This window comes from Chenopodium quinoa, unplaced genomic scaffold (genome assembly GCF_001683475.1).
Source record: "Chenopodium quinoa cultivar QQ74 unplaced genomic scaffold, ASM168347v1, whole genome shotgun sequence".
NCBI classification, from domain to species: Eukaryota; Viridiplantae; Streptophyta; class Magnoliopsida; order Caryophyllales; family Amaranthaceae; genus Chenopodium; species Chenopodium quinoa.
Window position 1 is genome coordinate 582,077 of NW_018742951.1, and position 71,909 is coordinate 653,985.

General features: G+C 39.6%; 5 protein-coding genes and 1 long non-coding RNA gene across 7 annotated transcripts; 2 read left to right on the forward strand and 4 right to left on the reverse strand.

Moving 5' to 3' along the window:
* Positions 1 to 3,180: 3,180 nt before the first annotated feature.
* Positions 3,181 to 11,748, reverse strand: LOC110728488 (protein kinase PINOID-like). The gene is made up of 2 exons (XM_021908127.1): positions 9,304 to 11,748; positions 3,181 to 4,449 (listed from the first exon to the last, which is right to left on the reverse strand). Exons 1-2 carry the CDS (start codon positions 9,828 to 9,830, stop codon positions 3,624 to 3,626), a joined length of 1,353 nt encoding a protein of 450 aa, XP_021763819.1. The 5' UTR covers positions 9,831 to 11,748; the 3' UTR covers positions 3,181 to 3,623.
* Positions 11,749 to 16,217: 4,469 nt separating this feature from the next.
* Positions 16,218 to 29,678, reverse strand: LOC110728489. 2 transcript variants are annotated; one of them, XM_021908129.1, is made up of 13 exons: positions 29,308 to 29,678; positions 29,133 to 29,209; positions 22,713 to 22,998; positions 22,410 to 22,613; positions 22,219 to 22,311; positions 21,987 to 22,124; positions 20,721 to 21,861; positions 20,302 to 20,559; positions 19,286 to 19,866; positions 18,277 to 18,387; positions 18,085 to 18,169; positions 17,873 to 17,971; positions 16,218 to 16,557 (listed from the first exon to the last, which is right to left on the reverse strand). In XM_021908129.1, the coding sequence occupies exons 8-13, from the start codon at positions 20,446 to 20,448 to the stop codon at positions 16,447 to 16,449; spliced, it is 1,134 nt and encodes a 377-aa protein (XP_021763821.1). In that variant the 5' UTR covers positions 20,449 to 20,559; positions 20,721 to 21,861; positions 21,987 to 22,124; positions 22,219 to 22,311; positions 22,410 to 22,613; positions 22,713 to 22,998; positions 29,133 to 29,209; positions 29,308 to 29,678; the 3' UTR covers positions 16,218 to 16,446. The 2 variants fall into 2 exon arrangements, with proteins under 2 accessions (XP_021763821.1, XP_021763820.1); XM_021908128.1 differs by having other exon boundaries at positions 22,410 to 22,616.
* On the reverse strand, positions 20,900 to 24,569 carry LOC110728453. The gene is made up of 5 exons (XM_021908097.1): positions 24,343 to 24,569; positions 22,713 to 22,998; positions 22,219 to 22,311; positions 21,987 to 22,124; positions 20,900 to 21,820 (listed from the first exon to the last, which is right to left on the reverse strand). The coding sequence occupies exons 1-5, from the start codon at positions 24,567 to 24,569 to the stop codon at positions 20,900 to 20,902; spliced, it is 1,665 nt and encodes a 554-aa protein (XP_021763789.1).
* On the reverse strand, positions 24,579 to 26,303 carry LOC110728454. The gene has a single exon (XM_021908098.1). The coding sequence runs from the start codon at positions 26,301 to 26,303 to the stop codon at positions 24,579 to 24,581; it is 1,725 nt and encodes a 574-aa protein (XP_021763790.1).
* A 27,982-nt stretch (positions 29,679 to 57,660) lies between the features above and the next one.
* On the forward strand, positions 57,661 to 59,221 carry LOC110728490. The gene is made up of 2 exons (XR_002512693.1): positions 57,661 to 58,103; positions 58,405 to 59,221. It is a non-coding gene; the product is annotated as an uncharacterized LOC110728490 (long non-coding RNA).
* A 3,354-nt stretch (positions 59,222 to 62,575) lies between these two features.
* Positions 62,576 to 66,437, forward strand: LOC110728456. Its single transcript, XM_021908099.1, has 6 exons — positions 62,576 to 62,629; positions 62,905 to 63,045; positions 64,695 to 65,715; positions 65,788 to 65,880; positions 66,045 to 66,138; positions 66,245 to 66,437. Exons 1-6 carry the CDS (start codon positions 62,576 to 62,578, stop codon positions 66,435 to 66,437), a joined length of 1,596 nt encoding a protein of 531 aa, XP_021763791.1.
* The last annotated feature ends 5,472 nt before the right edge of the window (positions 66,438 to 71,909 follow it).

Here is a 71,909-nt window from a genome sequence, read left to right on the forward strand (position 1 = left end):
AAATTCAGCCTTCGAACAACCTAGTTCCCTTCCTCATTAACACTGGCATACAACTCCACAAGACACCCGCACTTTTTAGTCTTCCGTTTCTGAATTGTCTCCTCACCTTGCAACAACCCTTCCTTAAGTGCATCCTATTTACACTTCCTTGAAGCGTAACCATAACAGTCACAAGTCCACTTTGCATTCCTTCTCTGCTTACAACACTTCCCCTTTTCCAATTCCTTCTTCACATCCACCCACCCAGAAGCAGCCCTCACTATACCAAAACCCTTTTGCCTAGCATAACTCCAGAAATAGGTATCCAACTCATCCCAACTCCCAAATACCCCATGCCCAAACTTGGGGGTGGTACTTCCTCTTCCACACCAAACACAGTGTGCACCATTATCGTGTTCTTCTTTGGGGTTATGAATGAGGAACCTTCTGCACCAGCCCCATCAAATTCCCCTTCAACACCAGGCTCAACTTCATCTTCCTTGTAATCTGCCCCCTTATCCTCAACCTCAAACCCTTCTCCCTCTTCATCCTCCTGCACCTCACCTTCTCTTAATCCATCATCACTCACTAATCCCACACTCTCTAATCCCTCCTCATAAACAGATACATCATCCTCCCCACCATCTTCATATCCATCAGCAACATCTACCTAATGCACATACACAACCATGACTCATTCAAAATACAACAATACAACAAACAGCCAATAACCAAACACATACACGACAACACCAAACCCAACAAACTACATGATCACATAATTCATAACAAAACTTTTTTTAACCTTCTTTAACAGCAACTGGTTCGATAAATAACAAGTTCAAAGCATTTTTTTTTGGTTTGTACAAATTTAAACACAAACAGGTTCGACAATAACTCATACAATTAGAAGCAACTCATCCTTCACTCCATTACCATTCTTAAACCAACACATTCCCAAACAATTATGATACATTAAACAAATTTCATCAACTCAACTACAACACCCATTTTATCAAATAAAAATGAACAATCTACTTTCATATCAAAGATTATGGCAATTTAACACTACCGATTAACCATTTACTTACTCAATTATGTGGATTGAAGTTCATATCAAATTTACAACAAAGGGTCCTAGCCATAACAAAGGTTCCTAAGCCTAACATCTTCCTCATCTAATTAAAACAATCTACATTTTATAATTACCCAATTCAAATACTCATTTATAACCCTCAATTTTCAACTCCTTTATCTTCAACTCCTTCCACCACTTCAACTTCCTCATAATCTAACCCCCTTTCCTCTCCATCATCTTCTGATCCCTGTTCATTCTCCTACTCATCTCCTTCTCCATACCCATGCTCACTCTCAAATCCCTCCTCATTACCACATACATCATCCTCACCACCATCACCCCCCTATAACAATGACACAGCCATAAACAATCACATACACAACACCACCACAAGTAACAAAGTACAATATCTACATTATACATAACATCATTTTCATGGCTACAGAAACCACCATACCAATGAACAACCATTTTCCATGTATCAATTTCAGAATGTAAAGACAACCCTCACTATTAATTTCAACCTACTCCAAAATCCAACAAACACAACACAGATTAACCACACTGACCAATTGATCAAGTTACAATCAACAATCTAACAATACCAACAACAATTGCTCAAAAAATGACTTACATTTAAACAATATGCCTACTTATTTAAGCACTAAGACAATCACTATCAACAACAACTATAAATTGGCAGGATACCAATAATTGAGAGACACCAAAAAAACCCTACCTTTTCGGCTAATTCAATTTTGTTTACTCCCTCAACTCATGTCTTACTAACTTTTAACTCAAACAAATACCTCATACACAACAGAATGACCTACATACGGGTTTCGAACACTTACATTCTCACTATCAAACCGCAACTCCCTTGCGCAACCATGGCCTTCTTCACCACCTTCAGGCAATGCTTCTGCTAAATCAACTCCCAATAAATCAGCAACTAACCGATTTCGCATTGTCAAAATGTAGTTCGGATTCACAAATTAATTGCTAACCATCTATGAATAACTACATCACACTTCCCCATTTCCAAAATTAATTACAAATCTACCTTCAAAATGAATAATTACAATAATGCATGTACGAAACTTACATTTTCACAATCAAATCGCAACTCCCGAGCGCACCCATGTCCGTCTTGTCCACCGTCACCAACTGCTTCAGTTATATCCACACCAAGAATGTCAGCTAACCTCGTTCTCATCCTCAATTTCCAATGTCAAATTTACACCTTTTCAGTGGTTTTAGTGCACCTGGGAGAGGATTTCAATGCCTTCAATTTCATTTCGCTCAATTCACCATTGAACAGTAAAACTATGTTTTGGGAAGAAAGAAGAATGAAGGAGCTTTGGGAAGAAGAGGAATGAAAGAGGAAAGTTGCTTTGTCAGACGTCATCTGGTTTCCCACTTACATTTTAGTTTCCCCGTTTTCAATTTCTTTGCCCCGTTATTTTTTCCTCCAGCTAGCACCTAGTCCCCACCCAACTTCAACATATTTACATAGATTGCCATCCTATTTGCTTCACTCATCAATAGCGCCCATGCGCTGATAGTTATTTAGAGAATATATTCATGAGAGATTTGTTAAGATTCATTCATTTGATATTTAATATTATTAAGTAATTTTATATATATATATATAGTTTTTACATACGTATCAATAAAGATATACTTATATTTTTCCAAAACACAATTTGAATACCATGAAAAAATTAAATGCATTAAAAAAAACAAATAAAAGGAGTGAATCTCAAAAAAAAAAAAAAAAAAAAGAAATTAGATTTAAAAAATAATAAAAGTAGCACCTTAATACATGCTCGGATGCAGCTACATTCTTTCCTCAACCTATCATACCACATTATGAGACCATCTCCAATAGTGAGACTTGAGGGAGTTTTTTTAGGAGAGACAAAGTATTTTTTGCAAAGGATACCAATAAGTTGGTATCTAAACTTAACAACTCCAAAAGATTGTTGCTAAGTTTAGATACTCAACTTTGAGTCTTATTTGACAAAAAGTGTCGTCCCCTTATTAATATTATAATATATTTTGTAATTTATTTAAATTTTATGTTATTTTATTTTTAAAAAAAAACTTACAATATGAATTTGGTGGGCCATAAATTAAAAGTGATATTAAGATACTTTAGAAAGTCTCACAAATTACACTTCACATGGATTGTTAAATTGAGAAGTGAATTGGGTATCATCATTAAAGGTAAAAAAACAACTTATTTTATATTTTAATATTCAAAATTGAGTCTTACAAATTAGATGATCTAATATTCTACTTAAATTTAATTTTACCCACGTTACGTGAGACGTGACGTATTTTTCTGAATCACTCCTACATAACCTGATAACCCCTACACCTAATTATTTAGTTCCCCGAAAATAAATAAAAAAATATTTATAAAAAAAATCTTTCTCTCTCTCCTCTATTAAATTAGACAGCTCGAATATACAACTGTCCCCACCACACTGTCACTGTCCCCACATATAACGGGACCGACAAGCCACGTGGAGTTAATCTCAACCATTTAAAAACCTTTCCATCAAAAATAATCAAACGCCGTTGATTCCTTTCTACCCTTAAACGACGTCGCACCTGACGGGCATTGTTGTCGGAATCCCGGGACTGCAGGCGGTGTCAACGACCTCACAAGCGCGAAATTCAATTCTTTGAAAAACGGGTGGGTCTTGACGTCAGCAGCTCCACGACTCGACCCGAGTCGACTCGTCGGCTCTTTTTTCAGCAACTCGGATATGAGGTCACGTGCGTGAGACTCTGCCGTGGAAGTAGGAGATTGTGTTGGAAATACCAAAGGCTTTTTCAGTATGTTACGCAGTGTAGCTGCGTTCGACGGTCCTGCAAACGGGGTCCGTCCATAAATCATCTCGTACAAAAATATCCCAAATGCCCACCAATCAACGGCGTTACCGTGAGAGTTACCGGAAGCGACTTCTGGAGCGATGTACTCGTGGGTCCCAACGAAGGAGCAAGACCTAGCGGTAACCGGCTCCGCTACGAAGAGCCGGTTACCGCTTAAGGTTTGGATTTTCTTTGACCGGAATAGCCGGTTGTAAGGGATGCATGAGAATAACGGAGTGTTAGTTGAATTTGAAGTACATGAGGTTTTTTTGTGGGAATTGTTGGGTGGAGAAGAGGAGGTGTTGTGAGCCGTTGGATGGTGTGTTGGGGATGAAAAATGAGGGGATTGGACGGCTGGGATGGAATCAGAGCATAAAGAGAGGTCGAAATCAGAGAGCATGATGTGACCGTCTGATCTCACTAAAACGTTCTCGGGTTTCAAGTCTCTGTAAATGATTCCAAGCATGTGGAGATATTCCAACGCTACCAATACTTCTGCTGCGTAAAACCTGAACCATACATGTAAAACACCAATTCAGTGAGCATGCACGAGTTAACATAGTAAACTACACAAAATTATAGTACGAGTAAATAAAACTTTGCAACAATGTAAACTTGCACAAGAAGGAACTTTTGTCTATAAAAAATTAAAATTTAAAATACTTACCAGTAATATAAAAATAAAAATAAAAAATACAAATAAAAAAAGGTAATTATAGAAAATAATACCACAAAAAAACACAAATTTTGATTATAACACCACAAAAAAAAACTCACAAATTTGATTTTACCACCACTTAACGGATTCTTGGATAGAATCTGTTAGTGGGGCCCATAATTTGACACGTGTCAATAGCTTATAGATTTAAAAAATTAAATTAATAAAAAGAAAAATAAATTAAAAAAAAAATAAAAAAATCCCTTAACCCAGCTAGCCCCACCACCGGCGCTACCTTGCCTCAGCCACCGACACCGTAACCCAGGCCGCCAGCACCCATCTCCCCCACCAAAACCAGCGAAACCACCCCACGTCGCCGAATTATGCCTTCCCCTTCCCCGAAAACCACCCATGTCGCCGAAATCCTCTCCCACACCAACCCAAAAACCGCCCACCGAAATCCTCTCCCACACCATCATCGTCGCCAAAATCCTCTCCCCTACCTAGAGTCGTCGTCGAAACCCCAATCCACACCAACCCAAAAACCGCCTCACCTGAACCCTAACTCGTTTCCAGAAACCGAATTAAATCGGGGCTAAGGCTGAGCTGGATACAACGTTTAAGGGTTAGGGTGGTGTGTCGTTCGGGTGGTCAGTCGAGGGTGGTGGGCTAGGGGAACCAGTACCGGCGATGGGCAGGGGAAACCGACGCCAGTGGTGAGTACAGTGGCTGGGTTAGGATTTTAAGGGTTTTATAATTTTTTTTTGTTTTTATTTTTTTAATCCAATATATAACTAACACGTATACTGTGTGGGGCCCACTAACAGTTCTTTGGATTGCGTTAGTAAGTGGTGGTGAAATTGAATTTTTAGGTTTTTTTTGTGATGTTATAATAAAAGTTTTAAATTTTATGGTGTTATAATCAAAATTTGTGTTTTTTTGTGGGTTATTTTCTAAAATTTCCTAAAAAAAATACAAAAAATGTACTAGCTTCGTTAAATATTAGTTGTATATAGAGTAGTACGTTATATTTTATTACTTTGTGGTGTTGGATTAAAGTTAATATCTCAATTTATACGGCATTATCATCGGACTATTGTATTATACATGCCGTTCTAATGAAAATCATTCATATTTTAGAATTTCAATAGAGCAAATGACAAGGACAGTATCACTACTACTACGTACTAAACCTTCGTATTTGTTTCAACAATTGAATTTGCATAAAGTTAAGTTTTAAGAAATTGATTGACTATTGTATTATACATATACATCATGCATAGCTGCATACAAATAATACATGCATAGATCAATTTATTTGGCATGTATATACTTTTCCATTGGGTTAGAATTTCTCATGGGTCAATTCAACCTATTAACATAATAGACCTTTGAGAAGGGAGAAGTGTTCCATACTTCCATAGCCCCAAATGCCTTCAAGTGGCCAAAATTGAACCACATAAATCAAATAATACGTCATTTTTTAAAAAAAATAAGAAATTATTTTGTAGAATATTTTGTAAAAGCAAATAACTAGATATCTAAGCAGATTGAACAAAAAATTGTGTAAATTAACATTTGTTTTCCAACCAATTTGCTTGAAAAGTATAATTAAACATGGGTACTAGTCTACTAGATGCCAAACAACTTCACTACTATATAAGTTTTGATGAATAATAAATAAGACTTGTATTTTTCATTTCAGAACAAATTCTCCGAAATATTATTGCATTAATATTTTATTTTTGTTAAAAAGTGTGAAAAATAAAGGGTGAAGAATAACAACAAAGTTTTAGTATTCTTTGGGTGTCAATCATTTGCGCGTTTTGTTTGCTAAGAGGGGACGAAGAAAGGTGGTAGGACAATTCTTAATAAAAACAAGCTTTGAGGAATGTCGACGTTATTAATTACTCTGGCTTATTTATTGCTACTGATAAAAAAAAAATACAGTAGTTCATTTAATTTTTAGAGGAAAAAACAAAACTCATTTAATTAATCTAACGATATTACAACATCAACAAATAAAAGTTCTAAACATCTTTCCTCAAAAAAAATAAAAAAAAAAGTTCTAAACATCTACTCCGTGTAATTAAAGGCCCTAAGTTAAATGTCATTTATTTGTTTCATTCTATGTTCCTCTCAATGTTTTTAAAAGATGGTTACATTTGTTATTTTTTACGTTCTCTTTTAATGGTTAGATTTTAATTTTTTCTAGAATTAAATAAATTAGTCCATATTTTATTTAATACACATTTTTCTCATACATACATATTTTCCATGTATGCAACTGTACCCATTTGTTAATATATTTGCATACTATTAGTGTAATGTTTCTATTTTTCAAAATTAGTTAACTGATTTAATTATTGATTATGTGACAGTTAAGCATTGTTTTCCAATATCTTATTTTACTTATTAACCTTGTACATGTATAACTACCAAAAGTACAGAGTAGCCATCTTTTAAGAACGGATAACAGTTTAATGAACTACTAAACCCTCCAATTGTAAAAACACTCTTTTATATACTCCCTCCGTCCCATTATTTCATGCCGATTTCTCAAAAAAACACGGTAATTAAGGAAAATAGTGGAAGTAGTGGAATATTATATTAGAAAAATAAAAAGTAGAGAATATTGTATGGGAATAATAAAAAGTAGAGAATATTGTATGAAAAAAAGAAAAAGTAAGGTAATGATTTTTTGGGTATATGTGTATTTTATATGGAAAAGATAAAAAGTAAGTAATAATTATATGCTATTTTTAAAAGTAGGCACAACATTTTGAGACACTAAAAAAGAAATACAGACACAAAATTATGGGACGAAGGAAGTATCATTTTAGCATTAACAAGGTTGCTATACATGCATTTATAGAAGAAGACAATAAAATGTAAGAGTGACAGAGTAGTAGTACGTTTTCTAATATTATGTAGAAGGGATTAGTCTGGATCGGAGGGAGTTAAGTCCACAATTTAACATGCATAATCATTTTAGAGTTGCTAAAGTTTATACTTTTATAATAATACCGTCATATTTGGTGTCATTTGGTTGCACAAAAGAAATGGGGGAAATAGAAAATCATGGAAATTTAGATATTGAGATTTTGTTTGGTTGACCACAAAACATAAAAATATGGGAATTTCAAATTCATGGGAATTTCCAATTCCTACAAAACATGGGAATTAAATTACCAAGTGCCCCCTTGATAACTTGAAATTCCCATGATTTGCAAATTCCTCCATGAATAGCAAACAACTTACAACAATTCATGGGATTTCTAATGTGGGAAGTTAATTTCCATAATTTGTCAATTCCTATGGGAAGTTATTTCCCTTGTCAACCAAACGATTAAATAGAATGTTTAGCAATGTTCATCTTATTTCAACTTAGTTTTAAGATAAAATAAATTTAAGTAAAATTAATTCAATAATTTTTAATAAGGGTTATTTAGAGCTACATATACATAAGTTAAGGTTCGTGAATTTACAACAAAAAGTAGATCAATTAAATTTCAATAAGTTTTTCATTTAATAAGGATTATTAAGGACTACATACCTAAGTTTAATTTTCAACAAAAATAAGTTTAGTTAGATCTAAATACGTTTCAATAAAGGTTATTAAGGACTATATCTTCACGGCTATATATAAACATTCAACAAAATAAGTTTGGTTAAATTTAAATAAGCTTTAAGTGTATCAAGTAAATTTAAATAAATTCATATAAGTGAAAACTAACTAAATAAAACGAATTACTTAGATTTATTTAAATAAAACGAATTATAATATCCTTAATAATCAAGCTCTTCAATAATTTATTTCAGTGAAATAATAATTACTTAGATTCCATATTGTTATAATTTCACCCATTTTTTTCTCTGATACTTGAACTAACCGAAACAGATCAAAAAATAACAGTCAAACATAACATAAAAGAGGAAGAAAATCAACATATATTGACGAAAATTGAACTAGAGCTAAACTCAAAGAAGAAAATACAGAAAAGGAACTACTTGTTTCCAAACAATATTGTTCGGCAAGTGACAGGGTCCAAATCGGAGTAAAATCTTTCATTTATGATCCTAAGATGATTTATTTACATAAAAAAAAAGGAAAAAAAAAAACTTCAAATTATTTTATAAAATCAGAATATTGCCAAAACAGCAGACATAGCATCAACAGATGAAAAACATCTGAATACTCTTGTCTCCATATACAAACAACAATTCTGGTCCCAAGAAAAAATAAATTAAAAAACAAAAGTAATAATTTAAATAATGAAATTCATCGTCATCTCATCATCAGACAGTAATTGCAATATCTCTGTGGATTTTTAATTCCAGAAATTTCTACCAATAAAAATAATCCTGAATTTTGCAGCTTTATAGAAAAAAACATCATTATTATTAATTTATTATTTAATCCATAAATTCCACAAAATTTTAAAATTACAAATCCACATCAAAATATTTTAATCAAAAAAAAAAAAAAGAAATGCACTAATTAAGCGAAATTACACCGGTCAATCAGTTATCGAGTTTCCGAGGGTATTAAGAGAAATTACACCGGTCAATCAGTTTTCAAGTTCTGAAGTATAATATATTTTCCGAGACTATATCTTGTATATGTTTACGATATATAATTCTAAAAGAATGACATAAAAAGATACTAAATATAGAAATGATGCGAAAAGTATGTATTCCGTACCTTGCGGAAGAGAGAGGAAAACGGTGGTAAGGGAGGCTATGACGGAGCGAGTGCAAGTCACCACCAGAGCAATACTCCATAACAATGCAAGAAAAATGAGAAGCGTCAAACTGAGCGTATAACGTAGGCAAAAATGGATGATCAAGCAATTTGAGTATTTTCTTTTCCATCTCTGCTCTTTGTGTTTTATTCTTCATTGCGAGCATCTCTCGATCCACCACCTTCATTGCATATTGGCACGATTTATCGGACCGAAGTTGGCACAAGTACACGGTGCTTATATCCCCGGCACCGACTTTGCGAATGAGTTTGAAGTCGTTAAAGGTTAAAGGACGGTTGTTGGCTGCGGTAGAAGCCGAGACGATAGCTTCGAAGGTGGAGTCAGATGAACGATGTGGTTTTAAAAGGGAAAAATTTTCAGGTGATGGGTGTATAAAATCGCTACCTGTCATTGAGTATGAACTACTATTGCTCTTTGATTCAGGATCGTCTGAGAAATAGTTTGATTTTGCGAAGTCTTCTAGCATCTTGATTGTAATCTACAAGTTTGGGTGAACATGTGTTTAGGTAACAATGATCGGTTATTAACTATTCATGAATTTGTATGTTTAATTTGTGAATTTGGGGTTGAGAAAGTGTGTAGAAGAAGGGTGCAGAAATGTAGAGAGAGAAAATAAACAAAGTTTATTTGTGAAATTTGGAGTAGTAATATTAGTGAAGGAAAAAGGGTGGTTGAGAGTATTTATGCTGTGTGTGTACGTAAGATGAGAGGATGTGATGGTAAAGATAAAAGAGATTTTTGGTTTGACTTTTATAGAGGTTTTTATAAATGATGCTTAGGGTACCAATACCATTTAATTACTACAAGTACATTATTTAATTTTTTTTTTTACCAATTTTAAATAAGGTGGGAGTTTCTGTTTGGTGTAGGAATGGTACGACAGGACTGTGATTTGGCAGAGCTGTTGTAATTGTAGAACCTTGATATTACCAGTGGAGAATTCAACCTACGCGGCTGACCTCCTTTCACACAAATATTTTAGGGAAAAAATTGTGACTATAGTGAAATGATAGACATGGCAAGTATATGGTGCTTGACTCCGTAAATGATTTGATTCAAACTAGACATGCAACATGACAACTCCATTAGAGGTTAAAGGTGTCAAAAAATAACCAGACCTAAGTTGATGCACCCTGACTAAAAAGTACGGAGTAATTTTATTCAAACTTCGATTACATGATTAATTGTGCAGACTAGCCTTTGATATCATCAATATAACTAAATTATAAACTACACATAGGAAACTAAAATATTTTTGGTGGGGCTCGTGTCAATAGGCACCCAATTACTAAGTCCGTCACTATGATCAGGCAAAATGCACCCCGCCAAACGACACTACCTCACTATTGCCCCCCTAAAACTCACGTAACAACAACAACCTCCATGCTTTCACCAACCAATGCAATCTTCACCTGAACAACCTCATTAACCTAGCCAACCCTGTCATCACCTTTGGCCATTCTTTGATCACAAAGATGTATACGCATAATTAATAATCATATAAACCAGAAATCAAATGAAAAAAAAATACATTTAAAATTGGAAATTTTGACTTATAACATCACAAATAAGCACAATTGGATTATAAGGGCAATACACATACTGTACACTAGACAAGTGGGAGATTGAAAGGAATGATGTCCTTCGAATAAGTGTATTATTCCTATAAATGGTTCAGAATTAATTACGGATCTTATTATTCAGTGAAGTAAAGTAATCAGAAAGTCAGGCTAGAGGCCATCTCCGATCAATGAAATTAATATAATTAATCTCACAGCTTTCATTTGACTGAACCGAATGAGTCACACGCAATCGTGCACCAAACTAAGGCGACGTATTAAGTCAAAGGATTAAGTCGAAGGCTTTAATATGTCGATAAAGATATTTCATACTCAGATGTCGAATTCCGAGCTTAGAGCACAAAAAACAAAACTTTTATCATAACACCAAAAAAATTTAAAAAATGGATAACCACCACATAATGAATTCTTGAATGGAATCCGTTAATGAGGCCCACCAAGTACACGTGTCACCAATATATTGGATAAAAAAGAAAACGTGAAAAAAAACCCTAAACTAACCCTAACCTAGCCACCACCGCCACCATTGGCAAACCTAATCGCCACCGTTGGCAGCCCAACCCCCCGCCGTCGGCACCCCCTACTCCATCCTACCCTGTCGCCAAAACCAGCCCTACTAGTTTGCCACCACCCCCAAAATTAGCGACCTCTCCCTTTCCTTTTCATTAAAACCGGAGATCTCTCCCCTTTTTCCCCTCTTTGAAGCCCCACCCGAGCCACCATCCCTAACCCTAAAATCGACTACCACTCCTTTTCCCCTCCCCAAAACCATTGACCTAATTAAAATCTTCTAGCCTACCCTCCTTTCCCCCTCTCTTGAAATGACTAGAATCGACCATCGAAATTGACCGTCTGAGGCTGCCATAGTCAATTTCGGTTATTTTAAGGGTGAAGGGTAAAGGAAGGGCGGTTTTCGGGGTGGATCGAATGGGGTTTAGGCTGCTGGTTTTCATGTTGGGGAAGGGAGAGGGGAGAGTGATGAGTCTCATTTATGGTACTCATATGGTAGTAGTGTAGGTTATTTTCCCATTATTTTTATAGCTTTCTTTCTTAATAATTACTTAGTTTTTGTTGAGGTAAATATTGTTCTTTACCAACAAGTTAAATACTCTATCTTGCTCTAGAGTATTAGGGGGTTGCCTCTCGAGTTACCGGTTTCAAAGATTGATAATCTTGCTAACGTAAAACAAAACAATAGGGAAGCTTTTCCCAAAAGAAGTAAAACAACTTAGATTTTCTCAAAGAAACGAGTAGATAAACATATGACAAATGATACAAATGCATTCCCTTAATTAAAGGATAGAGTCAGGTCTACAACTGTACAAGTTGAAGGAGAGGTTACCTCCATGATCATACAATTGGAAAAGACGAACGATCTTCAATACATGCTATGTGATAAACTACACTATCGCTTGGCTACTAAGCCAATGGAAACAACAAAAGATAAGAAGAAAGCTTAATAGAAATGAAATGTTTGTTGTTGATTGATTTGCTACCCTTGTACTCTATTTATAGGCAAAATGGAGCGATTATGGTTGACTCCCATAACTGTTATACGGTTATGTTTCTTGGCGCCAACACTACTTTGAAAATTAAAATCATCCATTACTCTCCTAATTCGGCCAATATGTTATTGGGCCTTAGCGTGACATTAGCCCAATTGTTGTTACGTTTTAATCAAACTAGCTCAAAAATCCTTCACTGACTCTAGAAACTTCTTGACTCGGTCAAAGTCGAGAAAGTCAAACAAAAAGTCAAAAATCTGATTTTTGGGTGTAACAAATGCCCCCTAGTTTGGGTGGTTGATGGTGCTTAAACCAACCAAAATATGAATTTTAAAGCATAAATATAAAGCATTGTATGTCTAATTATGAAAATATCAAACATAGAATAAAACATTACTTAATATTTATATAGATAAAATAATTACAAAATAAGAGCATTTCAAAACTTATAAGTTTTGAACTGTGTATGCTCTTTTAACAGGTATTAAGGCTAAATATATACAACGATATACTTATTGAGATGTCTTATGACATCCTGGATCATCTTGGAGCGTTGCCACGCGATTTCGCAGCCCATGATCATCGATATAATCTTCAAACTCATCATCGCTAGGCTCTGTAAGGAGCTAGTTGATCCTATGTTGCTCAAAGATCTCTTCATACCACAATTGGCAAGCGCATTTGTACATCAAGGTGTGCATTTCCCCTTTTGTACCCCTGGTGTTTGGGGTAAACCCCCCCCTATGCCACGTGGCCCAATACCGCGTTGACACGTGGCAGCCCTTCAAAGGCCTGATGCGATCCAATCGGACGCTGACACGTGGTATTGTAACCCTAATGGGGGAGAAGATCTTCATCTGCTATAAATAGAGGAAACTCCTTATTTATTACATATACACAAATCCACACAAAAAATGAGCAATATTAATTGCGGAGTCTCTCTGAATCAGGGAGAAAAACCCATTTACTTTCCGCACTTTTACCCATCCGGAATCATTCTAATTTGATCGTCGAAGGCGGAACTCCACCCAACCGGAGTTTCGTGGTTTTGCAGGTACAGACGTCAGGTGCGCATTCCCAGAATTGTAACTCTCCCGAGGGACTCCAAAAAACCCCGAAACATTTGGCGCCGTCTGTGGGGAGAGTACGTCTAAAATGACATCTGACACTGTACCGCCTGTTGAGGGTAGACAGCCTTCGGCCGAGCCTAAGGTCCACACGGACCAGGATAGTGGTGACGACTATGAGGTCGACACCTATGTGGCCCCAAACGGGTCACTTTGATCAAGGCGCACCCGTTCCAAAGAAACAAGGGAACGGGGGCAAGACAAAGCTGGTCCTAGCAACCCAGCCGGCAAGCTTGCTGGGCAACCCCAGGCGGTGGAGGGCACATCCCCCGTCACCAGAGACGAGCTCATGAAATTCATGACGAGTTTCAAAGGGGAAATCAAGGACATAATCAAGAAGTCAATTGGCTCAAACAAGGGTCAGCCGACAAAAAAGCCTTCTCCTTCCAGGAAGAAGCAACTCAAAGACCGGGTGCCTACTCCTCACCCTAAACCAAAGGGGACGGATGGGCCCCTGATCGATCTCTCCAAACTTCGTTTCCCTGAATCAGGGCAAAGGAAGGCCATCCGGGAAGTACACCCTGATGGGTCAAAGAAGACTTACTCTGACGCCCGGATGTTCATCCAGGAAAAGAGAAGTCAACACATGTCTGAGTGGGCCTCAACGCCGACTTACCCAGACAGTTTCCATAATACTTCAATGAAGCATTCGGAGACACATCAAGGGAGTCAGTCACCGGTTCCGTATGTGCCCCAACAACCATACATGCCGTATGGATCACCATACATGCAGCCGTCCCCCTTTAGGGGTCAGGCGGCACATTAGGTCCAACCTATGGACTGGCAGCTCCGGATGCTAAACCTTGGGGAACAACCTTCGACTTTCTCCAGGAAGATAACCGAGGCGGCACAGCCGGCCAAGGTTAAAAACGTGTTGGTCGATACCTACGACGGTACCACCAACCCGGAAGACCACATAATGGCATACACCAACCTCATGTACCTACAGGGGTTGGATGACGCCGCCTGGTGGCGATGCTTCCCGGCAACATTGAAGGGCATAGCCCAACGATGGTTTGGCAACCTGCCAGCCGGGTGCATCAACAACTTTAAGACACTCGCATATCTGTTTGCGTCCAACTTCTCCATGAACATCCCTGTCAAGAAGACAAGTCTTGACCTAGGGGCTATTCAGCAGGGAGATAAGGAGGGACTGCGGTCCTACGTCAAGCGATTAAATCTGATGAGAATTCTGATCCAAGGGCTGTCTGACAAAGTTGCATACACAGACTTCTTCAAGGGTCTGAAGGATGGGTCGACTTTCAAGTTCGACCTGGTCCGCAAGAGATTTGCCACCCTCCAAGAGGCGCTGATGGAAGCCGAAGCCTATATACTGGCGACGGAGCTCTGTGCCATCAAGCACTCGTCGGAGCCTAGACGGTCCGACAAGAGAGAGAGCCGGCCTGCCCAACCGGCCAAAAAAGAAGAGGGCAAGAAAAGAAAAGAAGTCTGGGCGGCGGATTGATCTGGTTAGCCGTCCTAGAAGAAACAGAGAAAGTTGGAGCCGTACGTCCCCAAGTACGAGTTCAACAAGGACTGCTCCTCCATCCTCATGGAGATCAAAGACCGGTTAACTCTTGAAAAGCCGGCTGCAATGAAGAGTTCTATCAAGAACCGTGACAAGAGCAAATACTGTCACTTCCATGAGGATGTGGACCATAACACTAATGGTTGTTATAGCCTCAGGCGGCTATTGGACCGTCTGGATGATGAAGGGGCTTTGACATCCTACTTGGTGAAGTCCAAGGGTAACCCCAAACCCAACAATGGACAACCGTCAAAGAAGCCGGCTGTGAGCTCTGACACTAATGAAGAGCACATCTTCACCATAGCAGGCGGCTTCGCAAGCGGTGGTCCTACCATCCGGGGTACCAAGGATAACATCCGGAGGAAACTATCCAACCCAAAAGATGAGGGTCAGGCGTTAAAAGACACCTTCCCTGAGGTCTTCATCTCTGAGAAGGATCGGGGTATGGTCAGGCAGCCCCATGATGACCCAATTATCATCGATTGCAAGGTAGCCTACCAACGAGTGGGCCGGATCCTCAATGATACCGGGAGCTCGTCTAACCTGATAAGCTATCAGTGCTTGGCAAAGCTCAAGTACAAGCCTAGCAGTATGCACAAGGCTTCTCACCCCCTAGTCGGCTTTGAGGGAGGAGTAGTACGCACTACTACAAAATATGCCTTAGAGACCTGTTAAAATAGGCATAAGAGACCTCTTCTTTGGAGGTCTCTACCTCACAGGTTTCTTTGGTTAAGAGACCTGGTCAATAGAACAGGTCTCTTTGATATTAATAAGAGACCTAAGAAGTGAGACAACAGGTCTCTTTGCGCGTGATTATTTTATATATTTCAGAAAGCAAAGAGACCTGTTACCATGGCCAACAGGTCTCATAGTTGTTATTTAAGAGACCTGTTAGTAACGATAACAGGTCTCTTTGTTACTTTTTTTTTAATTTTTTTTTCACAAAATCCAATTATATTTGTATTTGTTCCTGTACGGTATATGAGCAGTATTTGTTCTTGTATGGCACCTGTAGGATATTTGTACCTATATTTTTCACCTGTTATATATATGCACATCATATACGAAGTACATTACTCCATAATTTTATAATATTCATGGAACATATAATAATAAACAAAAGTTGATAAACACTTTTACATATATCCATTAATTATAGTATAACCTCCAAAAATAGTATACAGCAACATTTGCAAAAAAAAATCCAGTATTCCCCAAAAATTTAAACCATTCATTTAATTTCCATGCCATCTAAGATAAGCTCCAAAAGTACTATACAAAAAATTCTAAAAATCGCAATACTTTTCCCAAAAGTAATGGACAAACTAAACTCACGCAATGTCTATACCATCTTCATTTCATTTTGTTCAAGCTCTAGAACATACTTAGCCCACAAGTCTCTAATTTCGTCAATATTTTCAGTTGAATATGTACAGGGGTCCGCTTTAAAAAACTGCAAGATAAACAATAAATCGCCGTATATAGTCATAACTCATTCATAATATATAATAATGGAAGATAATGCTATATTAAAAAAAAAAAATTTCACACACAAACAAATGAATATAATGATATGAGTTGAAATATGCAATGTCATGATTAAAATGAGCCATTTGGGGGTAAATTTTCCTTGCAAAGTAGCAGTTGTACGAACATATTGAATTTCTTGATGAAAATGGTGAAAGTGTGAAACATAAAATATTTTTTGAGTGGAAGCCTGTCACATGCTCCTTTTGTATGGACATGGGACATATGGAGAACTTCTGTCCTAAGAAAAAGGGTTGGAAGCAGCCTACTGAATCCATGGCTAGGAAAAGGTGGAGACCGGTGCAACTTGCTGGCAAGAAAGTAGATGTTCCTGGCAGGAAGTTTCAGCATCCTTCTGGGTCAGCTACTAGGGATCAAGGCAAACCTAATGGTGTGTAGGCTGGTGGGATTAATTCGAAGGGGGAGGATAGAAGACAGAACCAGAAAAGGGGCTGTTTAAGGTGGGCTGAAGATGCTGGTAGCTGCTGTAGCAGTGCTGAAGAGCTCCAACATGTTGATGACAATATTGTCCTGTATGGGAAAGAAAGAGATGGAGTATGCTGCTACTCTCTGTATGGGTCACTATTTCAGCAAAATGTCCTGTTAGCAGCGTGTTTTAGGCTTGCTTGCTGTGTGCTGTGATCTGGTGTTGGTAGGGCTGTTGGAGGCTTTTTCTTTGCTTTTGGTTTTTCAGTTTTCTGACAATTTATGCTCGTGGTGTGCCTGATTTGTTGTGGATTCTGCTGTGTTTGGTTGCTGCCCTTTCTGGTTTCAGCGTGTTTTGTTCTGGTTGCCTGAGGCTTTTGCTTCCCTTGGGCATGTTTTTGTGTAGGGTAGAGCTCTTGTTTGGTACTGTTCTGTTGTTTGTTAGTTTTTCTTTGGGGTTGTTGTGCTTTTGGCCCATTGTTGTTCTCGGCTTTTTGTGTATAGGCAGTTGGGTAGGATTGGGTGTGCCATGTGTTTTTGTGCCTTTTTGGGTTGTTTAGCCGTTGTAATCTTGAGGGCTTGCCCTCTTCTCTTTGGTATAAATAAAATTGCTTACTTACCAAAAAAAAAAAGAAAAAGAACACAAGCTTGCATATTTAGAAGCTCGAAATAAGTCAAGAGACATAATTGTTTTTTCCTATATTCGAGATACTTAGACAACAAGGTAATGATAAACCAAGTTATAGAAATAAAGATTCTGAACTATCTACATAAATTCACATCAAAAAACAATGCATAAATCAGATAAAATATACCTTATCGGAAACCCACAATACCCTTTTCTGTATAATCTCAAGCATATAGCGACAAACATAATATCCACAAACCTTGGAGTATTGAGGTTGTCGAGGACACTGTTAAAAAAGACATTCAAATTTTAAATGCATGAAAATTTGGCATTATAACACAAGCATTTAAATAACACATTATTCTTTTAACATCAAGAGTATAAACTAAAATGACATACCTTAGGTTGCTTCCACTCAATATATGGATCCTTTTTTATCTTCTTAATGTCCTTTCGATGGACCATGCTGAATTTTTTTAATCCCCTATAGAATTGTGACATTGTTTGACAAAAATAATGAAATGAATAATTAATAATAGAGCATATATAATACAAAAAACAGATATGTTGGATAATTACTCTAACACGTACTCATTTATGATCTTTTTAGCAAACTCATTGATCTCGTTTTCTTCCCCGGCCGGATCTAACCAGCACACTAGTCCATTCCAAGGACTAATAACAGCTAACCTCCAATGCATACTACACACAATGATAGTGATTATATTAGCAAAAATCAAGGGTGAATATTGAATAGTAATTGTATAGAATAACCAATCAAATTTTTAAGAAGCTAAGGCTCTAGGCAAAGCACAATTTGTTAAAAAAAGTAGCTTCCGCTTTACATTAGGGCATCGGGAGTCTCTTTGTACCATATATAGATGATTGAAGTTTCACATTCTGCTTTACATTAGGGCATCATGATAGGATTGGACAACATGACAACTATATCTAAACAGAGAGATAATTTCATAATGACGCCTGAAGATTTATGTATATGTTTGTATCACAGTCCCTAAACTCATATAACGGTTTGCATTAGGAATTTAGGCTTGGTCAGAACTCAGAAGAACAATACAAGAAAACATAAAAAGCCTTGGTCAGAACTCAGAAGCCTGGATACAAAGCATGAGATTTACGATGAACAAATTTCTGAAAACTACATATTCCTGGATGAAAGTTAGGCAACAAACCAGAATTTAAACCAGTTAACACCTTATCACAGCGGGAATGAGCATTGCAGTGACAGCATTTAAACATCAAGCTATACAGTTGATCATCATTGACCTTACTTGGTACATTAATTATTTCCAGCCTTTTTACTTAGTTTTAAATCCATTAACGAGGTCAAGCAGCAAGTATATAATAGGAAAATAGTTCTACAATTGACCTTTTAGCATCAAAGCATCATCAAACTACCCAAACAATGCCTGAATTTACCAAACATCTTTAAAAAAATCTGATGACATCAGCTACTGTATACGACCAATGAAAAGGTCAAAGAAGCAAAATAAACCAACCAATACTTGGATGCAAAGCCAGACCATTGCCTTTGAGGAAAACGACGAACATACTCTAACTAACTACTACGTACACTTACTTGTCATTATAAGGAGCAAAGAAGAATTGATTGACATTCTTTCCCTCGTTGCATCCAAAAACACGAGCTAGATAGTCGGATCGAACCTCCTCATCTGTAGTTGGTGTCATTGGAGATAAAACATTTGTGTCACAGAATCCGTACATACCCGAGACAACTTCATTATGACAATGACCTTTCAAGTACCTTGCCCCATCAAAAGTTGTATACGTTGAAGTTAATAATACACAAATACATTCAAGACTAAAGGGGTAATTGGTAAAAAACATTCGCTTTATGAAAATGTTCATTTGGGATTCTCCAACCTCTCTTTTAAAACACCAATCCAACAAGTCCTCGTAGTCAAGCATCACACCCACATCTTCATTAAGAAGCATGCATTTTGGTATTGGTATAGAGAGTGTCACACCCCTTTTTTTCAATACCATAGCATGAGTATTTAACATACGTAACCACGTGAAGGTCACCATCTCGCGATCCTTTTCGGTGATAACGTACTTAGGAGTTGTGGATACTTGAGATGATGCTAAATGTGGAGATGGTGTTGTTACATTTAACACTTTTTCTGAGTGGGTATTGGTCTGTAGCGTGAAGAATAAGAAACATTATAACATGATTATAGTATATATATAAGGAAAATGCACTAGTGATTACTTGTATTATACAAGTCAATATACAAATGATGCATGTCTGCATACAAATAACATCATCATATTAAATACACGAAACAAGTGCTAATAACACATCTTTTCATTTTCACCATAAAATAAAGTAAATAGAAGTCTAGAATATTCGTGGCATGATGGTTAGTGCCTAAGTCATTGCTTGCTTTTGATGAATGAATTTAGAAAATAAATTTTTAAGTACTATATATGTTCTGACATTTCCTACTAGAGATCTGGATGGATTAAGCTGAAATTTTTTAAGGAATTTGCATACATAACAAAGTGCCCCGTTGATAACACATGCTGAATAATATTACACTGCAAACATGTACCAGTTATTAAATTTCATACCTTTCTCGGAAAAATCAAGGAAATCGGCCAAGGTGTGTAGCTTTTCTTTGCATGACAAACATAGACTAGTTCCTCATTAGGACATGGCAAGAGAGCAGTTGGCACAATATCTTCTGTAATTGTGACTCGAGCATGACTAGGTGGCATTAATCTAGAATGAGTAGCTCTGACATCTGTTGTTTTCTCTACCTGTCCGTTAGCAACAATTTGCAACTCTTTGTTGTTTCCTTCGATTACTAAACAACAATCACTCCACCCCTGAACATAAATACACCCATTTTTATCAAAAGGTAAAACTTACAGGACTATAACGTTTAAATTTTTGCAACTAATCACCATTTTATATATATTGAGTTAATTCCTCTATATTGGTTTAAACAATTCAGTCATGAGGACTTAATTAGAATGAAAAGGCATACCTCGGGAAATTCTTTCAAATCACAACTCTGATTCGCAAGGTTAGTTGTAGGCTCAAGTTGATTGTTACGATATGTTTGAGGCCAGGGAACATGATATGCCTCAGTCTCTAGGTTTTCAGTATGAGATTGCGTTTTTGTGCAATTATCTTCTTTCCCATTACCTTGTGTACCATAAATATCTACCCCCCCAATGAATCAGGGGTAAACCCATGCCCTTTTCTCCCTTGCTCGAAAATTTTGCCTGTTAACAGTTGAGTTAGAGGGATACCTTGAAGCCCCTGACCAAAAGTATCATCCAATTGGGGAGCACGTGACCCACCTGCCAGACCACTAGATTCACCCTCCAGGCCACCAGACCCACCAGCCAGGCCAAGAGACCCATTAGCTTGGCCACCCTCTAGGCCACCAGACCCACCTGCCAAGTCACCAAACCCACCTGTTAGGCTAACACCCAGGCCACTAGACCCACCACCCAAGCTAACAGACCCACCAGCTAAGCTACCTGTCAAGCCACTAGACCCACCTTCCAGGCCACCAGACCCACCAGCCAGGCCAAGAGACCCATTAGCCTGGCCACCCTCTAGGCCACCAGACCCACCTGCCAGACCACCAGACCCACCCTCCAGGCCACCAAACCCACCTGTTAGGCTAACACCCAGGCCACTAGACCCACCACCCAAGCTAACAGACCCACCAGCTAAGCTACCTGTCAAGCCACTAAACCCACCTATTAGGTTACCAAACCCACGTAAGCCACCTGACCCACTTGTGAGGCCACCAAACCCAGCATCCAAACTACTAGAAGTATTGTCGCAACCAAAAAATCCACCTAAACCAACTTGTTGACCTCCAACAGCCATGAAAGATTTTATTTGCTCTTGGCTGCAGCATGACATCAAGAAGGACATCATAAAATTTTGTCTGTTATCCATGGAGACAAGTTTCGATTTCATCATGCCTATTTCAGCATGCAATTGGCTGGGTGGAGCAGGTTTGTTATAACCAAAATAATCCTTCACTGTAATGCCTGAACCAACACCTCTCACTGAACCACCATGCTCACTCTTATGCATTGCTTTTGCTAAGATATCATCTCGACCCTGAACAATGATTTCACCTCTTTGAACTTGACCCTCTAATGCTATATGAAAAACATACAAACGATCAAGTTTAATAAAAGTATTTGCATAGATTATTATTTTGAAAAGAAAATTTTTAAATGCTTGAAAAGTAAAACATTCAAAAAGATTAAATATACTATCTTACTATTGCATCATGGATTTCCTTATCAGCAAGATTGTCAAATGTTATAACTCCATCTTTGACATGAGAATGAGCTTTAATCCAAGTTAGATGCCGCGACACTCGTGACACATGGACTCCTTGCTTTTCAAGTTCTTTTACCTAATAGTACAGAAAACCAATTTTGAATATTTAGTTAATATTATTAAAATTGTGCAAAATCATAGTAAGTAAACATCATGTAATTAACACTTACAATCTCCTCTTCAAAATATTGGTACCCAAGTCTACCGCCACGATAACTTGAGGACTTCTTCTTTGCCTTTTCACGATTCTTTTCACTCAATTCCTACATATTTTTAAAGCTCAAAGTCAATTGATAAAACTGTTTACTTGTACATATATATTCACATTATTGTTTAGATGATGCAATAAATCAAAGTATACCTTAAATTCATCAGAAGTGCAGATTTGAACAAAGGTATCCCAATCCGATTCACATATAAAAGGATACTTGTGTGGTGGCTTTTGACGAAGTGTTTTATCTCTTTTATATAGCCACTTGGTTCTTAATCTAGTCTTGAAAGCTTTCCATCAAATCGATGCTCGTGTTAGTACATAACCTTTGCGATTCTCAGGAACATAAAACCCCTTCTATGTTCAGACAAAACAAATTTATAAGTTAGTACAAAAAAAAAACTTAAATTTAAAATGATCTTGCCATTCTAATACATGATTAGTATATCTTACCGAGATAAATCCATAAACTTCATCTAACACTCCTGTTGGAACTTCATGCCAATCTTTGTAGGCAATGCTTATTCTTTCACGTGCCATTACACCAATGTAGGTGGAAAAATGGGTCTTGTGTTCACCAGTGGGAACTCTTTTACTTGGATGCCATTGTAATGGGATTTGGGTACCAGCATGGATAGTCTTCCCCACCTTTTTAACTACAGCACGACCTCTCTCCTCACAACTTGACTCTTCGGAATCATCATTCGGTTGTACTTTCTTTTTCTTTCTGGCCATGTACCTACGTTAAATTTATAAGTTAAATTCACTTTGTTAGTTATATAAAAGAACACGACACATTATTAAAATACTTGAGTAAAAGATAGCTAGCATGATACGTGAGAGTAGGGGTCTTAAAAAAAACCCGACCCGGTTGTCCCGTCCCGAATTCCCAATGACCCGCAAAATACCCGACGGGAAATTTTCAAAATTTTCTGTTTTTTTTCGGGTCGGGTACTCGTTTCGGTAAAATAAAAATTTCGTGGGCCGGGACATGGGACAAGCTTTGCTAAATTCGGGTACCCGGATATCCGTTAAAAAAAAAATGAGAACTTTTTATTTTTTTTTTTCAATTACAGCAGGCTTTTTTTTTAATTACAGCAGGTTTTTTTTTTTAATTACTGAGCGGCAGTGAGCTCTCGACAAACATGTAGAGGCAAAATAAACACAAACCTAAATGAAAATAGCACCATAAGTTAGCTACGCAATGAACGTGATCTGGATGTAACCAATACAAACACAATGGTAAGGGTGACCAGTAGTTAGTCAAAGCACAAATTGGCAAACAAAATCAACAAGGAAGAGCAGGGAAAAAAAGTACTCCGTAATGAGTTGACGACTGGGGAAAAATGAGTAGCATACACCATGTACATTGTACAATCCTTTGGCACACAGAATAGAGATTTAAAAGGTGATTAAAAAATGTAAGTTGATTTGTGCTAGTATGACACATAATCATGCTAAGCCTCAAACCAAACAAGCACATATTCTGATCTTAAAAGCCTAAAATCAGTCTGTAGCATGTACCCAAATGAAACCTAAGTATTGGACTCTGAATGGAGTAAGCAACCCAAGTGGGTGCAAGTCATCAAAAGTAAAACTACAATCAAGGGCATAAAGAAAGCATGATGAAAGGCCACCCAATAATGTTACATAGCCATGGCTGGGAAAGCAATTTCAAAGACCAGACTGAGGACAGTGAAATTTGCAAATATACATCCCAAATACCTGCCTAAATGGTCCCTATAATGAAACTGAAAAGTATAACCAGCCAGGAAGCCAGTGATGATCTTGTAAGATGCAAATAGCAATAGCAATAGCAATTTATTTTAATTACAGCAGGTTTTTTTTTTTAAATTACAGCAGTTTTTTTTTTTAAATTACAGCAAGTTTTTTTTTTAAATTACAGCAGTTTTTTTTTTTTTAAATTACAGCAGGTTTTTTTTTTTTTAAATCTGTAGAAGCATGCATAACCCTAATAAATTCAAAGTTATTAGCATTTAAGAGCAAACATTCTCTTTTGTAATAAAAGTAGATATATAAAAGCAAAATTCACCTTGAACCCCTTAAGAGTTTTTACGACTACTCTTTCTCTTTCGCTTTCGCTTCACTCGCTTTCGCTTCACTTTTATTATTGTTATCATCATCTTCCCACAAACATTCACTGTGGTCTTCTCTTGCGTAGATCGAAGAATCATCAGCAACATCATCATCAACTAGTCCTTTTCCCAGCAAAGAACTACCTTCCAAAACACTATCATCGCCCCAATCATCTATGGCATGTCGTGGTCTGGGTGTTATAACAGCTGACATTCTCTTATTTTATGGATCGGTCATATAAAACACTTGTTTAGCTTGACTAGATAAAATGAAAGGATCTTCCTTGTGACCAATCTTATTAAGGTTAACAAAAGTCATTCCAAGGCTACTATGATCAACCCCGTTGTTATTATCAACCCATTGACATTTGAAAACTGGTATTGAAAAGTTGGAGTAATGAAACTCACAAATCTCTTCAATAAATCCATAGTATCGCATTGTGCTAGAAACGGGATGCTTGTCTTTTGCACTAGCAAAATGAATAGCTTCGGCCTCTACAGTAACCCCACTATTTTGCATAGTACTATTTTCATCTTGCAGCCTTGTGTAAAATGTGAAACCATTGATAACATAACCTGAATAGTAAGTAGCGTTGAAATTAGGTCCATATGCCAAACTCTTAAGTCGATCAGAAATAGAACTCGGAGAATCCTGAAGCTCCCTCAAAACTTGATCCTTGAACCACCTAATGAACAATCTATTGTGTTCATCAGCTATTGATTTCTCATTTGCTCTTCTATCGTAATTCCTCAAGTCTCTCATGTGTTTTTGAATATATGGCATTACTTCATCCTCATTGTGAAGAATGTACGAATGGGCCTTGTGCCAATCGTCATAAGACATGTCAAGTTGTTTACGGCCTAGGGTCCCCTGACCACCCATTCTTCCCATATGTCGAGAAACGGGAAGCTCTATCTTCATAGAATTTGATATAAATTCACTAGTATATGCAAGAACTTCTTCATAAAAAATTCGTTTAGTGATACAACCTTCAGGGTGAAAAGCGTTCTTAACATAACCGCCATATGTTTTCATTTTCCTTTCAAAAGGCCACTGATTTCTCAAGTACACAGGACCACAAAATCTCACCTCTCTAACCAAGTGAACTGGTAAATGAATCATGACATCAAAAAACGATGGTGGAAAGTACATTTCTAATTGGCACAAAGTTACAACAATTCCATCTTCCAATGCAGTCAACTCTTTAGGATCAAAGACCTTGCTATAAATTACATTAAAAAATAAACAAAGTCTGGTTATGGCAAAACGAACATTTTTAGGCAAAATTAAACGAATAGCCACTGGTAAAAGATGTTGCATTAGAACATGGCAATCATGAGATTTAAGGCCCACAAGTTTCAAGTTTTCCATATTCACAAAGTTGCGAATATTTGAAGAATAACCCTCTGGCACTTTTACTCCAGCCAAGCTCTCACAAAATTCAATTTTCTCTTTTCTTGACAATGTATAAGCTGCTGGAGGCAGGTATGCTCGACCTTTGTCATTCACAACAGCATGGAGTTCACTTCTAATCCCCATGGTTTGTAAGTCATCTCTAGCTTTCGTGCCATCTTTAGTCTTCCCACGAATATTCAATAAAGTACCAATCAAACTATCACACACATTCTTTTCAATATGCATCACGTCAAGCGAATGTCTCACAAAAAGGAATCTCCAATAAGGTAGGCGCCATAAATATGAACACTTCTTAAAGCCTTGCGTAGGAAGAGCAGACCTATGCTTTTTCCCATAGGTAATTTGAATGTCTTTAACCTTTTTAAAGACCTCTGCACTTGACAGAACTCTTGGGCAACCTTTAAAATCTTGTTTCCCATTGAAGGCCTTTTTCCTCTTACGAAATGGATGACTCAAAGGAAGATATTGCCGATGTATAGGGAACACATGCTTGCGTGATGCGCTCAACCATTCTCCCCCGCAATCCTCCATGCCTTGGGACAAGGTGCTTTCCCTTTCACGGTATACCCAGAAAGATTACCGTAAGCAGGAAAATCTTGGATGGTGTTAAACAACATTGCTTTCATGATAAAGTTCTCGTTACGATGTGCGTCAAACACCTGTACACCATCCTCCCAAAGAATATTCAAATCATCAATGAGAGGTTCCAAATACACATCAATGTCATTTCCAGGTTGTTTAGGCCCAGAAATTAGCAATGCTAAAAACATATATCATGGTTTCATGCACAACGAAGGAGGTAAGTTATAAGTAGCCAATATGACGGGGCATGTACTATATGTGCTACTCAAGTTCCTAAATGGATTGAACCCATCTGTAGACAATGCAAGCCTTAGATTACGCTTCTCTTTTGCAAAGTCTGGGTATTTTCCATCAATAAACCTCCACTGCGGAGAATCGGCGGGGTGTCTAAGCATTCCATCATCTAATCGACCATAATGATGCCATATTAATTTCTCTGCATCCCCTGCATTTGAGAACAGCCGCCTACACCGTGGTATAATTGGAAAATACCATAATACCTTAGCAAGGGACTGTGCCACCACTTTTCTTATACCGCGAAGCTTTACAAATTGAGCAGCTCTGTAAAGATTCATTTTCATTTTTATACAACATGCAATTGTTAGGACACACATGGATTTTCTCGTAAGGTAAACCCATAGAGCTTAAACTCTTTTTTGCCTCATAAGTAGTAGATGGAAGGACATTGTCTTCTGGAAGCATGTCTTTGACAACTTCTAGTAGCATGTTGAAGCCTGTATCAGTCCAACCATGACCTGCTTTCAAGTTGTATAACTTGATTATAGCAGACAATCTAGTATACTTAGTGCAACCGTCATACAAAGGCTTTTCAGAGTCATTTAAAATGCTCTCTAACATGGTAGGATTATCATCAAAGTTACCTTCACTGAATGCAACAAATCTTCTAAATTATCTGCCTCATTTGTGCTATTACCTTCACATACACTACCCGCTACATTACTAACAAGAGGTTTTTCCCTACATTCTCCATGCCAAATCTAATTGGTATATGTTCTATCAAATGCCCACTTACTCAAGTGATTAAGTATTTCGTCCGACCTCTTATGTAGCAAATTGTGGCACATATAACAAGGACATAGTAGCTTGGGACGACCACCACTATTAGTAACTGCAAAATTAATGAACTCTCTAACACCTGCTTGATATTCTGGATCACCCGGTTTTTTTGTTGATATCCAACTTCGATCCATTCTATATGCACCAATAGCAATTCAAGACTTTATAATAATCATAATATTTTCGAAAGCGATAATGTCTTCACATATATGTACATGTAAGTCTTGATTATAGCGAAGGGGGTGACAAGATATTAAATTAGAGAATACAACAAATATTTACTAGATTAGACAAAATATTTTTATCAACAGAAAAACGACAAAACCATACTTTTCACGGGAAAATAAAATTTGAAACCATAACCCAAGCAGCCACCACATATGCAAGAAGAATATTTAAGGCTACAAACTAAACATGAATCATCTGAATTTAAATATCATATTAATTCAGAACATTGTATTCAATTAGAGAATAATAAAAAGAAACATTAAATCCATTTACAGTACAATAGACTTTAAAAGCAAGACAAAATTTTAATACTACCTCCGTAAACGGTTATCTGCAACGATGGGACATAAAGTAGAGAGGAAAAATGTCCCATCGTTGCAGATAACCGTTTACGGAGGTAGTACTATAACCCATGGCAACAAAGATTATCGAGTTTAAGAAAAAAAAGTCACAAATGCTGATCATAACCTAGTGTTTCGACTTGAGGCCAGTTTCAATTTTTGAGTTGAGCTTCTTACGCTTCAACACTTGAATCAAACAACTCTTTGTCCCTTAAATTTTGCCACATTATCTTTTTTAGAGTATCCCTAAAAGATTGTCTCATATCATACATATACATGAGGAACCACAACTTTACTCAAATATTACAACGTATATTAAATATTTAGGATCACCACTTTTCCTTGTCATCAACTCCACACAATCAAAATATAACTATGGGGCAAACAAATGAGGACAAAAGTCGCCAAAATTTATTGTAAACCAGAAGAAGCACCAAACACAAAGAAAAATGGAACTTCTAATATTTGTACAACTATAAACAAGGCAGAACAAATTATTACGAAAACAATTGGCTAATCAGTGATGTTGCACAACTTAAATATAGTTCTTTCAACTCTATTTTATCCAATTATCAATATTTTAAATGTAGATAATCAAAATCAATTGATTTATGTTAAATATTTATGTATCATTATTAATCTATGTATATGGGCGGTGATTATATGTTTATTAATTGCTTCCATCATATTACATTGCTAATTCAAGATCAAATTGGCTAATGAATTAACTAAGTCATAAAACTTACAATGAATTACAGAGCCATAACCATCTCATCCATCACAACTATTGAAGACTACTCTCAACATAAACAGCTGAGATGTACTTCCTATATCTTTTTTTTAAAATGGAACTTCTAATAAGTATCAAATTTCCTCAACTCATTTACTACGCTATCTGATATTACAAAATGATCACCCAATAGCCTCATTAGCGTAATTGTCATTGTACAACTATAAACAAGGCAGAACAAATTATTACGAAAACAATTGGCTAATCGGTGATGTTGCACAACTTAAATACAGAAATTCACGAATCACGAATGCTATAAACTCAATCTAGCCAGAGGCCAAGTATATTCACATATAAGACGCATGCTTATTTGACTGGGTAAGGAACAGGAATGAAAAATACCTTAAAAAGAATAAGAATGTTCTGGTTGTGGCGGGAAATCGATCAAATGTAAAGTAGTGCAATTGCTTGTATTATGGCTGGAAATTGAACAATCTTTATCAATAATTAATAGTGAACAATGAAAGAAGAACGAATTTGTGGTTGGGGGACGTGGCCCGGAATGCGAACGGCTTACCTTTGTACAATCGCCTGAAACAGAGTGGTTGATAGTCGTGACCCGAGTACGCTTCAGATGGTGGCGGCCTTGTAAACTAGACGACGGTGGAGGCCTTACAAAGTGGACGGTGGCGGCCTTACAAAGTGGATGATGGTGAAAAACTTGGGAGGGAAACCATGGAAGTTCAAGGGTTTGGGTTTTTTTGGAGGAGGAAGATGAAACTGCTATGCTACAGTGCTACTACTCTCCACCTCCTTTTAACTCTTACTTTAATTTTTTTTTTTTTGTTAAGTGTTAGTCTAATATAATTAGTAGTAGCGTAGTATACATTTCCTAAAAAAAAAGGAAGTTAGTAGTCTTTAATTTTTTTTATTTTTTTATATACCAAAAAAAAAAATTATTTTATTATTTTTTTATTTACCAAAAAAAAAAATATATTTTATTATTTTTAACAAAATTTTACTCAATATTTGTAGAATGCTTCTTAGTATTTGATACTAGTGTACACGTGATACTAGTATGTAAGAACTTATAAATAATTTTAAGATTAAACAAATAATAATAAAAACAAAGAGACTTCTTAACACTAACATCAGGTTTCTTTGTTTTTTTCCCGCCAACAAACAACTCATTAGAGACCTGTTATCAGTAACAACAGGTCTTTTTGACCAAAGAGACCTATTAAGTCTTGTAACAGGTCTCTTTTAGTAGATCTCTTTGCCTATTTTTGTAGTAGTAAGTGCATCCGATGGGGAGGATTGACCTACCCATCCGGCTAGGAGATAAGGGGGAAGGACGGCACATGGTCGTCAAGTTTTTGGTGGTCGAGGAATTGACTGTCTACAATCTCATTTTGGGCCGTCCTACCCTCAATGAGTCCAAGTCAGTCATCATTCCATCCCTCATGCTGATCAAATTTGAGAGGGATGATGGGTCAATGGGTGCCCTGAGCGGGGACTAGAAGACGACTAGGGAGTGCTACCTCTCAGACGTCAAGTCGACTGCTATTGTAGCCGACCATAACGAGGAGCCCATGGACCTTGATGACAAGGAAGCCGCGCCTGCTCCTAAAGCAGCGGGCAAAAAGAGAAAGGCGGACCATCTGGTGGCCGCCAAAAAAGAGAAGCAATATCAATCACTGATCGGGAAGCGATCAGAGGATCTCCGTCCCCAGCCGGCTGGTGATACTATTGACATTATTTTAGATGACAGCCGTCCGAAAAGAACCGTAAAAGTGGGGATAATTGCTTTTGCAAAGTTGGGTGCAGACTTGCACCACCTCCTGAAAGAATTCAAAGACATCTTTGCCTTTGAAGTGGAAGAAATGCCAGGAGTCAGCCCGGATCTAAGTTTCCACAAACTTGCCGTGGATCCAAAAAAGAAGCCGGTTAGGCAAAAGAAAAGGAACCACGGCGAGGAGAGATCTCAGGCGGCAGCCGCCGAGGTCAAGAAGCTACTAGATCCCGGGTTCATTCAGCAATGCTACTACCCAGATTGGGTAACCAATGTCATCCTTGTCAAAAATCCGAATGGGACCTGGCGGAAGTGTGTTGATTACACAGATCTAAACAAGGCATGTCCGAAGGATAGCTATGCACTTCCAAAGATCAACAGTCTAGTCAACTCTACAGCCGGTCATGCTTTGATGAGCTTCCTGGATTCCTACTCAGGCTTCCATCAGATACCCTTGTGGAAAAAAGATCAAGAGAAGATGGCATTCGTCACTGATCAGGGGTTGCTCTATTATACGGTGATATCGTTTGGGTTGAAGAATGCGCCTGCTACCTTCCAACGGATGATTAACACAGTCTTCATTAATCAAATTGGGAGGAATGTAGAGGCGTACATTGATGACATGATAGTCAAATCCTAGCTTCAGACGGATCACCTTGCTGACCTCCGAGAAACCTTCACCACCCTCAGGCGGCATAATGTCATGCTTAATCCCAAAAAAGTGCGTCTTTGGTGTTGAGTCTGGGAAGTTTCTCGGATTCTTGATTGATCAAAGGGGAATAGAGGCCAATCCGGACAAAGTACAGGCGGTAATTGACATGAAGTCACCTGGCACTGTCAAAGAGGTCCAAAAACTCACCAGTTGTCTGGCGGCATTGGGAGATTCCTCAGCCGGTCAGGTGACAAGTGCCTCTACTTCTTCCAGGCAATCAAGAAGAAGACTAGATTTGAATGGGGGGAGAATGCTGAGGCGGCATTCCAGAAATTGAAGGAGCACCTCTACTCTGTACTACGGCTGGTCAGCCCTCTGGCAGGGGAGGTTCTCTACATGTATTTGGTCGTCTCAGATCATGCCCTCAGTGCCGTTCTCCTAGCTGAGAGAGACGGCATCCAGCTCCCGGTATATTTCATTAGTCACGTTCTCCAGAATGCTGAGCTGCGGTACCCCTTGGTTGAAAAATTCGGCCTCGCTCTTTTCATGGAAGTCAAGAAGCAAAAACCATACTTCTTGGCACACCCGGTGGTGGTCTATACAGACGAACCCCTCAAGCGACCAATGACAACCCTGGAGTCATCCGGCAGAATGCTCAAGTGGGCTATTGAATTGCAAAATCTGGAAATTTCCTTCGAGCTAGAAAGGGAGTGAAGGGTCAGGCGTTCGCTGACTTCATTGTTGAAATGACAAGACCGGCACAGCCGAAAAATGTTGATCAGGTTTGGAAGTTATATGTAGACGGGAGCTCTACTATGAACGACTGTGGTGCAGGCGTAATATGCATATCTGCGGAAGGAAACAAATATGAATATGCACTACGGTTCAAGTTCCAGGCCTCCAATAATGAGGCGGAGTACGAGGCCCTGCTAGCCGGTATACACATGTGTAAGGCGGCAGGGGCAAGGAAAGTTGACGCCTGCTCAGATTCTCAATTGATTGTTAGCCAATTCAATGGAGACTATGAGGCCACACATCCGGCGATGATCAAGTATCTGCAGGCGGTCAAAGATGAGGCTGGGACACTTGATGAATTTCATCTAAGCCAGGTGCCCCGGTCAGAGAACAATCAGGCGGATGCACTGTCCAAACTGGCCTCATCCGCCACTTGTGATACGCCTAGGTCAGTATTTTGGGAGGTCAAGGAAAAAAGAAGCATTGAACATGAACCCATTGGAGTTCTTGACCAAAGTTGTACCTGGATGGACCCCATCCGAGATTATTTGGTCGACGACACTCTGTCGGATGCCCCTTTAGAGGCGGCAGTATTGAAAAAGCGAGTTTTGAGCTTCGAAATGTACAAGGGAGAGCTCTTCAGAAAGGGTTACCTCCAGCCGTTGCTGAAGTGTGTTACCCCTGAAAGGGGAAAAGAGGTGCTAGAGGATCTGCATGCGGGTTTTTGTGCTTCACATATAGGCGGCAGAACTCTAGCAAAGAGGGCCAGGCGGCAAGCCTATTTTTGGCCCATTCTTGAGGCAGACGCCATGGAATTGGTGAAGAAATGTAACAAGTGCCAGAGGTTTGGCCGGCTCATACACCGTCCGAAAACCGATCTAACGGCCATCTAGAGCCCGGTTCCATTTGCAAAATGGGGATGGACATCTTAGGTCCTTATACGCCCGCATCAGGTGGAAGAAGATACATTCTAGTGGTTGTAGATTACTTCACCAAGTGGGTTCAGGTAGAGGTGGTCAAGGGCATTAAGACAAAGGATGTCATCTCCTTCATGTGGAGGAACATCATCACTCGGTTTGGGGTCCCTATGTCTATGGTCTTTGACAACGGTCCTCAGTTTGAAACGCCTACGCTCAAGAGTTGGTTAGGAGATCAGGGGATCTCACATTATTTTGCATCCGTTGGCCGCCCCCAGGCAAACGTTCAAGTTGAAGCCTTCAACAAGCTCATCTCAGACGGCATAAAAAAGAAGATTGAAAGAGCTGGTGGTCTTTGGGCCTACAACAGAAGAGTACACAAACGGCCCCTCAAAGTGGGGGACTTTGTGCTACGAAAAATGGAGGCAACCGGTAGGGAAAATGAGCAAGGGAAGCTAACCCCCAATTGGGAGGGCCCCTACCGGATTTTTTAAGAAGTTAGAGGCGGCACCTACCGCCTGGAAACACCAAACGGCAGGCAGGTAGCCAGAACCTGGAATGTAGACAACTTGAAAAAGTAATACTTCTAAGGATTTGTAAATATTTTGTAAATAGAGTATATTAATGTAAGAGTTACTTTATTTCAATTTTTTTTGTATAAAGACCCATGTGCAATGCACAACCGGGCAGCTTCTAAGTCCCATGTGTAATGCATAACCAAGCATTTTCCAAGTCCCATCTGTGCAATGCACATCCGAGCACCCGTTTGCTTAAAGTGAATAGAAGGCTACGTACCTAACTTAGTTATTAAAAAGGCCAAAGGCCAACATATTTTAAACCGTCTGCTCTAACCATGAGCAGGCATCCGACGACGCCCAATTGGGTGAATTCGTCGAAGAGAACATCTCCCTTCCGGGTGGTACATTGTTCTACAGGTCATAGTCTCAAACGGCTTTAACCGGTTAGGTTAAAGATAACCCATGGCAGTTTGAATGACCTATTGAAATCAAGATACACTCGGTTATTGCCCCAAGGTAATACAGACGGTGAATTGAATCTTGATCTGCAGCCGGCTTTTGCCAAAAAGCACTACAGCCGGCTCCAGCTTCCATAAACAAGGTCAAAATCTTGTTAAAATCAAGATACACCCGGTTATTGCCCCAACGCAATACAGGCGGTGAATTAAATGTTGGTCTTCAGCCGACTTTTGCCAAAAAGCAATATAGTCGGCTACCATTTCCATTATCAAGGTCAAATCCTTGTCAATTAATCCACAGTTGTTTAAAACGCATACGTCCGGCCACAGGCCGCCTGTATGCCAACTTACAGCATTGTCGGATACCCAAGGGGTAATCCTCAGCCGGTTAAGCACGTATTCTTAGTTTGATTTAGCTGGCATAGCCGGCAGATTCAGCTTGGGTTCAATTCTGTTTTAAAACGGTCAAGGACCGCCTATATATTCATCTGGATACTTATGGACGGCTGCTTGCTTCAAGTTAGAAACTATTAAGCTAACAATCATCCAGGGGCAAACAACCACTCGACATATATCAATTCAAATTGTAAACAAAAATTTCATTCAAGGCAAAAATTGCAAAAAATTAAAACAGATAATCTTGTATTATACTTGGTTGTATAATTTTAAATACAACCAGAATTATAATTTGTTCTTCAATTGTATAATTTGTACTCTTGTATTATACTTGGTTGTATTTGAGTTATACAATTTTTTTTATTATTATTAATGGAAGTTATAAAAATAAACTATACTTTGATCCTTGCCCGTAATTCTGGTGATTTTTTTATTATTATTATTATTAATAAAAATATTTTTTTTTTTTAAAAAAAAAGGAAGGAAAAGAGAATTGTTATCTAAGATAGGCGCTCTCTATTTATGTAGATATAGAGCGTCTATCCTAAGATGACAGTTCTCTTTTCCTTGTTTTTTATTCACATGTAATATAGAGCTGTTATCTTAGATAGGCGCTCTATATTTAATATAGAGCGCCTATAAGAGGCGATCTGTAGACTTTATAGGGTACCCCCTCATTTGAATGCCTCTGAGGCGGCGATCTTTATTCCCTATTTTAGGCGATCTCTATTCCCTATTTTGTGGTACTGCCGGTAAGAAACTCTAGACAGCACCAGCTGCTCTGCGGGATAACCAAGGATTGTATGAGCTCGATCCTCGGTAGAAATCAGATCCGGATGTAGCATCCGGATCGGAGGGTTCGCAAGAACCAGAGGCTCCTCGAACGAAAACTGTTAGACAACGCGCTTGCCAAAAAACCACGCGCCCGTCCGGTGAATCAAGGAAAGTCCCTGATAAAGCATCTGGAAACGATAGCGAACGCTGCCTGCCCGAGTAGCTTCTAGGACCCCTACGACTAAGCCTTAAGGGTGAAGTGTAACACCCTAGAAATTCGTTTCCTTATAAATACCTGTTTTCCCCTTTTTAAAATACGAAATAGGAAAATCTAAAACATTACTGTCACCGTGAAAACAGCTAAGATAATTATCAAAGACACACAACGGAAGACTTTCTTTAAAACCATTCAAGGAATCAACTTAAAAGTCAAACTAAACGAAAGTAAAGTCAAACCAAAGTCAACCTATAACTTGGAACCATTGTAGGCCCTTAAAACCAAACAATACGGAAAACCTTTATGTTAGTCTCATGAGCATAATAAAATAAATAATATTCAAACTAATTAAAACACATCATATTTCTATGGAAACTAAGCATGATTCGCTTTTCTCTCTACTTATTCCCACTACTCGCCATTAGAAATGGGTCGTCGTAGGGCCAAGGTAAAGACAAGGCCAAACAAACATACAACACACAATCAGCAATGCTGAGTACATAAGCGTAATAAAACACACTAACATGATTTCATCCATCATCATACAACTTACCTTGTTGCACCCGTAAACAAGCATACAAGACACTTGACATTTGACTAGACAAATACCAATGTCCATTTAATTTGATTATGCATCGAACGAGTTTCCAACCAAATCCCTGCCCCAAATAAATTGAGGTAAACTATACCGGGAGCTAACCGGGTAGGCACATGTCACATGAAGTGATTGGATGTCCTGCGCATAAAATAAATAAAAAGGAAAATACAGCGTCCTGTACTCCCAGTAGAAGTTGTGGTCAAATATAAAGTCGCATAACTCCCCCCATATGTTCATACTCGAGGTATATACGTTCCAAGAGTTTTGTGAAAGGAATGGTGTCCTTCCAACAAGTGTATACTTTCGATAGAGGGTTCAGAATTATTACAGAGTTAATTCTTCAGTAAGATCAAGTGATCGGAATGCCTAGGTGGAGGCCGCTTCCGATCAGTAATGTCAAGGTACAATTGATATTACAGCATAATCTTAACTGAACCCTTCGGGTAGAACCCAATCGAATCATCGATCCGAGACGACGAATTAATCCAAAAGGATGCAATGAGTCGACAGAGTTTTACGAATACAGACGTCGGAAATCGCGCCTAGGGCGTCGAGACCGAGCGTCGCATTATCACAATCGACAAGTATGAGCGTAGCCGTAGCTAGGCTAGGCTAGCTCATCATAGGCGCTAGGCGCGCCACAGTAGCCCTAGCATCATGCCTAGGCGCTGTCGCAGCCCTAACGTGATGGCTAGGCACCATGGCTGGCTATCGCTAGCACCAGGCGCGCCAACACAGCCCTAGCATCATGCCTAGGCGCTATCGCAGCCCTAGCATGATGCTGGGCGCCATCGCAAGCCAGCAGCCCATTGTAGGCCTATGCGCATCACTAGGCGCACCATGCGTGGCCTAGGATGGCTGGGCACCATCGCAGCCCAGGCAGCATCACTAAGCGCACCATGCGTGCCCTAGGATGGCCTGGTGCCATAGCAGCCACACGCACCAAGCACAGCTAGTGCTAGGCACTGGCGCATGCGTGGTGCGTGGTGCTTGGGCGAGGCATGTGCGTGCATGGTGCACAATGCCGGGGCTGATGCGTGTGGCTGTGCGAGAGTGTGTGCGAGGGGCTGGCAGCTAGCAAGCAACGTCAGGCCAAGCATGCGTGGCTTGCTAGCAGCACGCATACTAGGCATTGTGTGCGAGAGAGATGTGTGGTGCGCATGGTGTGGGAGTGCGGTGCGTGGCGAGAGGCCAGCATGCGTGGCTCGCTAGCAGCACGCATGCTGGGCCATGCTAGCAGCGATGATGCGTGGCAGCTAGCACCAGCGCCAGCACGCACCAGCAAGCATCAGCGATGCTGCTTGGCCTGTGCTAGCATGGTGGGCTAGTTGGCACAGCCAGCTGGCGTGCTAGCTGGCTGCTGGGCAACAGCTTAGGGTGAGGCGGTTTGTGAGGAGAATGGGGATCAAGGCTTTGGGAAAGCCTTGGGGAGCAAGGCATTGGTCCCCCCCACCTCTCCATGGTCCTCACCTAACACTCACTCTTCCTTTGACATTTGTCGAATTGTGATTGCATTTATTTATTGATTTATTTTAGAAATAAATTAATTGGAAAATAAAACATTCTCCCACATTGGTTGGGGAATGAGAATCAAGGGATCATTTCCCTATAAATACCAAGCTTGGTATTGGGATTTGAAATAACCTTGAGTGGAATTAAAAAGGCAACTCTAGAAAAGAGTAAACCTTTGATTCGTAAAACTCATAGTTATTTTGTCCGAGTCTTGACTAACCTTCAAGACTTAGGACGCTCGGGTCGGGTCGAGGGTACGATCCGTCGGAGATCTCGTCTTTTCGGTATTTTGAAGTAAGAGCTCTTTAGGAGCGAAGCACGCGTCAAAGGTATAATTCTCGTTCTTAATCTTGTTTGATTAAGTTTATTATGCTTGTTTAATTGCTTTAATTAAGGGGCGGGTGTTGGTGGGTTTCCTTCCGCGTAGTGTCGGGTCACTACGGAACCCTACAGCGGTATCGGAGCCACGCTCCTTTTAATTTTTGCAATTATTGTTTAATTAAGGTGTTTTAAAGAATTTAATTAGCTGGTTCATGTTCATCTAATTAGATTAGATGCTCGTTTTAATTATCTTTTAAAACTCGATTTTATTTTCTATTTGGCTGTCGAACCTAGATTTTGGCTCAAAAATAGTGATTTTTGGGTGGAATCGCCATTCTGGAACTATTTCAAACCTTTTAAGGGTATCCAGAAACCAAATTCGAACCAGAAACCCAATTTTTCTGGGGTTTTTTGTTTTTCAACGAAAATTTTAATTCTTTTTAAGCCTTGATTAATGCAAGCATTACAAGGTTAGATTAAATGCACATTTGCATCACTAATCTACTGGTTTTAAAATATCCTTGAGCATAATAATGGAGTGTTTATTAGTGCTTAAGTTGATATACCAAGTTGTCACATAAACTTGTTTTTCACAAATTTTGCAAATAAATTGCAATAAGGTGTGAAAACTTGTTGTGATTTTGTATTTTAAGTTCCCAAGTAATGTTAAAGTTCAAATCTTTAAATGTTTAAATTATTGGAACCCTAACCCTAAATTCCATGTTGAACAAAGTTTGGATTTTTTCATGTTTTGGTTGATTAAAATCCATTAAGTTCAATTACTTGTGAGTAAAATTTGATTAATCTTCATATTGGAAGATGTAATCTTGGTATTTTACACAAGTATGCAAGTTGGAAAATTTTATCATTGGATGGTTAATTTATTTTTCCAACTCCCTTTTGTCAAATCCATTATTAATTTGCATATTGGCAAGATTAATTTTGGACATAGCTCATTTTATTTTAAGCATAAAGTTTGACCTAATTTTGTTCAAAATGGACATTTTGGATAAATTTAGGCTTGTGCACCAATAAAATAAATTTATTTAAGTTAGACTTAATTTTATTATTTTATTTTCCCTAAAATTAATTCTAAAATTAATTTGGAATTAATTCATGTCACACGTAAATCGGGATTAAAATCCCGAGTCATAGCACGCAAATCAAGGCAAAACACCCAAGTGCCAGCAAGGCTAGCCGGGCTGCCTAGCAGCCCACATGTGGCTGCCTGTGGTGCGCACAGGGGTAAGCCATGATGCTGCTGCTGTGCGCTGTTGTGTGGCGGGGAGGCATGGCTGATGTGCGTGGGGTGGCTGGGCTGGCCTGCGAAGGATGCTGCTGGGCAGTAGGGCAGCAAGCATCAGCCAGCGCACCACGAGCATCAGGAGGCGCCTGCCCAGCAGGCCAGATGCTCGCAGGCACCAGCGTGCTAGCAAGCATGCGCAACATGCTAGCAGGCAGCTGGGCCAGCAGCACTGCTTGCTAGGCACAGCAGGCCTCTTGCCACGCACCATGGCGCCATGCCATGGGCTGCCTAGCAGCCATGGTGCGCACCCACGAAGGGATTTGTTGGGTGATTTTGCTTAAAGTTGAGCTATGATTTTGCGATTTTTCGTGTTAAAAATTTTAAATTAATTATTTTAACGAGGCTAAAAACCTCAATTTTCAATTTTGCAAAATTTTGACAAATTACGGGTTATGCCGACTTAATTAATCGGATTAACTAAGTACGGATGCGGAATTTAGTGGGAGCTTAATTAAATGCGTTAGCCTTTTGCGTTTAGAAATAATGGATTAAACCACTTTGAGTAGTTTTAATTAGGCGCGTTAATTGGATTAACGACCTAAGTTAGTTACTAGTTGTGCGTGTTAAATTATGTATTTCGTAAAATTGCATGGGCCGTTCACAAATAGTGAACGGGTGAATGAAAGATTGCTTTCAAAACAGGTTCTTTGAAAATGGCAACTAGTGGGGCCCGACTAGGATAGAAAATACGGACTGCGCTCCGTTATGTATTTTTGTAAATCTAAATACTGTCTGCGAACCGTTAAGTATTTTTGTACTAATTAGATTAATCTTAGTTGTCTAGCTAGCTTCTTTTATTTCATTTTGGCCAAGATGTCTCAAGACGGCGTTTTGACGAAGACGAGCCAAGATGAAGACCCATGGAAATTGAAGATTTCAAGGGGTCATGCTAGTTGCCAAATGCATCTATTTTATGCCTTTTATATATTGTTATTATATATGATTGATAGATGCATGTCTAGGATTTCTATAATGTTGCGATGATTAGTTAAGTTCACTTAAATCAACCAACATAGAAACCCTAGGTCCCTTAATAATATTGAGCTAAAATTTGCCGTTCCAAGAACAACACTTACCGAACTAATGCGCGTACGTGATGGATTACGCCAAAGCGAGGCATCACTACTTCCCTAGGAACTTAAGGTATACTGAGTATACAAGTTGTCTTGGTTAAGCTCAACGATATCAGTAAGGAGTCCTTAGATGTCGTGGCAAAAGAGATAAAATGTCAGGAATGCATTAGATGCGACATTTTATCAAACCGAGAGTAGCTTGGAGCTATTAGAAATTTGATTGTTTACCTTAAGATATTTAATGGTTAAGACAAGTCAAAGCATGCTTAACCATTTCTTGATCTTTGGGATCTCGAAATCATTTTATTCTCGCCCATAAGGGACAATTTTAAAAATGCGTGGATAAAATGTTCAATAAGTGTGAATATGTGCATGAACGCATTAAATTTCAACTTATTGATGTATGAATGGTTTTTTCACTTCAAATTCTTTCAATTGTAGAAATCATGTCTGCAAGTAACTCAAACAACAACCAATTGTGCCCGCAACTCCCCGAAAAGTTGGCCTTTCCCTTAAACTTGGTCAACTTTAAGGAATGGGAGGAGGAACTCAGGAGAACTCTCCGGAATTGTTCCTTGGAGTATACTCTTGATACTCCCATTCCAAGCTTCTTTTCCAAAGGGATCATGACCGACGAGGCTCATGAAGAATGGTCTTCCAACTGCAAAAGGGTCTAACGACACATGGCAAATTCCATCCCGGAAGATTGGAAGGAAACTCTTTCCTCCTACCTTCCGGACATGTTCCTCAAAGCACTTGAGGACGTTGTCAATGTAAGAGTCACCAAGAGTGACAATGGAAACTTTGATGGACTTGTGTTTGACTTGACTAGGTCACTCTCAAACATGAGGATTAAGCCACCAAACGTGGGATGTCTTGCTAAGGAAAGGCGACGGCTTTGGACCAAGGTCTACAATGCTAAATTGAGACCCGACATGCCCCTCCGACCTCATGTGCTTGGTATGACTAGGCTCTTAAAACACATGCAGCTTCTCGGAATTCCATTGGAAGATGAGATGGCGAGGCATATCTTGCTTGCTTCACTCCACTCGGGCTATGATGCACTTAGAGTGCATATCGCTGCCGGAAAGGAGACACACTCCCTCAAGGAGGTGGTGCAACTACTTAGCCAAGCCACTACCTATGGAATGACCAAAAGGCCCTTGAGAGCTAAGAAGAAGGAGTTCAAGAAGGTCAAGGAAAAGATGAGATGCTTCCATTGTGGCATGCAAGGCCATTACAAGAGGGAATGCATGCTCGTCAAGGAAGAGGGGATCACTCCGACCACCTCAGGTATCTTCCTCAACACTTGTGGATTAAGCTTATCATAAGGTATTGGATACTAAGTAAGACTCACTTAATGTTGCCTTTTCAGGGACCAAGTGAAGAAGCTTATCAAGTGTTGGTGCAAGACCAAGAAGACGACGAAGATGGTTTTTCGGTCGTGCTTGCATGCACTATTTTGTCTATGACATGTAATTAAACTATTTCTAGTTTTCATCATGCTTTGAACATACTATGATCCATGGTGTTGGACACCTAGGAATTTCAAATGTAAGACTTTTGACAATAGTTATTTCAAGTTTGTCTTACAAATTTATGTTCAATTAAATTGCATGTTTTACATAAGATTAGACAAAAGTTGATACCACCAGCTAAGACCATCGAGTCGAATCAAACCTACTTGTGGCATTGTCGTCTTGGCCATATTAACATCAAACGCATCAAGAAACTTCTTCAAGAAGGTGTTCTTGACTCATTCGACTTAGAGTAGTTTAAAAATTGCGAAGGATGCTTATTAGAGCAAGATGATAAAACATCCATTCTCCAAGTTGGGAGAAAGGGCAAGTGACATATTAGGTCTAATACACACGGATGTATGTGGACCCATGAGCACACCCGCAAGACAAGGTTACCGATATTTCATCACTTTCACCGACGATTATAGTAGATATGGCTATATCTACTTAATGTCGAATAAATCTGAATCCTTTGAAAAGTTCAAAGAATTTCAGAAAGAAGTTGAAAATCAACTTGGCAAGAAAATTAAAGCACTTCGATCGGATCGAGGTGGCGAATATTTGAGCCATGAATTCGACGATCACTTGAAAGAAAATGGCATTCTTACAGAGTTGACACCTCCCGCAACTCCTCAATGGAACGGAGTGTCCGAACGGAGGAATCGGACCTTGTTAGACATGGTTCGGTCAATGATGGGTCTTAGTGAACTCCCTATCTCGTTCTGGGGACATGCGCTACAAACAGCAGCACTAACGCTGAATAGAGCTCCGTCAAAAGCTGTTGAAAAGACTCCATAAGAATTATGGACTAAGAAACCTCCTAGGTTGTCTTTTCTCAAGATTTGGGGATGCAAAGCATATGTCAAGCGATGAATTAAACAAACTTCACCCTAAATCGGATAAGTGTTTCTTTGTGGGATATCCAAAAGAAACCAAAGGGTATTACTTCTACAATAAATCCGAGAACAAAGTGTTTGTTGCTCGTGATGGTGTCTTTTTGGAGAAGGATCACCTTTCAAAAATGACAAGTGGGAGGAAAATCGAACTCGACGAAGTTCGAGAGGACGAGCAACAATGTCAACCTGACAAAACTGACAATCTAGATACTTTATAAGCATCTAAGAAGATTGGTCAGAGTCAAACAGACAATGTAAATGCTCAACCGATTACCCTACGTATGTCGCAACGGCAAAGATCTCAACCAGACATATACCTCGGTATAGTCTTAACTGATGATCAGGACATCCTAGTCATGGATGGTGATGAGCCGGCGACATACAAGCAAGATATGACGAGCCCCGACTCTGCAAAATGGCAAGAGGCCATGAAATCCGAGATGGACTCCATGTCTGAAAATCAAGTCTGGGACTCGGTGAATTTGCCCGAGGGTTATACACCCATTGGTTGCAAATGGATCTTCAAAGTGAAGACAGACAAAGATGGAAATGTATCGATATATAAAGCTAGACTGGTGGCAAAAGGTTATAGACAAGTCCACGGGATTGACTATGACGAAACTTTTTCACCAGTTGCAATGCTAAAGTCCGTCCGGATCATCCTAGCGATTGCTGCATATTACGATTACGAAATATGGCAAATGGATGTCAAAACCGCCTTCCTTAATGGGATTTTGGAAGAAAGTGTGTATATGACACAGCCAGAAGGTTTTATCGATCCATGCAACGCTGGAAAGGTTTGCAAGCTCAAGAAGTCCATTTATGGACTAAAGCAAGCCAGCAGAAGTTGGAATCTGCGATTTGATGAAGCCATTAGCAAGTTTGGTTTTATCAAGAATCCAGATGAGTCTTGTGTATACAAGAAGGTCAGTGGGAGTGATATTGCATTCCTAGTCTTGTATGTCGATGACATACTGCTCATTGGAAACAGCACAAAATTATTGGAGTCCGTAAAGGGCTGGTCGGGAAAGTGCTTTTCAATGAAGGACTTAGGAGAGGCACAATACATATTGGGCATCAAGATCTACAGGGATAGATCTAAGAGGATGATTGGATTAAGCCAGGCATGGAAAATGACAAGAGAGGGCATTTACCCATGTCCCATGGCATAACTCTCAGCAAGAAACAGTGTCCGCAGACACCTGTTGAGCGAGAAAGAATGAATCAGATCCCATATGCTTCGCTAATCGGATCGATCATGTATGCCATGATATGTACAAGGCCGGATGTATCGTATGCCCTGAGTGCAACGATTCGATACCAATCGAACCCAAGAGAGGCGCATTGGACTGCGGCCAAGAACATCCTTAAGTACCTGAAAAGGAACAAGGATAAATTCCTGGTGTATGGACGCCACAAAGAACTGGTTGTTGAAGGTTACACCGACGCTAGCTTCCAGACTGACAGAGACAACTTCAAGTCACAGTCGGGGTATATATTTTGTCTGAATGGAAGAGCGTTTAGCTGGAAGAGTGCCAAGCAGAGCACCACTGCAGACTCTACAACTAAAGCCGAGTACTTGGCCGCTTCGGAAGCTTCCAAGGAAGCTGTTTGGATTCGTAAGTTCATTAGTGAACTTGGTGTTGTACCCTCAATCAGGGGACCGATAGACCTTTATTGTGATAATAATGGAGCTATTGCTCAGGCCAGGGAGCCGAGAGAACACCAGAAGGTCAAACACCTGCAAAGGCGATTTCACATGATAAGGGAATGGAAATCCGAAGGTAAAATCAGAATTTGTAAGTTCGGCACGGATGATAATGTAGCTGATCCTTTGACTAAACCTTTGCCTCAAGTGAAGCACAACAAACACGTTGAGGCAATGGGAATCAAGCATGTTGGAGACTGGCTTTGAAATTCCCTGTACATGTGTTTTAATTAAATAGGATATTTAATGTAAGACACTGTACTAAAACCATTCATTAATGGAGTGATTAATTTTTGTGCAAAATTATCATTCACTCCATTAATATTTAATTGTGGTTTAGAATTAAATAATGAGTCCATTCAATTTACAAAAATAAACAAAATAGGGTATCAAGACCATGTCTTGGATAAAGAAACACCTGTTAAGTGAACCTTGAATATTAAATCGAAAAGTATCCCTAATCGAGGTCATCTAACAGATGGACGATTGATGACCGCCATAGATTAGTGTGTAGTATGATTTACAGCACCATTTCTTGTGCTGTGAGGACGTGACGGTCATAAATCATTTGCACAGGTACAGTTTAGAACTGTACTGGATAAGACCTATGAGAGTACTTTAAGAAAATTTAAATTTTGTCATAAGTACATTTCTCATTATGACTATCGGAACTTATTTCCTCCGACCATGAGTACTGTGAAGTTTTTCTTGTTTGAGTACTAGGCTCTTTGATGTTTCCAAACGTCTGCCGTAACTGGGGATCATAACGGGAACACTCGGGAGTCTATGTCCTCTTAGTAAGAAGAACTTACAATACAAGACTCGGATTGTCCCCCTACTAACAATAGGGAAAATGTTTTGTTGTTTAAAAGGCCGCTCGAAGAGTGAGACTGTGAAAATGCATGGCCGTGCTCAGATGGATTTTAGAAATCATCTACTTATTAACAGTCGAACTCGGAGATCGAGAAATACTTCTGAACGTAATAAGGATGACAAAGAATCTTACCTTATAGTTCACGATGAAACATTAAGTGACATAGGAAATGAGCTATACACAATATGCACACTTGTCCGGAAGGACAAGTGGGAGATTGAAAAGAATGGTGTCCTTCCAACAAGTGTATTCTTCCGATAGAGGGTTCAAAATTATTACAGAGCTAATTCTTCAGTAAGATCAAGTGACTGGAATGCCTAGGTGGAGGCCGCTTCCGATCAGTAATGTCAAGGTACAATTTATATTACAGCTTAATCTTAATTGAACCCTTCGGGTCGAACCCAATCGAATCACCGATCTGAGATGACGAATTAGTCCGAAAGGATACAATGAGTCGACAAAGTTTTACGAATACAGACGTCGGAAATCGAGCCTAGGGCGTCGAGACCGAGCGTCGCATTATCACAATCGACAAGTATGAGCGTAGACGTAGCTAGGCTAGGATTGCTCATCATAGGCGCTAGGCGCGCCATAGCAGCCCTAGCATCATGCCTAAGCGCTGTCGCAGCCCTAGCGTGATGGCTATCTCTAGCACCAGGCGCGCCAACACAGCCCTAGCATCATGCCTAGGCGCTATCGCAGCCCTAGCATGATGCTGGGCACCATCGCAAGCCAGCAGCCCATCGCAGGCCTATGCGCAGCACTAGGCGCACCATGCGTGGCCTAGGATGGCTGGGCACCATCGCAGCCCAGGCAGCATCACTAGGAGCACCATGCGTGCCCTAGGATGTTTTGGTGCCATAGCAGCCCTAGCATAGTGCTGGGCGCATGGCAGGACCACACGCACCAAGCATAGCTAGTGCTAGGCACTGGCGCATGCGTGGTGCGTGGTGCTTGGGCGAGGCATGTGCGTGCATGGTGCACAATGCCGGGGCTGATGCGTGTGGCTGTGCGAGAGTGTGTGCGAGGGGCTGGCAAGCTAGCAAGCAACGTCAAGCCAAGCATGCGTGGCTTGCTAGCAGCACGCATGCTAGGCATTGTGTGCGAGAGAGATGCGTGGTGCGCATGGTGTGGGAGTGCGGTGCGTGGCGAGAGGCCAGCATGCGTGGCTCGCTAGCAGCACGCATGCTGGGCCATGCTAGCAGCGATGATGCGTGGCATGCTGGCACCAGCGCCAGCACGCACCAGCTAGCACCTGCGCCAGCACGCACCAGCCAGCACCAGCGCCAGCACGCACCAGCAAGCATCAGCGATGCTGCTGGGCCTATGCTAGCATGCTGGGCTAGCTGGCACAGCCAGCTGGCGTGCTAGCTGGCAGCTGGGCAGCAGCTTAGGGTGAGGCGGTTTGTGAGGAGAGTGGGGACCAAGGCTTTGGGAAAGCCTTGGGGAGCAAGGCATTGGTCCCCCCCCCACTCTCCATGGTCCTCACCTAACACTCACTCTCCCTTTGACACTTGTCGAATTGTGATTGCATTTATTTATTGATTTATTTTAGAAATAAATTAATTGGCAAATAAAACATTCTCCCACATTGGTTGGGGAATGAGAATCAAGGGATCATTTCCCTATAAATACCAAGCTTGGTATTGGGATTTGAAACAACCTTGAGAGAAATTAAAAAGGTAACTCTAGAAAAGAGTAAACCTTTGATTCGTAAAACTCATAGTTATTTTGTCAGGGTCTTGACTAACCTTCAAGACTTAGGACGCTCGGGTCGGGTCGAGGGTACGATCCGTCGGAGATCTGGTCTTTTCGAGATTTTGAAGTAAGAGCTCTTTAGGAGCGAAGCACGCGTCAAAGGTATAATTCTCGTTCTTAATCTTGTTTGATTAAGTTTATTATGCTTGTTTAATTGCTTTAATTAAGGGGCGGGTCTTGGTGGGTTTCCTTCCGCGTAGTGTCGGGTCACTACCAAACCCTACATTTTGGTGCGTAATCTCTTTCACTTTACGTTGTTTACATATCATTAGACTTGGTGGTGATTGTCAACCATAACACAATCCAACGTTATAATCATTCAAGCAACCAAACATACCATTTTAAATTCTTGAATAATTAGTGACCACATAACTTTTAATAGTTGAACCCTTTTAATTCTACCTCGGTGTCAAAGACACCTTAAACGCATAATGCGCCGCAAATCCTATCCCTCGGTGTTAGAAACACCTTAAGTGTACATAGGCACTGTAATATAATTTATTCCTTTGTACTAAGACACTTGATAGCTCAATTCCCATGCTTAAAGCATCAATAAAAATTATATGAACCATAATAAAATTTCCTTTTCATATTCCAAACCAAATTAAACATTTAGTTTAATTAAACATGCTTTCCATCATGATATAATAAAAGTGTGGTTTATATCCAACATGCCATCATATTTAATTCCAATCACCAATCCAACATAAAAAAAATCCTACATCACAAATCATCTTCAACATCAACCATAGAACAAATTCCAAATAACACCTATCATGATACTACTTGGAATTAATTTATCAAAGCCTAGCATGCTTCTACATATTCAAATAGTTACCAAGTACGCGAATGTACCTTGAATATGATCTCAAAATTGTCACGACTAAATAAAATCACTCACTTGGAAATCTCCTACAATCCAAAAATTACTAAGAGGCATTAACACCTATTCCACACAAATTTCGAGCAATATATACACCTTAAATCACTCATAAATCCTGTAAAACAAGCTAGAATTTAATTTAAAACCCTTACTTTTATTCCCAATTAATGGGTAATTAAAAATTGTTTCAAGAAACATAATTATAGCTTATATATAATAATTCCAGCTTTATTAAATCATTTAAAATTGCTGTAATTGTGTTTTGAAACATTTATTTCAATTATTTAAATCACCCATAAACAATTTCCATCAATATACATAAACTTAGAAACCTAGGGTTTATAATTTGGGGCATTTTAATTCAAAACCAAATCTGAAAATTTATATACATCATACTTAAAATCAAACATCATACAATCATCACAAAACCCCAAATCAACAATTAATTAAAGGCTAGTTTAGGATTTAAAACAAAATAATTTTTTTTTGTTCGACCATCGGCGCACGACCACAAGGCCGGGCTACTGCCGCGCCAGCCTGTTGGCTGCTGCTGCCGACGAGTGCTGGTGGTGGTGGCCGCCGGCCGGTGGGGCAGCCGAGGTGGTGGTCGGCGGTGGTGGTGTGTGTGTGGGTGGTGATGAACCAAAAATAAAATAAAGGGGAAGGGGAAAAATTAAGGGGGAAAGAAATTAAGAGGAGAGATAGAGAGTTTACCTTTGGGTATTCTGCACCTTGGACAAAGTTTGATTTTGCTCATATGATTGGTATTTATACACTCTCTCAATAACCCTCCTACTTAAAATTCCTTTACTACCCTTAATGATCCCTTTCCTATTCAAACTAACATTTAGACTTTCCATAAATACCATTGACTTTAAAATTTACCTTTTATAAAATAATATGCCCAAAGTTTCCAAATCATGAAATAAAATGTTTTCAGGATTGTTAAATAATTAAAAATAAACTTTTAATTAAAATAATTCTTTTTAAATTAATGAAACACCATAAATAATTCATTTCTAATTATTTAAATACTTTAAGAAATACTTATTTAAGTTGAAATACGTATAAAAAATACGGGGTATTACACGAAGGTCGACCTACAAAATACTACATCATGTAAAATAAGAAAAATCACAAAAACAGAATGATGTATGTTGTAAACCTATACTTAGCAACGCACGAGTCGCCAAAAGAACCCTCTGGTGAAAGTCGCTGGCTACAATAGCTCGTCTCTTTCCTATTCTGATCAATCGGTGGCCAATAGGGAAGTGAGTCGGTGATAAGAAGTGAGAATTAGGTCGTTGGACTAACCTCCTATTATCAAACACATTTATATCACTCAACTACCTAATACAAGTATAAGGAAAGTAGAGGGTCGAACCACAAGGACTAAGGGTATTGAAATGAGTCGATTAAGGCGATAAGCTAGGTTGAGAAGCATATAAAAAAAATGATAAAATAAACTAAAGCAAAAACAAGATTTACAAGAAGAGAAAGACACTAGGGAAGGGGGATCAAAACGCTAATGATGCAATTAATAACCAACAACAATTCAATTGAGATAATGGAATCAAGGGGGGTAAACTAACTACTGTTTCGGGTGTTTTTAGTCCCTCGGGAGAGTTACAATACTGAGTATGCGCGCCTGACTTCTATACCTGCAAAACCACAAAACTCCGGTTGGGTGGAGTTCCGCCTCCGAAGATCAAGTTAGTATGATTCCGGATGAGTAAGCGTGCGGAAAGTAAAATGGGTGTTTCTCTCTGATTCAGGGAGATTCCGCAATTAATATTGCTCGGGATTTGGGTATGTATTTATGAATGCCAATAAATGAGGATGATTCCTCTATTTATAGCAGATGAGAATCTGCTCCCCCATTGGGGGTTAAATGCCACGTGGCACCCTCTGATTGGATCCCTTTGGGCCTGTAAGAGGGTAACACGTGACATATCCTCATTAGGCCACGTGGCAGGGGTAATTTTTACCCCAAACATTTTCCCCTCACAGGTGTGACGTGGCTTGCCACATGGCACCTGTGACACTTGTCATCATGCGGGAGGGCGATGGTTCGCCTCCTTCCCTCTATTTTTTCAAATTTCAAACTGAAGGGGGGGGGGAGGTCACGGTTCACCTTCTAGAATTTTCTATAAATAAGAACCTCCCTCCTCTCATTCCTCACTTTGCCAATCTTGAGAGAGATTCTTTGAGAGAAAAAGAGAGAACTCCTAATCCCGCATGCTTTTTCTTGCAAACAGCCTTCAACTTCAATACATCTGGATACCGGTTGAGTATTTCTTTGCCCGTCTCACTAAGGTATCCTTCCGACCTTGTCAGTTTCTTCATCTTGATTTTTTTTAAAGCTATAGCCGGTCTCATGCCGTCTGGAGCTTCTTTAAGCAATCTCATGATGAATTGCATCCAGTAGGCCCTCAACCAGCTTATACCGTCTGGGTCGTCTTCAGGCAATCCCATTGTGAGTTGCACTTATACAATAGACCCTCAGCCGGTTTACACCGTCTGGGGTATCTTCAAGCAATCTCATGGTGAGTTGCATTCAATAGACCCTCAGCTGGTTTACACCGTCTGGGTATTTTCAAGCAATCTCATGGTGAGTTGCATTCAATAGACCCTCAGCCGGTTTAAAGGATGCACAGCCGGCTTTTTGCCGCCAGTGGTAGTTCCGTATAATTTTCTTCATAAGTTGCCTATAATAGTCCTCAGCCGGTTTATACCGTCTGGGGGGTCTTTGGACAACCTTTCATAAAAACTCCAGACTACTTATTCTGTATAACTACCGCAGCCGGTTTCTTCCGCCTGTGGTATCTTTGGGCAACATTGGTAATTAACCTTGCTTTCTTTTGCCAATTTGCAGTCCGTTCAAAGTGTTACCGTCTAGGGTATCTTTGGTCAACAATCTCCAACTTCTTTCACCAACATCTTCTTTCAACTACAAGGTAACGCCTTTGTTCCTTGCTTTTTTGGAGGTTTTTAAATTTTCCCGACTGTATATATTGTTAGAATAATGGGCTCACCCAACACACACACGGCACACCACGATTTAGAGGTCAGCCATTCTCTTGGTACGGCTGAGTCTTGGACTGGGGGTGCCGCCTTTGGGTACTGGGACTCTCCTTTTTCTTCTCCAAAACCGACCGTCTCTGTCTCTGTGCAGGACGCAATGGCTCGAAATAGGAAAACAACCGTTGATCCAGAATACAGAGGGGAAACCTCTGAAGAATTGCCGCCTGACTCTAATCAGGCTGAGATGACAAGGGGATCTCCACATGGCACCCTAAGCACTCCCAGTGATGGAATACTAGGGTTGGGTCAGGAAGGCGATGAAGATGCCGCCTCTCCATCCAGGGTTGAACAGAAAAACCCTTCAGAGAACGCGAGCGGTGGAGAGTCCACCTCTTCATCCGGCTCAGAGCAAAGCAGCAGTAGCAGCAACCTTCTCACGCCGGATGTTGATAGTGAGGAGGAGGAGAGGCCCACATGGGATAGTAAGGGCGACCCTTTCTTATCGCCGTCTCTGCCAAAGATAGGGCCAGCATGGCCAGAAACTTAGAGGACTTCGTCAAAATACGTCCTCTTAGAGCAGATTGGAAAATCATCGTGCCGCCTGAGATGGGCACTATAGTCTGGGAAGATGATCAGCCGAATTCAAACGGGTATTTCGGCTGCTACGAGGCGGCGTTTCTAGCCGGTCTCCGCTTCCCTTTGCATAACACCATCAACGCCATTCTTCTAGGGTATGGTCTGGGTATTTGGCAGTTAACCCTTAATTCATGGGTTAACATCTTAGGCTATATCTCCGCCTGCGAGATGCATAACATTAACCCCGGCTGGGAGGCCTTTGCCCATATGCACTATTTGAGCAGAAGCCCAGGCGGGTGGAGAGCCTGGTATACACTGACCACCTACCCCTAGTACATGATGACCCTGGAAAAAACCGTCTAAGTGGTCAGACTGGAAGAATCGATTTTATCTTATTTCTGCTCCCACCAAGGAGGAAAACCGGGAGTATAGGACATACAACTAGAAGTTAGACCTCCTGGGTCACAAGTGTAAAAAACCTCGAATCCCGGATGGGGACTACGAGAGAATAATTGAGGCGGGGTTTTTTGAACAGATCATAACCGCCCTTTCTAATGGTGAACTAATAAGCGTACCCAAGAATTGGGTACCAAAGCATGAATTCCTTCGTGATGAGGCGTTCTTGTCCGCTTGTAAACTAAACACTCAATTTAAGAAACGTAGGCCACGCTAGTGCTTGATCCTGTTTTGCCGTTTGTAAATAATTTATGCTTTAACTATCATTCTTCTAACCGGATGGGTTCTTTTTTGCATTGCGAGCTTTAGCCATGTTGCCTATTGACAAAACACCGGCTAAGTTCGGTGCTGAAATCCGCAAGGCAAATGCGATTTTTGTTGTTGTTCATCGTCTAGGGTTTGCGATTTTTGTTGTCTCCTCTTCTTCCCTCTCTCCGGTAATTTGTTCATGATTGTGTTTTTAATTGATTTATGTTTTGTGATTTCATGAATAAGGTTGATTTGTTTTTTTATTGATCGATGTCGAATACTGGAATTCGGGTTTCTGTTGTTGATGGGTCCATGCTGGATTTGTGTGGGAGTCTAAGTTGAAGGTTGCTTTAGGTTTTTGATTGAAATTTGATATTTTGCTAAGGAAAGCCTAGATATATGATTTTTACAGATTGCTGTAGTTTGAGCTAGAATTGGTTTGTATGTTAGAAATCGTAATTGATGAAGGAATATTTGATCATGATCATGCTTAATTGTGTTCATTTCATGTTTTGTGATCACCATGTGATCAGTTGTTTGTGGCAATGTTTTGCAGGCAAGGCCTATAATGCATGGAATGCCGAGCATGGGGATAATAGGCTCTCAAATACGGCCTAGTGGGGTTCCTCCTTTAGCTCTTTACCAGCAAAGACCAATGCAGGCAGCTTCTAGAATTAGGCCCCTGACTACTTCCAATAATATGCCTTCTATAACCCAGGTTATGTTTAGCTTCTTTGGATCTTCTTCATTGGTTTTATAGTAATAGATCAGTACCAAGTTCAGGTTTAGTGTTTCAATTAGTGAATTGTGGTGAGTTTTTCATTTGTTTGGTACCTTTTGTGTAAATATAAGATTGAGAACGGATAGCTTTGGAGTTGCAGTAGAGGAAGAGGAACAACTCGATTTTGCAGAGATATGTTTGAATTTATTTTGACTTAAAAGATTTAATTCGATTTGTATTTGTTATTTTGAATTATTTTTTTCTCTGATTTTGTTGTTGAGGCTATTCTGTTTTGGTTATGAAATGCAGGAGTGTGATGAAGTTAGCTTATTTTGGTTATGAAATGCCGGATTATTGTTGCCGTTTTGATTTATTGTTGACTGAGATGGAGGATTGTGTGTTGCTTGTTGGTAAATGGTTGTCAGCAACTATGATCTGTTGCTGACCAGGGGATGCATGATTGTGATATGTTGTTGTTGCTATTGATGTTGGTGTGTGGCCTGATTTTCTTGGATTATGTCCCTTTTAAATGTCCCTTGATTAATGTTATTTGGAATATGTCCCTTAATTATGTACATTGTTTAATGTTGCTTGGAATATGTTCCTTGATTATGTCCCTTGATTAATGTTGCTTGGAATATACTCCTTGACTATGTCCCTTTTTAACTGACCTCAATATAACAAACCAATGCTTGTCCCTGTTTCACCCCAATGTCTGTCCATATGTCTGTCCCTGTTTTACCCTATTGACTATCGGTATGTCTGTCCCTGTTGTTAATGATGAAACCTTTGCTTGAGAGAGCCCAACTTCAGGTGAAGTGATGAATAATGTTTGCCATTGACCTCCCATGAAACATTTGTGTTCTGGGATTATAGTCTTTAGGCAGAATTGGTAGTCATGGAAGAAGGTGGGTTGTCAGTGATAGTTGTGGGGGAACTGAGACACTTAAATGGCCTCCTTTTTTTTTTGTTTTTCTCCTATCCATATGTCTATGATGAAAGTCCAATATATGAGATAGTACACCAAAATGATAATCATCACCTATTTGCCATTAGATTTCAATCAATACATTTTATGTTTGATTTGTTGAGACTTTTGGGCAGATTTGTGAACTGATTTATGGGTTTATTATTAATGATTCATAGGGACATCTGAGACCTTTAAATGTGCACATTGTTCTCATATATAATTTATTGCATTAGTTAGTAAAGTTCTGGCATCTTAATATTTATCTTATTTATTCATCTTTTCTCAGAAATATATATCCCATATATTATGCTTGCCAAACTGCCAAAGATGATCAAATAAAAAAGAAACATCAAAGCACACACTTTACTAATAGTTTCAGACTGCTTCATGAGAACAGCTTGCTAACCAAGACACTAAGTAATCTTCTTGTAGGTATCAATAACTGATTTGTTTATAAATTATCAACTTGGAGGGTGGGAATTTTTTTTTTTATGTGGTAAAGACAGTACAACAGGAATGTGTTGTTTATTTTGCAAATGCAATTAGCTTCATGTATCTTGATCGCAGATTGTGTGAGCAAATATATGTCTGTCTTAAGTTATGTGACTGTTTTTTTTTGCTCGCGCTGTACTGAATACTTCATCAGGAATGTAGTGTTTTTGTTATAATTATAATAGAATAAGCCTTCTCTACATGAACTGGTAGATTGGATGATTTGTGTATTTTAGTCTTGAGTTGTGCTTGAACTGTTCACAACACCTTCATTTTGCTTTCCTCTACATACGTTTGAAGGTTGGATTTGTACTACAGAAGATGTTTTTTTTTTTTTTTATTTTTTTTTATGGAATGTCAGTCTTGTCAGGTTGATCTAGTGAAAGTTGAAGGTCATACATCTTCTATTAGATATCTTGACAGCTTAGAAGCCCAACCTGAGCATCGTGCTATAACTGTATTTGTTTTAGCCATCGTTGTAGATGGGCATAAACAAGGACAAGAGGCTTGCATGGAAGTTGGTTTACTTGATGTGTGCCTTCAAGATTCAACTCCGAATGGTGCTCAATATGAGCCCTTACTTCTTCAGTGGCTCTGTCTTGGAAAAATGTGGGAGGGCTTTATAGAGGCTCAGATAGTAGGTTTACACGCCGGTGATGCTGTGATATCAGCATCTCTACTGTTTAAGCCCCAAGTTTAGGTAAGCTTATCGTACACCATAGTAATTTATGTGTTTTGTCATTCTAAAATAAAAATACTATCTTCTTCATGTATAAAGACAAACATTGCCTATTTGCCTACTCTTTAGGTTAGAGCTGCTGCTGTCTTTGCATTGGGAAATTTTCTTGGTGCTGGATTTGACTATGTTGGAGATGGAGGGGATGATTGTGATGATGATGAAAAGCTTAAAGATGAATCTACTGTAAATTTGTTTTTTTTTTTTTTCAATTTTAATTGTGTGTGACCTTGTATTTTATTTTATTTTTTTGGACGAAAATTGTAATATTAGAGCCTTTTTTTTAATGAATATATATATATATATATATTTACATATGTTAGTGTTTCTATATCAATTTAAGTGAAAAAAATGCAAAAAAAAAAAAAAAAATTTCTTTTATTTTTTTGGGGCATTTTAGGCACCGGTTTTGAAACAGAACCGGTGCTAAAAGAATTTTTTTTTTCATTTTTTGGGCCATTATTCGCACCGGTTCACAGCAAGAACCGGTGCGAATAACACGTTTTTAGCACCGGTTCAAACCGGTGCTAAAGTTTTTATTTATTTATTTATTTTTTTTTTGAACCGGTGCGCATTTATGTTATTCTACTAGTGTGTATACATGAATTCCAAAAGCCACCTAAGACTACACTTGGGGCCTATAAAAATATAGGTCTGATCTTAGCCTTCGTTTTGAATTAAGATGATATTTTGGAAAGTGATTCAAATGATTTTACAAATGATTCAAACACTCCATCAAACCTAAGTTTGATAATATTCATTTTCAAACTATGGTGCCAGTTTCATTGGAAGAACTTCACTTTCAATTAGCAAAATGAGACAATGATGACAAACACTAAAAAAGAAGAGATAACAAGATTAGATATACAAGAGTTTGCTAACATTTCATATCTTTTTTGAAATAATTAAGTTGCAAATTACAACTTGCCTTTATCTATTTTGGACAAAAAAGTCACACTCAATTACGAGTTAGGCTTTTCTTTTCATTTTGGGTCCAGTTTCGAAAATAACATGTTTATGTATTTTGCATACTAGAAATAGTAGCTTCACTTCATTTTCAAAATTAACTTTCATTAAATTTATTGAACCCTCTCTAAATTTTGAATTTTAGATCGAAATAACGTGTTTCCTACTCTCTCAAAATATTGTCTTCAAAATTTCCTTTCTAAATTTTGTTTCATTTTCTCAAAATAAATAAATTTTCAGATTGTCCATAACCTTTTGGACAATATATACATGCATATACATAAATATTTGCAAAGGAATGAACTAAAATTCGACTTCTTCTTAACTTGAACTTGTTCTCGCCTAATCATCCTGCGAATATTGACTTAGGGATGGTAACCGCACCACCTACAAGACCAAAATCAAAGATTGTTAAGAAGGGAGAAAATTTTGATTTTCTAAATCAACTTTGAGAATAACATCATCGCAATGATCTCACAAACGTTTGACAAGTAATGAGCATTAAACCATAACTACAATTGTTTTTGATTTATAAACAAGCAAAGAACTAACTTGCTTCCTTAAACATGACTTTAGCTAAAAATGTGTAAGCCATGTCATTATCCTAAAATGTTCTCAAAACGCAAAACATGGGATACATAGGCCCATTCTCACATCATGACGATATAAATGGTCTTAAACAATATCAAGTCATTAGAAATACCCCAAATTGGGGGCTCAAAGACTTGAGAAATAGCAAGAATGCGCATAACTCGACACATGGGGGCTCCAATATCCATAACAAACAAAATGAAATATTCATGCCATTCAAACTACTTTCGAGAATCTCCTGAACTAAAAATGGTTTACATAGATCTCGAGCCTTACAATTTTTAAATGCATGACGATGATTTAATAATCATTTGTTCCTTTGGAAACTAAGCTTGCAACTGAACTTGGCCATAGAATAAGCTACAAACACGAACATATCACATATTCAAGCCATTTTCAAGTTCAACTTCAAAAACAAATCTTAGTGCATAATTGTTGTTTCGAAACTTCAATTTACTCTAAAAATTAGAGAGTATGACTAGTATAGAGCAAAAGAAACAAAATAATGAGTATCAAAATAATGAAGAAATCAAATTCATACGACATGCCTACTCATACGAAATTTTATTACTCAACCATTACTCATGAAAGTTGTATCGAGACACTTTATTAACATAAGACAAACAATTTTATGAGTTAAAACGTGAATAAAAGACTCCTAATTTCAAAATTAAAAGGTCTTCATTTTAAATTCTCTATTTGTACGAATGCTAAAATTAAAACATTGGAATTTCGTAAAGAGGATGATATCTACTTTCTCGAGCATCAATCAGTAACAAAATGTGAGCTCAAAGAAAAGAACTTGAAAGCAGCGAGAATAAAGGAAAAGTTGAACAACTACATTTCATTTTCCCTCTTACTTGTTCTAACGAACGACCAATAGCAAGTTTCCTTTGTTAAATGGTCGAAAACGATTTAAACACTCGTTTAATCGTTCCCAAGATCTTAGTTGTTATCATAATAAGACGAAACATGGGATTTCTAAGACCCATTTCAAGAGACATAAATGAAAGCGTCTAATGCTTAAAACAAGTCATTGAAGCCATCCAATATTAAGGGCTATGACACTTGAAAATATAAAATGGGGGGTCGAAAGCACGAAATATAGCCAAACTATACCAGTTCAATGATGTCTTCAAGAATTTCCTAACACTAGTACAAAATTGGGCTTAAGTAATACCCTTTGGTAACACTTTCATGATTGTTTGATTTTTAGGTAACACTTTTGTAACATTGTGGTATTAGGTAACATTTTTAGTAGCACTTTAATATTATGTAATATTTTATTGTAACACTTTGATATTAGGTAGCACTTGGTTGTAACACTTAATTTGATACGATTAATTTTTTTTTTAATCCAATATTTTTTACTAATATTTTTTTATAGAAAAAAAATACACACTTCATCTTATCAAAAGATCGACCCTCATAACCTCACTGTTGGCTGTCTACCGACTTTCTTCCTCCCCCAAGATTTCCTCGGCTTCCACCGCTACCTCCATCTCGCTCCCGCTGCTCCACTGTAGCCCCGTCCATTGCAGCCTCTCTCCATCGCAACTCGTGCTCCACTTTAAAGACGTACCCAACGGCCCCGTGCTCCAAGTTGCCACCCCCAAAGACAGCGGTTACCACCTCCTTGCCTCCATCCTCGCTCAGCGTCTTTCACCTTAAAGTCAGGGTTGGGGTTAGTTCTGTTTCTTCTCCCTTCCATTCTCAACATGAATTTGAGTAGCTAAAATTAGGGTTTCAATTCCCTCTCTCTGATATTGTTGATGATTTATTAATTTGATGTTGAATTCACCTATTAACATATTTAGTTTCGCTATTTTCATACTAAATTTTGCATGCATCTGAATTGGTTGAAGTAATTAGATGAGTTTGGGATTTTAGGTTTTTTGTTTTTCAGCTGATTTGTTTTGCCTTGTTATTTGATCTTTTGTTAATTAATCTGACAAATTTTAAATTAATTATTTTCTCTTGATAAGCTTGTCGAGAATCCAAATAATTGCGGGCGAAAGAGATGCAGAAATCCAAAGCAATGCTAGTTATAATTGGAGACTTGGTGTTTAATATACAAACTACTGTTGTGTGCTATTCTTGCTACTGCCCAAACCACCACTCCTGGCAGAGAAATTTGTGATAATTGCATCAGTTGTCACATTTTCCAGGCTTTAATTTTGTGGGGTAAAGATGATTAATTGGCTAATTTTCTGCAATTTACCCATTTTATCTAGATTTTGCTTGATTTTTGAGATTTCATGTGTTTGATTAGTTTAACTTTCACTTCAGTCTGAAAACAGTTATACTTTGCTTATCTCTCTTTCTCATGGCTGCATAATCAATTACCTCTCTAGTGAAGCTCTCAATTATTAGGTTACATGACTAATTCAAGCAATTGGCAAGTGGATGATAATGCCAATAGGGAACCTACAAGTGGTATGGCAAAGAGGTGAAATAGGAGTTATATTGAAGGAGAATTAGTCCTATCATGTAATCAATATATTGTTTTGTATTATATAAATTAGTGACTATGTATTTTAACTAGAAACTACGATATTGTTTGAGCCATAGAGGCCATGGTTTTTAAGTTTCTATACTTTTATATTTATTTTTCTTGAGTAGTTGTACAAGGACTAGTAGTTCAGCATGATAGTATTACTTTATCGTAAAGTGGTACTTGAGTTATGCAATGACTAAAGTTTGAATGAGCAGCAATTAGAATATGCATTGACTTAGTGCTAGCAAGGCATGTGATTTATGATTTATCTAAATTCCACGATGTTAGTGTATTTTTCCTGTTCATCTTTCTTCACAAAGAGGTGGAAATTCGAGATAAAGCATGAGATAAGTGTATATTAATCTCTATGAGTTTGTTATGAGAATAGTAAAGGCAAGTTATGTACTACTCGTAGAAGTCTAAAATTTATTTTTTCTTGCTAGCTGAATGCATGTAATGGTAATTCTAAACAAACAGTCAGTGACCAACTAATGATTTCCGGATGTGTTTATGTAAAAGGAGAATAGGTGGTCTAAAGGGAACCACCTTCTTCATTTGTTCGATCTCAAATCACCCCTGCTAATCAACCTCACTAACAAATTTTAGTCTCTATGAGCCAGTTTGATACGACGATTTCGTAAGTATTCTCCTATTTTTTTCCCCTCTTTATTCTTTGCTTTTTTCTTCAATCTCCACATTTTATTTGTGGTTCTTTATCGATAAACTATTACTCTTTGATTTTAATTGAACTTGATGTTGTTTTATCTATATTTTGACATTTATCTTATAAACTTGTCGCATATCAGTAGTGTAGTCAAACCTATTTATTTGTCAATTTGGTTTCTGTTTTGGTTTTATTTTGTATGAATCTTGTCGGTAATGGCTTGCTAATTTTAAAATCCATACCTTCATTAAGGAGTACGTTAAGTAACCTGTAGGTTTTTAAGGGAATTATCAGTTTCAATTTTCTAGATACACCTCATTTATATAAATTGAGACCTGAAATTGGTAAATTAATCAAGCTAAAATTTCTAGTTAAAAACAACTTTGGCACTAATTATTGTTCAGGTGAAATACAATTTTAACTAATTGATCTGAAAAAGTAATTGAGAATTTGAATTAACTTGTCATTGCAATCGCCAATACGCCCGCCCAAGTATTAGTATGGTTTCACTCCTTTTTTTTTATTGTATTCTACCCGTAATTAAGCAATCTATATAGGCTTCTGTATACATTTTTTGTGTTCACTTGTTAGGCCTTAATTATGTCTCTATGTTTAACTTTAGTGTATATTTGATAGATTTTTAATTGGGATATTCTATTTGGTGGCCTCGTGGTTTTAAAAATTCTACATGGAAGACGAACTTTTTTTGGACTCTCTTCAGTGGCGCCAAGGTTTAGAAAAATTGACCATAATGGCCTTTTTTAGGTTTATGGCTAACCTTTTTAGTTAAAATGGTAAACCTTTGATTTTTTTTTATTAAAAAATTATTTAAATTATATTTTTAAATAATAAAATTAAAAAAAAAATAAAAAAAAGTAAAAAAAAAAACAAAAAAATTCCCAAAAATTCACAGCTACCCCACAAACCCTAACCTTGCCAGAATTCGGCCAGCCACTAACTCCCGACCACCGAAACCACCTCCCAGCCAGCTCTTTACCACCGAAACCAGAAAACCCACAACCTTCGCCCGCATCGCAGACCGCATCTCCACCAAACAACCACCATAGCCGCCCAGCCACATCTCTTCACACCATAGCAGCACACGCGGTCGCACAACCCCAACAACAACCAACAACCAAAGCAGCGCGCGACAACCACCAATCAAGAATTGCAACCCAGCAGCCCCATAAGCCCGCAACAACCGAAATCCTAGCGTGATTGTTTGTTGTGGGGAAAGCACAGTACCGGCGGGTGGGGAGGGGGTCTGACGTAGGTGGGTGAGGGTCGGGGAATTGGGTTGAGGCGGCTGGAGGAGGAGCCGGATGTGGGTGTTGGTGGGGTTGTCGTGGGTAGGGGATGGGTTTCGGTGGTCGGGAGTTGGGCTGGGAGGTGGTTTCGGTGGTCAGGTTTTGGTGGCTGGCCGGATTCCGGCAATGTTAAGGTTTGTGGAGTGGCTGGGAATTTTTTGGAATTTTTTTGTCTTTTTTTTATGTTTTTCTATTTTTTTGTTAATTTATTATTTTAAAATATAATTTAAATAATTTTTTAATAAAAAAAACCAAAGGTTAACCATTTTAACTAAAAAGTTAGCCATAAATATAAAAAAGACCACTATGGTCAATTTTTCTAAACCTTGGTGCCACTGAAGAGAGTCCAAAAAATGTTCGTCTTCCATGTAGAATTTTTAAAACCACGAGACAACCAAATAGAATATCCATTTGTAATTTTAGTTTTTTTTGCTTATTGTGCAGATTAATTGAAGACAAAGATACTCGTAAATCTTCAAGCAATTAGTAGAATATAAAACTTGATTCCATTAGTTTTATTTCCTTGGAGCTTTTGTGCAGTTTTTTTCTTTTTAATTGTATATAGTAATAGTGTAATGGAGTACTACTAAGTTTTGATTTATTTGGTTTTTTCTTGTATTTGACTTCACCCTATCAATTAAAGATTGAATTTAGTTTTATTGATAATGAATATAGCTTGTGGTGAACAGGTGAAGTACTTCGTATCATTTTGTGATTTTTTAATAATCTATTAATGAATAAAGTGTTATATTAGCTTGCAAAAATTGATACATAATGTCGAATTAAGTGCTACTGTATGTCAAAAGATGATTGAAATTACCTAATAATTAACAAAGTGTTACATTAGATTGAAAAAGTGATACATAATGTCGAATAAAGTGATACTATATGTTTGAAAAATGTTACTAAAGATAAGTAAGTGTTACTTAAGAAATAAAAAGAACACTTTAAAAAATGATCCTAATGATATAAAAAAGTGTTACATAAGAGGTTATACAATAACACTTTGAAAAGTGTTACCATATGTTGTCCAAAGTATTACATAAGACCTTACGTAACATGGAAAGATGTATCACCCACTAAAGTGTTACCTATTGTCTATAATAACACTTTTACCACATTTTGTAACACTTTTTGGGTGTTACTTGAGGTTAGTTTTGTACTAGTGTAACTAACTAGTTCTATGAAAATCTTAAAATCATAGTTTTATAAGTGAATAATTAATAATAACTATCGATTATTGTTATCATTGATAAAACCAACTATTACGAAGTTCAAAATTTCAATTCTAATTTTAAAGGATAATTATTGTACTAACACTTCAATTTACATTAAAATTAACAAGTATAATCCATGTGAGCAAAAAAGAAATAAGTTCAAGCACAAAATCGAACTCAAATGAAGAAAAACTCATATATGCTTGTATATGCTCATACAGGACTCGATACTAATCATTTCACATGAAATTTGTTGCTAGATATTCCTTAAACATGTCACAAAAACATAAAACAAATTCATGAAAACAAGTCGAATCGAATAACCCCAATTTCAAAAATTAGGGTTTTTTTTTCGATTTTCCCCATTTTATTGACCAAATTCAAAGTTTGGCACAATAAACAAGAAGCAAGATTTACTTTCCTTAGCTTCAAACGACAACAAAAACGGAGCTCTAGAGAAAGAGACCGAAAATGGCGAAAAAACGAAGAAGAGCACGAGCCGCAAATTGTGTTTCTTCTAGTATTGTTCGTTGTTTAAGTTTTGCGCGCAACTCACGAAGATGCGCGAGACAACTGCGTGCAACTTCTAATATTGCGCGCGACACTCCAACATAACCCTCAAAGTTACACGCGGATACCGCTCAGCTAAAATGACTATTTCCCGATTTTGGTTAAGTCTTCCAAACCAAACGTTTTAGCTCGTTGAATTCGTGCCTCGATAGGCTTTCTCGCAAAGTTTTTAAAACCTTTCAAAACCTTTTATTTCTTTGCATTCAGTAGTTTCTATTGTTCTTTGATAGGTTTTCGCATCATCTTGTATGCACACTGTGCTTTGTGCCTTCCCAAGCATACGTTTTGGATATTTCTCGGAAGACGACGAGAACATACCACGTAGTGGTGCTTTATGTAAAAGCTCTCATAGGCAGTTTGGCATTTTTCCTGTACTTACCTTAAAGAAATGCCACGTTTTATTTTTGTCGTTCCTTAACAAAAATACTGCGTACATACAACGTAAAATTGTATGGCGTTAGATCTGACAATCCTGACCCCGACCCGATGACCCGACCCATGATTCGAAATCGACCCGAAACCCGAAATTAACCCGACCCGACCCGAAGTGGAATTGACCCGACCTTGACCCGAAACTCGAAATGACCCGACCCAAAATGACTCTACCCGAAGTGACCCAACCTGAAGTTGACCCCATACCCCAAGTGACCCGACCCGAAGTTGACCCGATACCCAAAGTGACCCGACCTTAATTTAACTTGAATTAACTGACCCAAATAGACCCGAAATCCAAAGTGACCCGAACTAAAATTACTTTATACCTGAAATGACCAGAATCAATTTAAGCGAAAGACTTGACCCTAGCAAACTAAAATAGAAAATAACCGCAATCAAACTGACTTGTTTTTTTTTTTTAATTAATTTGTAATGTGTAACAGTGTAAGTAATTTACATATTTTGAGTATTACTTTTCTCAGTTATTTTTTCGGCCTTTTCTCTATTGAGTTATAAGTTATGAAAAATTCGTAAAAAGATAGAAAATTAACGACTATTCTACGGAATATGTCCATAAGATTAAGAAAAAATTTACTAAAACTTGAAATAAAAGTCACAATTCTCACAAGTCTGGAAAAAAAAATAGTACAATAATAACGCGTACATAACATAATGTTAAATACTAAATGAAATTACAAGGTCTGATAGGCAAAGATAGCAACAGAGCTGAGTATGACCCGACCCGAAGTTGACCCGAAATTTGGACCCGAAAATTGACCTGACCCGGACTGACCCGACCCAAAACGACCAAACCCAAACTTGCCCTGACCCGAACTTAACCTGAAGTGTTGAACCGATACCCGACCTGACCCGATTATTTGTTGACCCGAAATCAACCCGAAACTCGAAATGACCCGACCCGACCCGAACTTGACCCGACCTGAAATGACCTGACTCATACCCGACCCGAATGACCCATTTTCCAGGTCTATATGGTGTACATATAATAATAATAATAATAATAATAATAATAATAATAATAACAATAATAACAATAATAACAATAATAACAATAACAATAACAATAAAAATAACAATAACAATAACAATAATAATAACAATAACAATAGTAATCTTCACTAGGATAGGTTTTGCTATAGGTAGAGGAGTGGAGGCCCAAATTGTATCTCGGCTTCCGACTAATTTTTTGGTAGGTTGTATGACTTTGTGTATTTTTGAGATATAATAATAATAATAAAAATAAATAAAAATATAATAATAATAATAATAACAATAATAATAATAATAATTTTAATAATAATAATAATAATAATAATAATAATAATAATATTAATATTAATAATAATAATAATAATAACATCCTTCCTTTCCGGCTCCTATCTTACCGAATATCCCCGTTGATCAGCCCCTTATTGCTTCATGTGCTGTTGTTTTGGATCATATTAGGGGTTTTCCGCGTGGTACGTCATGCGGTAGAGACGGCTTGCGTGCTCAGCACCTTCTGGATTGCTTGAGTGGTGCTGCAGATTCTATTTCAGATGAGTTGGTGGGCTCTATTACGCAGGTGGTTAATCTCTTTCTCGCAGGGAAATGTCCTGCTGAGTTGGGGGAGTTTATTGCTAGTGCTCCTCTCACGCCACTTGTTAAGCTCGGTGGTGGTATTCGGCCTATTGCTGTGGGTACTGTTTGGCAGCGCCTGGTTTCAAAGGTTGGGGCGGCTTTAATTGGTCCACGTCTGGGAAACTATTTAGGAGGCCTTCAGTTTGGTGTTGGGGTGCCGGCGGGTGGTGAGGCTATTCTTCATGTTGTTAATCGTTTGGTTGAGGCGCGTGGTGGTGATGTTGGCCTTTCTATGTTGCTGGTGGATTTTAAGAATGCCTTTAATTTGGTTGATCGTACGGCTTTACTGCGTGAGGTCCGTCTCCGTTGCCCAGCTCTCTCGCGTTGGGTAGAATTCTGTTACTCTTCTCCAGCCAGGCTGTTTTATGGGGAGCATACCTTAAGGTCATGTCAAGGTGTGCAGCAGGGTGATCCTCTTGGCCCTTTGCTTTTTGCTTTGGTGCTCCATCCGTTGGTTTGTCGAATCAGGGAGTCTTTCGACTTATGTTTGCAGGCTTGGTATTTTGATGATGGCACTATTATTGGTGACACCTTAGTAGTAGGGAAGGTTATGGAGTTGATTTTGGTGGAGGGACCTCGTCTTGGCCTCGATGTTAACGTTGAGAAAACGGAGGTTTTCTCGCCCACGGAGGACCCACGTAGCCGTTTGGCCGGTGTCTTTCCTCCAGATATTGCTCGTCCTGTTCATGGGGTTAAGTTGCTTGGTGGTCCTGTCAGTGCGGATGCCTCTGTCTGTGGTGAGCTTGTTTCGCAGAGAGTGTCGAAGACCATTGTGCTCATGGATGCTATTGCTAAACTTGAGGATCCTCAATGTGAGTTGTTACGGCTACGTGCGTGTACTGGGGTTTCAAAACTCTACTTTTCTATGCGCACTTGTCCTCCTCGTCTTTTTGAAGTGGCCCAGATTTCCTTTGATGTGGCCCTTCGGGGTTCTTTGGAGCGCATTGTAACTGCTTCGGGGCCAGGTTTTGGTGATTGGCAATGGCGACTTGCCACCTTACCTTTTTCTTATGGTGGATTGGGTGTTTATTCAGCAGGTGATGTTCGACACTATGCTTTCCTTGCGTCGCGTTTGCAGTCTTCTGGTCTTCAGGCTTCGCTTCTTCGCAATTCTGGTATTGTTCGTCTAGGTCTGGCCTTCGATGACGCTCTTAGTCTTTTTAATAGGACTGTGGAGACTGACCTTTTGCGTAACCCTAGTGAGATCGCTGCCCCCAAACTCATGAAGAAATTGGCAGATATATATTTCACGAAGGTCATTGCATCTGTAGAATCTACTTTCTCCTTATCTCAGCGTCAGGTTTCCTTATGGAAGTCCTAGCAGGGGGACCACACTTCTGCCTGGTTGCGAGCGGTCCCGATATCAGGTTTGGGTCAGACTATAAATGGTAAGACTTACCGTTGTGTTCTTTGCTACCGGTTGGGTGTTCCCTTGTTCTCCGTTTCGACACCTTGTTCTGCTTGCTCAAGGGTTTTCGATGGGGATATTTTTAGGGATCATGCAGTGTCTTGTGCAGGGATGGTGGGCATTAAACGTCAGCACAACGTTGTTCGTGATACCCTTGTTGATATTTGTTTCCGCTCTGGGATTTCTGCAAGGAAGGAGGTCAACGTTGGGTTGAGTGGAGGGAACGACGGGGCTCTTCGACCAGCAGATGTGTTGCTTTACTCTTGGATAGAGGTCTAGATGTATGTGTTGACTTGACGGGGTCTTCTCCATTAACACAATCTGGGCTGTCTGACTTCGTTCCTGGTCGTGTTGTGTCGGCTGCGGCTCAGCGGAAGCGAGACAAGTATGGGGCGCGTTACAGGGCTATTGGCTATGGTTTTCTTCCTTTTTCCTTTACTTCATTGGGGGAATTAGAGAAGGATGCTGTTGCGTTGTTGAAGCGGGTTCAGGCGTTCGCTAGGACTCAGGATATTGGTGCTCGTGCGGCTGCTCACATCTTCAACAGGATTGGGTTCGCTATAGCTAGAGGGGTGGGGGCCCAGATTGTATCTCGGCTCCCCACTAATTTCTTGTAAATCATTTGACTTTGTAGGTTTTTTATTATAATAATAATAATAATAATAATAATAATAATAATAATAATAATAATAATAATAATAATAATAATAATAATAATAACACCCTAATCCAATGACTCTAAATCCTAATGCAACGTGTTTCGGGGTTTTCTAATGTCCTGCGGGAGAGTTACAACACCGAGACTGGAACCGGACGCCTGTACCTGCAAAACAACGGAGACTCCTGGTGGTGGGAGCTCCGCCTCCAACGGTCAAGTTAGTACTTAATTAAGGAGTAATTAATGCGGAAATTAAAGTGATTGGATCTCTCTAGGTGAGAGTGTTTAATGTGAGTTTTTAGCGTAATCTGCTTCGTTAGCGTGATCAGCCTATTATCTCTGTGTGTAATCAATGTGTTTTTTCTGTAATCCCTCTTAATGAGGATTAAGGGAGGTATTTATAACCTTGGGAAACGTGCCCATCCTAGGTTTAGGTTAACCTAGGGCTGATTGGGCTTCCCACGGAAGTTGGGCCTGGGTGGCCGGTTTCTCCATTAGGCATGGAGTATGCCACGTGTCATGACATAACAGGTCCAAGGTGGACGAATAAGCGTGTGCCACGTGGCATGCCCTGACAGTTCCATCTGGGGGACACTTGGCAGGACCTGATTGGCCCGCGTGGCGCATTCCGATTGGTAGGAGCAAAAATCCCCTAATCATTTGCCCCTCACAGGTGGCACGTGACTGGTCACGTGTTACCTGTGACAGGTGCCGCACTGTAACAGGCGACGGCCTGCTACAGGTGTCAGTCGGCGAAAGGCCGAGAGATTTTCCCGCCTAAATTTTGAATTCTGAAAGTGACCCTTCGCCTTCTCACTTAGCCTATATAAGGGAGAGTTGTCTTGAGTCATTTTCACTTGAGAACTTTGTGAGAGAACATTCGGACCCCTGAACTTGCTCTGACATTTTGGACCTTTTCTGCCTGCCGCCTGTTCTGACAAGCCGACTGCACAGGATTTTCAGCACTTCATCAATCGTCACTCGTTCAGGTAACTGTCGGTTCTCTTACTCTTAATTTTCTTTTTATTTTTTGAAATGGCACCACGGAAGCACACGACACGACCTAGGTTAGTGATCAGCCGGTCACCGGGGACGGCTGAATCTAGGACTAGGAGTGTCGCCTGCCCTTTTCCGGACCCATCTTTGCCCTTTATACAAAGTCCGACTGTATCTGTGTCTATGCAGAGCAGGATGGCCAGAACGAAAAAGACTGCTAGGATCTCAAATTCAGACGGCTCCTCCCACAGGGTGCCGATTAGTGAAACATCTGACCAGGCGCCAGATGTGGAAGTGAAACAAGGCGGCCTGAAAACCGGCAATTTTGAGGGAGGAGGCATAGTGACCCCTTCCCATTTAACAGTTAACAATTCTGCTCCTTTTCAAAGAGAGGAGGCGGGCCCCTCCGGGAGAGGGGAGGAGTCGTCCTCTTCGGACTCGTCAGAGGGCGATTCCGAGTCTAGCTCTTCTGGCCATGCTTCTCTGGACACAGAAGAGAAAAACAGCCGCCTGCAAGAGGCGAGACTTTCTCATGCAGTTGAGAAGGGGGACAATTGGGCGGAGCCATCCGCCTCTTACCGAGAGCAAAATACCCCCTACTACTGCACGGTACCTCAGGGCCGGATTACAGGCATGCAAGAGAAAGTGGAGAGCTTTATCGCAAACCACACAATGGGCCCCGACTTTTTAGTGTTTGTGCCGGATCCAGAAGACACAGTCGTCTGGCCGGCTGGTACCAGTTATGATAGCGCCTGCTTTGGCTGCTACGAGGCGGCCATCAAGGCTGGGCTGCGCTTCCCATTACATCCGGCTGTTCAGCGGATCTTGGATGGGTATGAGTTGGGGTTATGGCAGTTAGCCCTAAACTCCTGGGTCAACGTACTCGGCTATGTGGCCGGGTGCGAACTCCACGGGGTGAAGCCGAGCTTCGAGGCTTTCGCCCATATGAACTATCTCAGCCGGACCCCTAAGGCAGGCGGTACCGGCTGCTATCAATTGACAAGCCACAGGGGCTACCTCATGACGAGAGGTAAAGCAAACAGGTGGAAGGACTGGCGGAGCACTTTCCTCATCATTGAGAGTTCAGACACTGAGCTGAACAAGCGCTTCAATAGGTGGAACAGGAATCCGCCCCTTCTTGCAGGTGGCCGTAGCATGCCGCCTGTTCCCCCCAAGGCTAAGAAAGAGATCCTTGATAAAGGACTCTTTAAAGTAGAGTCGAGGGTCGACTCTACTTCAAGGGGTACGAGAGCAAGTACCCCTGCACTACGTCCCGAGCTTCAAATGGCTCTACGACGAGTACTTTTTGGCCGCCTGTGGCCTCAGCAGTCGGTGCTCAAGAGGTAGTCGGCCTGTCGAATATTCTGTTGTTCCATACATTTCTTGTTATGACTTTTATTAACTTTGCTGTTTGTTTTTGCAGCTCACGCCATGAGCAAAATCACCGCCTCCAAGACTGCGGCGGCCATGTTGCGGGCCTCCATCATGCAACAAGCTTCAACCGACTCCCCCAAGAAGGGGGCACCCTTGGTGAGCTCCGAACCTTTCACCCTCTTTTTGGAGTTGTGTTTATGCATATACTGACTTTTTTCTTCTTTTTTAGACGGGTGCTCCAAGAGCTTCATCTTCCCAACAGCCGGACCCCAAGGCCCGGAGGACGACTGTTGCGAGCTCTCCTGGTTCTGCCAGGAAACATGTGGCGGTTGAGAAACAGCCGGCCACTTCTTCTAAAACTCCAACTAGGCCGCCTAGAAGTATGAAGTTGTCCTTGTAAATTTTAGACTTGCTCCCTTTTTTACTAGGTCTAATCCGTTTGTTTATGCTTGATGCAGCCGGCCCTCAGGAGCCTGACTTGGTAGAGGTGGCCAAGTCTATGATCAGGGCAGTTCCTCCAGCTGAAAGGGAGGCGGTCAGGGGTGTCGGCACCCTTGACCTAGACGGGATTGCAGGGGTCCTTGCTGAGGTATACTTAGCATATTTTTGAGTATTTGAATTCCAGGACGCCTGTTTTCTTTTTGTTTGGAAACTGACGCCTGTTCCTTTGTACTTAAGCCCTGCTCCGAGTGAACGGCCTTCGCAAGCCGCTTGACCGGAAGAACAAAGAGGTAAAGGCTGCAAAAGCTATGGCCGCCTCTGACTGTGATAAGGCAATGTTTCAAATTGCCCAAAATGAAGTTCTGACAATTGATATTCTTTATTATCAGGCGCAGACTACCGCCGCTGTTCGGGCTCAGTTAGAGGTGGCCCATAAGAGGAATGGCGAGCTCGAGGCGACCATTACCAATCTCAAGGCCGAGCTGAAACCTCTTCGCCTAAAGATGTACTCATACGAAGCCTTGGAGAAATCCTTGGCCAACGTAAAGGAACGCCTGGTGACTCAGGAGAAGAGTCTTACTCAGGAGCTCTCGGAAAAGGCCGAGCAAGAGAAGAAAGAGCTGGTCCGGGAGATGATGGAAGACTCCGCTCAAATCCAGCGCATGACTTGGGGCCGCCTCTTCCCCAATGCCGACTTTGCCTCATGGGAAAAAACGTACCGCCAGTGTTCTGATACATATAATCAAGAGATCCTGGCGGCTGCTGAGGAAGAGGCGTTGGAGGAAGCGTTGGAGGAGGAGGAGCCGGTAGTGGCGCTTGTGCCGCTTGGGGGTAATGCATCAAAAAAGGATGCAGCTGAAGCCGAGTCCAGCAAGAAGAGTGCTGACCAGGCGGCAGCTGCTAATATTGAAGATCTGCCCCCTTCTTAAGCTTTATGTATTCTTTCCACGGCCTGCGTGCCGTTTGTTTTGTATTTACCCGGCCAGGGGGCCGGGGTTTGAATATTTTGCCAGTCTTTAATGACCGGCTTCTTTTTAATGAATTTTTGTTTTGCTTCAAATTTGTCTAAGTATTGAATATTCTAATATCCAATTGTTCACTAGACCGACTGTTTTACATGGCCGATAGTTGCAAACAGGTACGGATAGTTAGTCACGCCGCCTATGCCCCTGGACGACTGGTTGGCTGTTTCCAGGATAGACGATCAGTCGGCCATTTATCCAATCGGTATTCAAACTATTTTAAAGACTAGATCCTTTTTAGGCAGGCGGTCCTGTCATTTGTAAATTTAACCAAGTAGGAGAGTGGTCTGACCAAGTGAACATGATTGTTAGTTGCCAAGGACCTTAGTAGAGGTATCAAGCGGTGGGTACCGGTTGTTCCCCTTTATTCGCCAATGTTTGTTGGCTTTTAACTCATAAGTTGTTAACCTAGCAGGAGTAGTGGTTGAGAGCCCCTGTTTGCAAAAAAAACAGGCGGACGACTCATACCTTTTAGGCTCCATACTAAGTTTGAGGGAGTGACTATGAGTTAACTTTGGTGTTACTCAGTCTCCGTCACTCTTGCTTGAGTAGTAGAGGTACCAGGCGGCGGAGGCCGGCTAGACCCCTTGATTCGCCAATGTTTGTTGGCTATTAACTCAAGAGGTTACCTAGTAGGAATAGGGGTTGGAGTGCCGCTGTTTGCCAAAAAACAGGCGGTCTACTCAAACCTTTTAAGTTCCATACCAAGTTTGAGGGAGTGACTATGAGTTAACGTTGGTGTTACTCAGTCGCCGTCACTCTTGCTTGAGTAGTAGAGGTACCAGGCGGCGGAGGCCGGCTAGACCCCTTGATTCGCCAATGTTTGTTGGCTATTAACTGAAGAGGTTACCTAGTAGGAATAGGGGTTTGAGTGCCGCTGTTTGCCAAAAAACAGGCGGTCTACTCAAACCTTTTAAGTTCCATACCAAGTTTGAGGGAGTGACTATGAGTTAACGTTGGTGTTACTCAGTCGCCGTCACTCTTGCTTGAGTAGTAGAGGTACCAGGCGGCGGAGGCCGGCTAGACCCCTTGATTCGCCAATGTTTGTTGGCTATTAACTCAAGAGGTACCCCCTGCATTTATCCCAAGTAATACAGGCGGTCATCTGACTCAGATGTCAACTGCTACCACTGGTTTGGTTAGTGATAGAGTTATCCTTGTCTCAAAAACGGCTACGTGGTTGCCCTTGGGGACAGTCGTATAGGTGCCGTGTAATTAGTTTATAGAGTAATGTTCCAACCAAAAGGGAGCTGCTCTCTG

Bases quoted from the DNA above. Each gene is read 5' to 3' on its own strand.
- LOC110728488 (XM_021908127.1), bottom strand. From the start codon at position 9,830: ATGCTAGAAGACTTCGCAAAATCAAACTATTTCTCAGACGATCCTGAA. The intron at 4,450-9,303 runs GTACGGAATACA...TGTATGGTTCAG, and splicing joins TTTCCTCTCTCTTCCGCAAG to GTTTTACGCAGCAGAAGTAT.
- LOC110728453 (XM_021908097.1), bottom strand. From the start codon at position 24,569: ATGTCAGCTGTTATAACACCCAGACCACGACATGCCATAGATGATTGG. The intron at 22,125-22,218 runs GTAAGTGTTAAT...CTGTACTATTAG, and splicing joins AATATTTTGAAGAGGAGATT to GTAAAAGAACTTGAAAAGCA. The intron at 21,821-21,986 runs GTAAGATAGTAT...ATCATTGTTCAG, and splicing joins AGGAAATCCATGATGCAATA to GGTCGAGATGATATCTTAGC.
- LOC110728489 (XM_021908129.1), bottom strand. From the start codon at position 20,448: ATGCCACCTAGTCATGCTCGAGTCACAATTACAGAAGATATTGTGCCA. The intron at 18,388-19,285 runs GTAAGTGTACGT...CATTGTGTGTAG, and splicing joins TTTGCTCCTTATAATGACAA to TATGCATTGGAGGTTAGCTG. The intron at 17,972-18,084 runs GTATGTCATTTT...CTTTTTTAACAG, and splicing joins TTGAGTGGAAGCAACCTAAG to TGTCCTCGACAACCTCAATA.
- LOC110728454 (XM_021908098.1), bottom strand. From the start codon at position 26,303: ATGGAGGATTGCGGGGGAGAATGGTTGAGCGCATCACGCAAGCATGTG.
- LOC110728456 (XM_021908099.1), top strand. From the start codon at position 62,576: ATGGCGAAAAAACGAAGAAGAGCACGAGCCGCAAATTGTGTTTCTTCT. The intron at 65,881-66,044 runs GTCTGGCCTTCG...TCCTTATCTCAG, and splicing joins TTCTGGTATTGTTCGTCTAG to CGTCAGGTTTCCTTATGGAA. The intron at 66,139-66,244 runs GTAAGACTTACC...GGATATTTTTAG, and splicing joins TTTGGGTCAGACTATAAATG to GGATCATGCAGTGTCTTGTG.